The 72,089-nt window shown below is 41.7% G+C and overlaps 2 protein-coding genes and 1 long non-coding RNA gene across 4 annotated transcripts in view; 2 read left to right on the top strand and 1 right to left on the bottom strand.

The window, feature by feature from the left end:
* Window positions 1-15,576: 15,576 nt before the first annotated feature.
* Window positions 15,577-50,956, top strand: LOC117527254. The gene is made up of 3 exons (XM_034189493.1): window positions 15,577-15,854; window positions 41,115-41,552; window positions 49,507-50,956. The coding sequence occupies exons 1-3, from the start codon at window positions 15,614-15,616 to the stop codon at window positions 49,689-49,691; spliced, it is 864 nt and encodes a 287-aa protein (XP_034045384.1). The 5' UTR covers window positions 15,577-15,613; the 3' UTR covers window positions 49,692-50,956.
* LOC117527258 lies at window positions 41,656-60,718 on the bottom strand. The gene is made up of 3 exons (XR_004565480.1): window positions 60,706-60,718; window positions 60,585-60,593; window positions 41,656-41,875 (listed from the first exon to the last, which is right to left on the bottom strand). It is a non-coding gene; the product is annotated as an uncharacterized LOC117527258 (long non-coding RNA).
* A 10,563-nt stretch (window positions 60,719-71,281) lies between these two features.
* Window positions 71,282-72,089, top strand: part of LOC117527225 (dynein regulatory complex subunit 4-like) — a 56,792-nt gene continuing 55,984 nt past the window's right edge. The window contains exons 1-2 of one of the 2 annotated variants that reach the window (XM_034189458.1): window positions 71,282-71,412; window positions 71,721-71,816. In XM_034189458.1, the coding sequence (XP_034045349.1) occupies window positions 71,410-71,412; window positions 71,721-71,816 (99 nt within the window). In that variant the 5' untranslated portion in view covers window positions 71,282-71,409. Of the gene's footprint in view, window positions 71,413-71,651; window positions 71,817-72,089 lie in introns of those variants that run through there. The other variant, XM_034189449.1, reaches the window with a different exon arrangement.

Raw genomic sequence — 72,089 nt, 5'->3', positions numbered from 1 at the left:
AATGAGGGTTGAAACAACTTGGTGTTTATTAAATGCATCAAATAGTCTAGAGTAGACCATTGTTATTTCAGAGGCTCGCCTTAACGTAAAGCCTGTTAAAGACTCAAGTGCATGCAGGCTCTGCAGGTTAAGACATGAGGTATAATGTCTGAGTGGGCATTTGTATTTTGAAACAAACGTGTTCAAGCTTACATTCATGATCTCCATCTATTGGCCCTATAAGCTGTATGTACCGGTGAGAGTCACTGTTTTAGTTGAATCAGGTGACCTAACGTAATGAAGACTCCAAGGACCATGTCCATGGCTAAATGTACATATCTGAGGGCTTTTGTGCAGTTGTGAACTTGGGGACTCTAACTAACCAGTAGATTTAAAACATGTATTTTGACAATATGTTTAAATTGGGGGGGTTTCACATTTTTATTGTGACTTCTTTATAACAAAATTAATCTACCTTTGTCCTTATAATCATGATGTAGTCAGACATTGGCATTTGTGAATCACATTTTTATATTACAAATTACATACTGTACATACAGATTGTGTTGTACACCCCTGTAGTTTGTTTTGATCCTGAATAAGTTTTATCTCCGTGACTACAGAATTACTATAGATGTACTGTGTTTCTGGTCACCATAGCAGTCCTTGTACCTGCAATATTTCCCCTAGAATGTACTTTTTTTTTTGGTTGGTTGGTTGTGGTTTTGTTTTTTGTTTTGTTTTTTCAGGCCCAGTCATACACTGAGGGGAAGACTTTGTCCTTTAAAAACAATTAGAGAAACATTTTAGAATGTAAAAATTGGAGCCCGACCGATATATCAGTTGGCCGATAATAGTGACAGATCTAAGCCTTTCAGGAGCATATCAGTAACTGCATTATTTTTGCCACTATGAAAGCATTTATTTTACAGAGTAAATGATGCAGAAAAACACTTGGACTGTTGGAAATTGTCATTATAAAGTTGGTCCCGCACAGGACACTTTGACAACATTGTTTGCAGTACTGTCAGGCATGGCTGGGACCCTCCCATCACCCCTTGGTCACATTATCTGCAAGAGATAGAGGCAAAGTGACCGGCTGACATTAAATTTTAGTCAGAGTGGGCGTTTTGCAGTCAAGACAAGTTGATTGCTCTGCTGCCAGCTAAGGGGGACCAAAATAGGCAAGAATGTTGGTAAGGTTAGACCTTACTTGTGTGAAGCGCCTTGATGCAACTTTGTTGCGATTTAGCGCTATATGAATGAATTTTTTAAAAAAAAGTCCATTTCATGCAAATGCTGAGTGATGCGACATGGCGACCGCAATCTGAGTGAAGGCACCTTGACATACATTGGTTGATTGTTGGTTATATTTATAGTTATTTATAATAAAGTTCATGGTTAAACTGTAAAATATAAAGCTTCAGTTATGCTTCTTTGTCATAAGGTTTTGATAACGAAATGTTAGGAATCATTGTCATTTTTAATACATACATTAGGAGATATCTATCATAAATTTTTACTCTAATATTTGTCATATCGGCCCCCAAAAATCCATATTGTTTGGGCTCTGTTAAAAATAAGCTGTGTACCCTATGAAATTTGCAAAAATGGCACACCATGAACAAAGTGAGTGTGATTCAAAATAGAACTTTTATATTTTTTATTTATTTATTTTTATCACCTAAGTTAAAATGGTATTCCTGTGTGATAGAGTGGTTTTCACTTTGTATATCAGGTTTTTTTTTTACCCCTATAATTTTGGAATAGAGCAGTAATCCTGTGTCAGTGGGTCTGGCGGGGTGATTTTGTAATGCAAGGTAAAATTAAAGCATTTGAGGGTATTTGTTTTACTGTATATGTCATAGAACTCTCAAACAAGCTGTGTCAAGCCTGAATGGTATTTAAAGCAGGCAAATATCTGTGAAAACATTAGAATTGTTGGACTTTGGATATGTTTATCATGAAACTCCAAAACATGAAAACATAACAGGCAGTTAAAAACTGATTTTACCCTATATGACCCCTTTCTTATTAGGTAAAGACTATTTTCATTTTCAAATCTAGCCCATGAAAGTTAAAACATAGGTAGAAAAACCTCTTGACTCAAAGGTTTATAGTTTTAAATGTTTACTAAATATTTTAATTGTCGACTGAAGTAACCATGCCACGTGAAAGTTAGCCAGTTTATACAACCGAATCCCATTTTACACCATACAGTATTTCTATGACCATTATTTTCATGTGAAATTAACTTTATAGTGAGTTACAACTGTAAGAAAGATTTTGAACAGGTGTTTTGACTTACACTGGCCTCCAAAAGTATTGGGCCCCTTGGTATTTCACACATTTTAATTTGTTTATACCATTTCAAATACAAAAAGTAAATGAGGCTTCTCAATATTAAATAAAGTGTAAAATTATCTTCCTTAAACTCGAAATCAAAGCAAATCTCTACAATTTGATACAAATTAATTAAAAATATGAAAGCCAAGATGATGGGTTGCATAAAGAATGGGCCCCTTCGGTATATCACCTGTAAATAATCAGTTTTATATAATGGCTGAGTGGATCCTTGTCATTTGATTGTTTTTTTGTGTGTCACACGACATTGATTATTCATCCCATTTGTGTTGCGTTGCATTTAGAGTGCGGCTTGGTTCCATTTAGAATGCAAATTTGGTTCCATTTAGTGTGCAAATTGGTTCCATACATTTTGTACCATTGCACGCTGCACCATTCAACTCGGCTTTGCCTCATTGAATGTAAAACATTCATTATTTGTATATTATTGCCAGTTTTCTTCAGACAAGTCACGGATGGATACATGAACATTTCCAAGTCACTGAATATGTATTGGACTTTAGTAACATCAATTATGAAGAAACACATCCAGTATGGCACTCTATGGTAAATCTGTGTGGAGCAGACAGTTCTCAAAAACTGAGTGACTGTGCAAGAAGGAGAAGAGTGAGAAAAGCCAACAAGACACCCAGACAACCCAAAAGAAGTTGGAGGCTTCTGTGGCTGTGATTGGTGAAGTTGTGCATAGTGCATGTTTTGCATTTTGTGTCACTAGTTCTACAGCTTCATGATGAAGTGGAGCAGAGAAGGATTTTCTTTCTACCCCTGTCACACTAGAGGCCGAATTAGCCCAAATGCCGCCCGAATGGAAATTTGACCCACATTAGAGAAGTGTCGAGGTGCATTCCAGACAGTTCATGTTCAGCCGTGCAGCCAGCCCGAATGTTGAGCACATGCACCCAACTGTTGAGGTGTGTTTGAGATGGAAATGTATTGAACAGCAGTCGAGGTGGACTCGAACTGCATTCAAAATATTTTCACAGCGCCAAAACAGCATTTGAAACAGTCTGATCGTGTTTGAGGGAAATTCACCATGGACAGGCATGTCAACTCCTGCCGGCATGTCCCGGTTGTAGCAGGATGACTCCGCCCCGCTGCATCCTGTTCAGGGTGTACAAAGGAAATATAGTAATGTGCACACAATCATTATGTGCGCCAGATGTGAACATTGCGCAATCACACCAAAAACTGTGTCACTGCGAGTCAAAGCATCTCAGAGCCACGGAGCTGTGCTCGTGGCTGAACGGGCTGTTACATCCATAATAAGGATGATATTACAGATACATTGACATCCCCACTTATGGGTTAGATAATGTATCTGTCGTAATATGTTTGTCATGGCTGTAACTCCCCGGTCAAATGTGCTGCGCTATGGGCAGTGCGTCACAGAGCCGCGCTGTTAGCTGTCATGTCGGCTGAATGGTTGGCTGTGTCCTGTGTGAGCACAGCTGATCGCAACACTGTGCATGCGTGAGGCTGGATCAAAGATCGCTCAGGTGTGTGTGTGTGTGTGTGTGTGTGTGTGCGCGCGTGCGCGCCCATAAGAGCTGATGGCTTTGCTGCGTGTCCGTGAAGCTGGATCAAATGATCGCTCAGCTACATAACAGCTGATCGCGCTGCTGCGCATGCGTGAGGCTGGATCAAATGATCGCTCAGCTGTGTGTATGCGCGCGTGCGCTCACAACAGCTGATGGCTTGGATCATGTGGATTATGTGGTCACTTAGGTGCACCTGTGTGGGCTCACATCATCTGATCGCTTTGGTGCGTTTGTGTGAGCCCATCTGGACAGCGGAGCTCCCAGCTATCCGCTAAACACCTGATTTCCTGGAGGGTGGGGAGCAGGGAGCACATGTGACGGATTTAGTCCTTTCTCACATATGTAGCTGAACATGTGATATATTCCTCAAAATACATATTGTGTCACCAGCTGATATACCACCAGTAAATGTAATTTTTAATCATTTGTACTGATGTTGTGGTAGCTGTAGCTGCTGCGGAGGGACCCTTCCGGCTGGATGTGATGTGGCTGCTTCAAATTCACCCATGACCATGATCAGATTATTTTGAATGCTGTTGGTGTGCCGTCTCAAATATTTAGATTGCAGTCACATTGCGGTCAGGCTACAATTCATCTGGCATTCAACATTTTTTCCACCTCAAACGCACCTCAAAAGTAGAGAGCATGTGCTCTTCATTCTGGCTGGCTGTGCAGCTGTGCCAGACTGTTTAGACTGCTCTCAGAATGGTGTCTGACATTTTTGACTGCACCTCGACACTTCCTGAATGTGGGTCGGATGGCATTTGGGCTCAGTCTGCCTCTGGTGTGACCTGGTGTGAGGGGGTTATTATTCTTGCTGCATTCGGACAGCATTTTGGTATTCGTACTGTGTTCCGCCTACATTTGAACTGGGTTCAGGAGCTATTACACACGCCATGTGCAGGGATCATTTGAGGCGGGTTAGGGCACAATCTGAGTATTTGAATGGCATTCTTTTGCATTTCTTATTCCCTTCCAGATATGGCACGAATTGTGTTGTTTTTTTTTTTTCCCCCATTTCCTGATTCGGCTTCATTCGTGCTCATTCTTGCTAAGTGTGACGGGACCCTTCACCATCAATTCTAGGCTGCATCGCAGATTTACCGTTTAGAAAATTGTAGCTGAACTTTCAGGTCTTCTTTTTAAGAAAATCCTCCTCTATACCACTTCATCATGAAGGTGTATAACTGGGGATAAAAAATGCAAAACATGCACTATGCACAATTTCTCCAATCACAGCCAGAGAAGCCTATAACGACTTCTGTGTGTCTTGGCTTTCCTCACTCTTCTCCTTCTTGCACAGTCACTCAGTTTTTGACAACTGCCTATTCCCCATAGATTTACCATAGAGTGCCATGCTGTTTGTGTTTCTTCATAATTGATGTAAATAATGTCCAAGACATGTTCAGTGACTTGGAAATGTTCATGTATCCATCCCCTAACTTGTCTGAAGAAAACTGGCAATAAAAATGATCATTTACAGGTGTTATACTGAAAGAGCCCATTACTTATGCAACCCATCATCTTGGCTTTTAAATTTTTAATTAATTTATATCAAGTTGTAGAGATTTGTTTTGAGTTTGAGTTTAAGGAACATAATTTTACAAATTTATATACTGAGAAGCCTGATTTATATTTGAAATGGCATAAACACATTAAATATGTGAAATACCAAGGGGCCCAGTACTTTTGGAGGGCACCGTATGTGTGGAGCTGAACAGGAAGAAAAAACAGCACTGATCCTTCATCTTTCTTGTTTTCGAACAGCCTTGGTGCTGCAGTGCTGATCAGTGTGCTGCAGATGCATTGTTTTTTTATTTCCAAAACCAGTGTCACCTTATTCTGAAAGCGTGTGTACAGACATGAAGGTTGTACTCATAACCTTGGAATAATTTAACAATGTTTTTCACCTTTTGTAGTTTACAGACATTGGCATAAATCAAATAATGCACCAAAATAAGCCATCTGTGGAGCTCAAAAAATGTTTTACAATGTGAATAATAGTGTTTTTTGTGTGTATGTTTATAATGTAATGAGTATAAAAAAAAAAAAATGAAAGTGTAAGCTGTGATCATAGACAAAAAAAATTGCCAAATATATATAGTTAGCATATAGTTGCATGATCACTCCAAATAGCAGCATTTACTAAGTCAAATACATAAATAGGCAATAATAAAACAATAAAATCATAAAGGTCAGTGGAAAAAAAATAACATTTATAGTGGTACTCTTCAAAAGACCCAATTCATAAAAGTTAGATGCCATCACATCTCTCAGAAAACAACTAGAGTCAGATCATAATCATTACTGCTACAGGGAATTTGAATGGTGAGGACTTTTCACAGTGGGCCATTTTCCATTTCAATTTAATTCAGTTTATTTCATCTATATGGCTGCAGTAATAACAAAGCTGCCTCAAGGTGCTTCACATGAGTAAGGTTTCACCTTACCAACCCCCAGAACAAGTACACAGGCGATCGGGATAAGGAAAAACTCCCTCAGATGATGTTGAGAAAGAAACCTCAAGCAGACCAGACTCAAAGGGGTGACCTACTACTAACAGTTACAAGGTTTTTGCAAAGTTTTTACAAAGCTTAAGAAATGAAACCGAAAACCACAGTAACATCAAAAACAACGTGCATTATTGAGATGACCATGCAAGCAATTGTGCCCCAGGCATGGGGTCATCCAGCACCCTGGGGTGCAGGGCCAGCATCCATCCATCATGTCATCAGTGGGCCTGTCCTCCTGGTAGAATATATTCTAAAAGCAGGCTGCAGTGTGCTGCGTCAGATTCAGTCATGGCATCTCGCCATGGTATCGGCGTGTCTGTATGAACGTCTCAACTAGTCTGATGTACTAAGCGCTCCACATAATCAGAATAAACCAATGTTACTGCTTAAATAAATGCTGACAGTAAAGCAGTGTATTCTGTAACGTTTTGCTAAAAGTAGAAATATTTTGCGATTCTTGTGCAGAAAGGACAGTTGAGAAGTGTGTTATAGCTTAATAAATTAAAAGGTGTACTTGACTGTGATACCCATAGCTACGGCTCTGTGAAACTCCTACTAGCTAAATTTCATACCCACATTTGATAGCAGAAACAAACGTGCTAATCCTACTAATTAGATTAGTGTAATTTTGTCAGACTGATTGTCGGGGGTTTAGAAGTATGAAGTACTTGGAGCAATCGGATAAGTTTATGTAAAAGGTTTGTTTACTGTTGAGGTAGTTTTATATTTTTACAAGAATTTGTTTCATGCAATCTCTATTTAAAGATATTGCTGACGTTAATGGTCACAGTTGGCCATTCAATACTATTATATCAAGGTCTTCCTTCACTTCCAGGTGACATAGTATTCCTCCAACATTTGGTCACCTTTTCATTTGGTAGAACCACTGGATTTGAGTAGAAAGACAATATATGTACCTAACTGAGGTTTTCAAACCTCAAAACAAGTACTAATATTTAATGTAATTGTGTTATCCTCTACATCTCCGTTTTATTGGCCCTTGATGCTAAGGTCCAGTAGTAACTGAAGCTAGAGTTGTGATTAAGAGTTATGCAGCATCTGTGCTCTGCATACATACAATACATACACATTGCGCAATACTGCTTACCTGACAAGTTTGCCTTGTTTTTGTTTTTGTAATGCACTGATATCTGGTCATATGCAGTGTCATGCTTGTATATTAACCAGCTTCCTGCTAAATTAATTTTATATGGTAAAGAAGACTTTGTATTTATTTATGACTGATTCGTAATGTTTGTCTGTTTGTATTTTTATCATGTGAATTTCTTTTGAAGCTGTACTATTTATGTTGTTTAGATTTAATTCTTTTCTTTAATTCTTTTAAGTGAAAATATGACTTTTGGATCATGTTATGTTATGTGTATTTAAATTGGGGAAACATCTGTTCATATGGTTCATATTATTTACTTACAGTTTTCATTTAGTCCCTGGTCATTAATATACTTCATGATTGGTTATTAGGATTATTGTGATTCTGTTTGGTCTGGTGTGGTAGTGCTAATAACAGTTTTAAAAATGTCTAACATGGGTATTAAAAATCCAGCTCTTATTTTGTGAACAAGTAGTCCCCCTGGTCTCTTTGTACATCATCCAACCAGTATGAATACAGTGGCCATCTTCTACACCTCAATATTAAAAGGCTGCATTTATGAGGACAAACTTATTAAATCTGGCAAACTTTGGCGACCATATCAATCCTCAAAACAACTTTGGTTTGCCTATATAACAGCCCTTAGATGTGTCTGCCCCCTGCTGGATGGTTAGCGGATGGGGGATTAGCTAAAGGTGTAGTTTTCAGTGAGACAAAAAGTTTCTGGACAGAACTGCACTAAATCAGAGTAGTAAACTATTTATGTTCTCAAACTCAAATAGCAGGATTTAAGAGGGTGAGGGAGATGCTAGAGTGGTACGTAGTGAATGGAAGCCATGAGAGACTATTTTTGTACAGAAATGTACTAAAATCAGATAAACCGTTTTTCCAATTGTTTCGCAGCTGTTTCATTCTAAAGTGCAAATAACAGTCACCCATCCACACAGTCCTGCAGAAAGGGTTTTGCATAAATGTGGCTGAAGCAGACTTCTTACTACTTACTCTGTCAGCATATATGCAGTTTTGAAGTGACGTATCATGAAATGTGCTCGTCAGTTTCTTTAATCTCTGAAGGCGGTATGTAGTGTATGTACGTATATATATATATATATATATATATATATATATATATATATATATATATATATATATATATATATATATATATATATATATATATATATATATATATATATATATATGTATATATGTATGTGTATGTATATATGTATGTGTGTGTATGTATGTATGTATGTGTATGTATGTATGTGTGTATGTGTATGTATGTATGTGTGTATGTGTGTGTATATATATATATATATATATATATATATATATATATATATATATATATGTGTATGTGTGTATGTGTGTATAATATGTATGTATATGTGGGTGTGTATGTATGTACATATGTAAGTTTATTGATACATAAAAAGACTTTTCCTTTTCTTTCCTCCTTGTTTCCCCCTCTTACATCACTTACATCATTATCACCAGATCAGGGTCGGCAAGTGGGGGTCTGTTGCTTAAAGGTCTCCCCCTTCTGCCAGCAGACTCCAAAACCTTGTCTTTTAATGCAGAGCCTAGGACATTCAGCAAAGGGTGGACCTGTGTCAGGGGGTGACCCCTCTCTGGCAGCAGGTTTACAAAATACTTTGCATCTTTTAATGCACCACACACATGACAAATGGGGAAGGGGGGGGGGGGGGGAAGGAAATAATAATAATGATAATGATAAATTAATAAAAAAGTTAAGGTAATTAAATTAATAAAATAAAATGAATGTAGCATAATTGTATATATGTATATGTATACATGTGTGTATAGGTGATGTATGTGTGTATTTTGTGTATGTATGATGTGTATGTATGTATGGAGAGAGAGAGAGAGAGAGAGAGAGAGAGAGAGAGAATTACCATCGACACACACAAGAATAGTCCTTTTAAATAGTCATTTTCTGAGTAAATGTGAGGAATTTATTGACATATGAAAATGACTTAAGGAATGACACCAGCAATATCAATAGCAGTTAAAAAAAAAATGGTAGTAATAATAATAATAGAAATTTAAAAAAATATTTTTTTGATTGACAATAATTATTGTCATTATTAGTCTATTATGGTGGGAATTGTTTTTATCATTATTTTATTATTATTATTATTATAGATACTCATCACTAATATATGATATCAATTACATAGTAATAAAAAAGGAATATTGGTCACACTCGGTAGTCGTAATAACGTATGGGTATTTGGGGGTGGGATTAAATAAATTTGTCTTCATCCCACCCCTTTTCGGGTTAAGTGCGCCGGTATGTATGCGTGTATGTTTGTATCTCCTGTTCTTTTCAACCCAATGTGGATAAATGTAGATGTTAAAGAAATGCTTATTTTGTAAAACTCAAAATAAATGATCAATCAGTCAGTATGTATGTATATGTACGTGTATATGTGTGTGTATACGAGGGCTGTCAATAAAGTAACGGTCCTTTTTATTTTTTCAAAAACTATATGGATTTCATTCATATGTTTTTACGTCAGACATGCTTGAACCCTCGTGCGCATGCGTGAGTTTTTCCACGCCTGTCGGTGACGTCATTCGCCTGTGAGCACTCCTTGTGGGAGGAGTCGTCCAGCCCCTCGTCGGAATTCCTTTGTCTGAGAAGTTGCTGAGAGACTGGCGCTTTGTTTGGTCCAAATTTTTTCTAAACCTGTGAGACACATCGAAGTGGACACGGTTCGACAAAATTAAGCTGGTTTTCAGTGAAAATTTTAACGGCTGATGAGAGATTTTGAGGTGATTCTGTCGCTTTAAGGACTTCCCACGGTGCGAGACGTCGCTCAGCGCTCTCAGCCGCCGTCGTCAGCCTGTTCAAGCTGAAAACCTCCACATTTCAGGTTCTATTGATCCAGGACGTCGTGAGAGAACAGAGAAGTTTCAGAAGAAGTCGGTTTCAGCATTTTATCCGGATATTCCACTGTTAAAGGAGATTTTTTTTTAATGAAAGACGTGCGGACGGGTCCGCGCATCGGGACGCAGCCGCCGCGACGCTCCGCCACAGGAAAAACACCTCTGTTGGAAGCCTTAAGGACAAGTTGGAACATGTCCTGCCTGTTAAACAATTTCTCATATACTCACTCCACTGAAAGCCATCAAAAGCCGCCTGGATTTTACAAATGGTTATCAACACGGAGGTGTTTTTCCTGTGCCGCCGCACCGCGTCGGCTGCGTCCCGATGTGCAGATCCGTCCGCACGTCTTTCATTAAAAAAATCTCCTTTAACAGTGGAATATCCGGATAAAATGCTGAAACCGACTTCTTCTGAAACTTCTCTGTTCTCTCACGACGTCCTGGATCAATAGAGCCTGAAATGTGGAGGTTTTCAGCTTGAACAGGCTGACGACAGCGGCTGAGAGCGCTGAGCGACGTCTCGCACCGTGGGAAGTCCTTAAAGCGACAGAATCACCTCAAAATCTCTCATCAGCCGTTAAAATTTTCATTGAAAACCAGCTTAATTTTTCGAACCGTGTCCACTTCGATGTGTCTCACAGGTTTAGAAAAAATTTTGATCAAACAACGCGCCAGTCTCTCAGCAACTTCTCAGACAAAGGAATTCCGACGAGGGGCTGGACGACTCCTCCCACAAGGAGTGCTCACAGGCGAATGACGTCACCGACAGGCGTGGAAAAACTCACGCATGCGCACGAGGGTTCAAGCATGTCTGACGTAAAAACATATGAATGAAATCCATATAGTTTTTGAAAAAAATAAAAAGGACCGTTACTTTATTGACAGCCCTCGTATATGCATATATGTGTGTGTGTGTGTGCATGTGTATATGTGTAGGGGTATGTATATGTATGTGTAGGTATAAATGTATGTATGTGTATATATATGTAGTGTATATTTATGTGTTAGTGGGCATGTATATAGGTATATATGTGAGTGTGTATATGTGTGTGTATATATGTATATAATGTGTGTGTATGTATGTACGTATACAGGTATATATGCACGGCCCAAGCAGATGGTCACCCCCTAGAGCAGGGGTGGGCAATCATGTGCCATGAAGGGCCGAGACACTGCAGGTTTTCCTTTTAACCAATCACCTCAGCAGGTGATTTCATTCATGATCAGGTGTCTCAGCAGCTGATTTCATTGACGATCAGGTGTTTATGTTCAAGGGAGAAGTTCATCAGCAACCACCTGCTGAGGTAACTGGTTGCAAGGAAAACCTGCAGTGTCTCGGCCTTCATTGCCCACCCCTGCCCTAGAGCCTGGTCTGCTTGAGGTTTCTTCCTAAGAGGGAGTTTTTCCTCACCACAGTTGCCTAGTGCTTGCTCTGGGGGTCGGCAGGGTTAATATGGAGTGACTTGGGCCAAGTTTGCTGTGATTTGGCGCTTTATACATAACATACTTATACATGAATTGAAATGTAATTGAATATTGAAGTGTATGTCTGTGTTGATATGTAGTGTGTTGTGAATTTGTGTATATGTTGTTATGACTGTTATAATTGTTGGACTCATTCTAGCAGGGGTGGGCGTTGATAAGCTTTGCTTCTGCCCACACCCTTTCGGACTCACAGGCTTATTTATATAACATTCATATTATTGGTATGTTTCTGTTCTTTCGGATTTGTGTGTGTGCCGAATAAATCCATTCATTCATTCAAGGCTAGGTCTGGTGGCCATCAAGGCCATTGTTGCCTGCATTGCAACAAGCTGTTGTTGATGCCCACTGCAAACCCCCCCCCACCAAAAAAAATAGAAAATGAAGCAGTAACATAACATAACACAACTGACAGTGACAAACACAAACAAAATTGGAGAGAGAGAGAGAAATGTATGGGCAGAGTGATAAGAGATGTATGATGAAGTGAATAAATGTGAGGAGTTGCATCAATGCCACTGCTGCCAAACTGTAGGTGGGGCTTAAGGGGACACAGGAAACAGCCCAAGCACAACAGGCAGAGAGTTCCATTCATCTCTGGTGAAAACAGGCAACCTGAGGATCATTACTGCACACCTCCAGCAAGCATGGAGTGACCATACAATCTATGGGATTGACCACAGGGTGTCTGGGGCAGGCACAGCATAAACAGGCATGCCAAACCACCCTGCATACTGGAGCATCTGATGAACCAAGCATGGGCCAGACAACAAATGGTGCCACATTTTGCAAAGAGGGTGGGACAGCACTGTGCCTTTTGAGGCTAAATCCATAGCACCAGAGTCAACAGGTGGGCATGGACCCATCCAACCAAGACCACCAACCATCTGGAGGGGGTCACAGAATGGGAACCCCCTCCACGCAACCCAAAACATTTTTATTTATAATGCAGATCTTCAAAACAGCAGTCCTGGGTGGTGATAGCCCCACCACTGCTATAGCTGCATGTTGGTATTTGCCTAATTACTTTACGTTGTTTTAGATATACAGTGAGGCTTGTAATTTTTATCGTAGGTACACTTGAACTGTGAGAGACAGAATCTTAAAAAAAAGAAAAAAGAAAATTGCATTGTATAACTTTTAAATAATTAATCTGCATTTAATTGCATGAAATAAGTATTTGATTACCTACCAACCAGCAAGAATTCTGGCTCTCACAGACCTGTTACTTTTTCTTTAAGAAGCCCTCCTATTCTGCACTTTACCTGTATTAATTGCACCTATTTGAACTCATTACCTGTATAAAAGACACCTGTTCACACACAAACGCCTTGCTCTCACTGCCTCCGATGCGCTTAACCAGTCTGCGGGCTCGGTAAATGCCGCAGCGGGCCACTCACACCACCCCCGTCTGCTGTGCAGAGCTGCAGCCAACTCCGGCAACAGGTCCAGAGACTACGCTCGCTGTTTTGATGCGGAGTGCTCCAGCAGCCCGCAAGGATAGACTGCTTGTGGAAAAATCCGCAGCGTCGCAGGGTCTCGGTAACCGCAGCCGCAGAGCTCCATGGCCACTGAGAGAGGTTTGTATCTTTTTAAAGACTTGGATTCTCTGCGGGTCCCGCATCCGTACCCCGCAATGGTAACACCGGAGGCAGTGTGAGCGAGAGGTCAATCACAATCAAACCTATCCACAATGGCCAAGACCAAAGAGCTGTCTGAGGACACCAGGGACAAAATTGTAGACCTGCACAAGGCTGGGATGGTCTACAGCACAACAGGCAAGCAGCTTGGTAGAAGACAACAACTGTTGGTGTAATTATTAGAAAATGGAAGAAACACAAGATGGCTGTCAGTCTTGTTCGGTCTGGGGCCCCATGCAAGATCTCGCCTCAGTTGGGGTAAGAATGATTCTCAGAAAGCCTAGAACTACACGGTGGACCTGGTCAATGACCTGAAGAGAGCTGGGACAACAGTCGCAAAGATTACATTAGTAACACACTACGCCGTCATGGTTTAAAATCCTGCAGGGCACACAAATCAGCACATGTCCAGGCCCATTTGAAGCTTGCCAGTGACCATCTGGATGATCCAGAGGAGGCATGGGAGAAGGTCATGTGGTCAGAAGAGACCAAAATAGAGATTTCTGGTATCAACTCCACTCACTGTTTGGAGGATGAGATCAACCCAAGAACACCGTCCCAACCATGAAGCATGGCGCTGGAAACATCATTTTTGGGAGTGCTTTTCTGCAAAGGGGACAGGACAACTGCACTTTATTGAAGGGAGGATGGATGGGGTCGTACTGTATCGTGAGATTTTGGCAAACAACCTCCTTCCCTCAGTAAGAGCATTGAAGATAGGTCGTGGCTGGGTCTTCCAGCATGACAGTGACCCCAAACACATCGCCAGGTCAACTAAGGAGTGGCTCCGTAAGAAGCATTTCAAGGTCCTGGAGTGGCCTAGCCAGTCTTCAGACCTGAACTCAATAGAAAATTTTGGAGGGAGCTGAAACTCGAAACCTGAAAGATCTGGAGAAGCTCTGTAGGGAGGAGTGGACCAAAATCCCTGCTGCAGTGTGTGTAAACTTGGTCAAGAACTACAAGAAATATCTGACCTCCGTAATTGCAGACAAAATTTTCTGTAGCAAATATTAAGGTCTGTTTTTCTATTGTATCAAATACTTATTTCATGCAAAATGCAGATTAATTATTTTAAAATCATACAATGTGATTTTCTGATTTTTAGATTCGGCCTCTCACAGTTGAAATGTACCTACAATAAAAATTACAGACCTCGCCATTCTTTGCAGGTGAGAAAACTTGCACAATCGATAGTGGAATCAAATACTTATTTGCCTCACTGTACATTTAAGACTCGATGGTGTCCATCCATGTAGATGTTTGTGGTACAAATGGTTTTAAAAATAAGCATCTATCCACAAACTCAGACCACTATAGAATTTTATCTCTGCTAATGTTCTGTTGCTTGAGTTTTTAGCAGCATTGTTCAAAATCGAGTGAACCAACAACGTATAGTTAAATTGGTGAAAGAATGGGATCTAACTTGAATATAAACCATAAAGTTTGTATCTTAATGTCGTCCTTATTTATGCTCAGAGGTTATGCTTTTCCATATCCCTTTGTTGAGATGTTAACAGGATTTCAAAAAAGTGAATGAATTTCAGTAATTTTCAGGAAAATATGAGGTGGGTCTGGATGAAGAATTAGGGTGGGAATGTTCTTTAAAAAAAATGCTTCAATCCAGATTGATAAAGCACATCTGTTCCTATCTGTGATTTATGAATCGTGTGTGTGTATATATATATATATATGTATGTATATGTGTATATATGTATGTATATGTGTGTGTGTGTGAGAAGCGCTTTGAGCTTCTAATGCAGATGGGTAGCGCTATATAAATGCAGTCAATTTACCGTTTATAATTTGTGTCATCTAATATTCAAATAAGTAAATCCCATATTTGGTTTTATTTAAGTTACATAGGCTTGGTTTTTCTCTTTCATGATTGTAAATATAAAAATTATATCTACTTGTCATCGTGATTTGAACTTAATGCTGTGAACATGCTTTTTTTAAATAAAGTTCCACCAAGCTGAAGAAGGGCGGAACAAAAAAGTTTCGAATCGTAACGCAGACGTCACGGGACCCGGATGCTTCGAAGCAGATCAGTCCTGGGTGTCGATCTCTAAGATGGCGGCTCGTAGAAGAAGTGTTGTTTGGAACTTTTTTAGAACCATCGACGATGAGTCGCTCCTGTGTATGCTCTGTAGGCGTACTCTGGCGAACCAGAACAACACCTCATCCATGCTTCGACATCTGCGTGTCAGACATCCGTCCGAGTTTGCCGGCACCTTGAAAACGGAACAGCCCTCCACTGGCGGGAACGGACATCATGGCATGGAGGCGGCGGGCAGCGATCATTACTACGCGGGTATTGTTTCCACGAACACATGCCGTTGCTTCACCTTCTACTTCTGCGAGCTGAATGCAGACCCATTACATTTAGCTTCATGAACATCGTCGCGTTCTCAGCACCAGCAGCTGTTGTTCTCGTCACATTATGATGTTACAACAAATTCAGTGACCCATTATATTCTGTGAACCGATGACAAATTTGAGCCATTTTAACCAACTGTAGTCTATTTCGAAAGTCTTTTTTTTTAAATCAACATATTTTTAAGTTAATATGGCTCACGTCATTTGACAAGTCTTAGTTAAACTGGTATAATAAGCATATCTTTCGAGCAACAGTAAGACAATAAATTAGAGTTTAAAATTATTGATGCGTGAACGGGAGCTCCGTCTGCGTATCGACAAACGAATCCCTCCGTTTGCGTTCTCCAGGCGGCCTGACATCTCGCGGGAACAAGACTTCCCCGCGATACACATGTGCTTATATTTCAGTCCCAGGAAGCGGAGAAATTGTTTCCCGTTCAAACCCATTTCTGTTTTATCGCAAGCTGTACAGGAACATGAGCAGTTCATCTCGTCTCGCACACAGGAGAGGCAGAGCTGCACAGAAAATGAAGAGGCCATGTAATCAATATTACACCTGGGGTGGGTCTGAAAATGTTGGCAAATGAAAGCCCTAAATAACACAAACCTTCACAAACGTGAATGTTGCGCTTTAGTGGATACCCCTGCCCCAAAATATCAACATGTATCAAGTGTATGTTATTTTAAAAAAGAAAAAACACAAAGCATGCAACTGACTTTTAATACTCTCATCAGTATTTATGGTTTTTTATTATTAAATATGCAAAAAAAAACAGTTATCATTTACTCCATTTCACCATCACTGCCATTCTCATCAGAATCTTCTTCACTGTCATCATTATCTAAAGTATTGTATCCAGTTGTCTTGGTCCAAACCTGCAGCCCTCCCACACAGCATCCATTCAAGATGTTGTCACATTTTTTACAACCCCAATTCCAATGAAGTTGGGAGGTTGTGTAAAATGTAATTTAAAAACAGAATACAATGATTTGCAAATCCTCTTCAACCTATATTCAACTGAATACACCACAAAGACAAGATATTTAATGTTCAAACTGATAAACTTTATTGTTTTTGTGCAAATATTTGCTCATTTTGAAATGGGTGCCTGCAACACATTTCAAAAAAGCTGGGACAGTGGTATGTCTACCACTGTGTTATATCCCCTTTCCTTCTAACAACACTCAATAAACATTTGGAAACTGATGGCACTAATTGTCAAAGCTTTGTTTTTGTTTTGTTTTTGTTTGTTTTTTTTACTTTTATTAAAACAATTCCTTGACAGATAGTCACACACTTTCAAAGACAAAATTACACTTGCCATTTGTTATTATAGACATGGTTTAAAAAAAAAAAAGAGAAATAGCATTAAAAAAAGAAAATAAATAGGCATCAGTGCACTCTAAATTCCCAAAATCTCAAAATAGGTGATTACAGATGACCATTTCCTTAAGTATGTCTCTCTTAAGTCTTAGTATTGAAGTGATGTCTTCCATACAGTTCACAGATCTCAGTCTTTGAGTCCATTGTTCCAGTGTCAGTGGAAATGGTTTGAGCCAGTTAATGGTGATGATTTTATGTGCTATTAACGCAAGCACTCTTAGCATGTATGTTTTGTCCTTATCCAAAACTCCAGGTATTGTACCAAGCAACATAACTAGTGAAATATTAACTGGTGTATTAAGATCCAAAATCTTTTCATTTCTTTAGTCACCTGTTCCCAATAAACAGTTAGCATTGGACACTCCCAAAAAATGTGCGAAAACTCACCAATTTGTCCACACTTTCGCCAGCAGAGGGCACTGGTGTTGTTGTTATAGCTGGCCAAAACAGTAGATGTCTTAAAAAGTCTAAGTCTTAATTTCCAGCTAAACTCTCTCCAATTTGGACTGCTTAAACATTTGTGCCAATCCTCCCATGATTTCTCCCAGTCTATGTCCTCTATTATAGTGTTAAGTTCCAATTCCCATTTATTCTTCGTATCTAATGTACTGTCGTCTAGTTCAATACATGAGTTTGTATAAAACTGATATTATTTTCTTCTGTATTTTTTAATATTGTTCAAAATCTGTTGGATGAGCTTTAATTTGTTCAAATTCTTTGTGTTTCTCAAGATAATGATGTATTTGAAAGAATCTGAAAAGGCTGTTACTTGGAATATTAAATTCTTGTTGTATCTGGGAGAATGATTTGAGGGTTGTTCCTGAAAACAATTGACCTATCATTTTTAGTCCTCTGTCTGCCCATTTACTAAAGCCACCGTCTTGTCTCGCGGGCAAAAAATCTGCTATATTTGTTATTTCTAAAGCTCTAGACAAAGCTAAGGGTAATTTAAATTGTTTCCTAACTTTCTCCCACACAGCTAAAGTAAATGTGATCCATTCATTCAGAATTTTAAGTTTCTTCCATTGTTTTCTCTCCATAAATAAAAGAGCTGATATTGGCCTATCTGAAACTGAACTCTGCTCTAACTGAAACCATCTTGTGTCAGTATCTGATTTACACCATGTGACCACAGCTTTTAGCTAAGCAGCCCAAAAGTAACTTTTAAGATGTGGAAGGGCTAGGCCACCCTTACCTTTTGGGGAGCAAAGAACTTTGAGTCTCACCCTGGGGCGTTTGTTTTGCCAAATGAATTTAGTTAAAAGCTTGTCCAGGAGTTTGAAAGTGGTATGAGGCACTGTAACTGGAAGAGAATTAAAAAGAAAAAGAAATCGCGGCAACACATTCATCCTTATAGTTTCTATCCGGCCTATAAGAGACAGAGGGAGTGTCTGCCACTTCTCTAGATCACTTCTGACTTGGGATATTAGTTTTCCATAATTTGAATTGTAAAGTTTTGATGTGTCGGGTGTTAAGATAACTCCCAGGTATCGGAAGCCCTCCTTTGACCATTTAAATTTAACATTAGAGTTTAATTGACATGGCCATTGTCCTGAAATCATCATAGCCTCAGATTTTTCCTTATTTACCTTGTAACCAGATACATCACCAAATTTGCCAAGACAGTGCATGAGCGGGGGAATAGAATGTAATGGATTTTTTTATGTACAAAAGTATATAATCAGCAAATAAAGATATTTTATGCTCTATGCCTCCTTTATCTATAATAACGGCTATTTGATCATTTATCCTTATCCATTCTGCCAATGGTTCAATGCTGAGAGCAAACAAAATTGGAGCGACTGTGCTGCCCTGCCTCACTCCCCGTTTTACCTTGAAAAACTCAGAACAGTAACCATTAATTCGAATTCTTGAAATTGGATCTCTGTTTATAGTATTAATCCAACTGATAAAAGTAGGGCTGAATCCAAATCTTTCCATTGTATAGTTTAAATATTAAATGGTCAGATTTTTTGGCAGTGGATTGGATATTTAAAGCTCTTCTGATATTGTTTGGACCTTGCTGTCTGGCTATAAAGCCTGTTTGATCAGGATTAATACGTTTTCCAATATATAGTTGTATTCGCTTTGCTAAAATTGAACCTAGAAGTTTGACATCGTTCCCTAATAAACTAATGGGCCTATAAGATGCACACTCTTTCTGGTCTTTTCCTTCCTTATGAATTACTGATATTATAGCCTCAGACCAGCTTTTTGGTGGGTCCCCTTCTTTTAGAGCATAGTTAAACACGTCACATAATATTGAGGTGAGTTCTTTTATAAATGCTTTATAAAATTCCCCACTTATCCCGTCAGGTCCAGGGCTTTTGTGATTTTTCCGTAATTGTCAAAGCTTTGTAGGTGGAATTCTTTCGCATTCTTGCTTTATGTACGACTTCAGTTGTTCAACAGTCCGGGGTCTCCTTTGTCATATTTTGCGCTTCATAATGCGCCACACATTTTCATTGGGTGACAGGTTTGGACTGCAGGTAGGCCAGTCTAGTACCCGCACTCTTTTACTACGAAGCCACACTGTTGTAACACATGCAGAATGTGGCTTGGCATTGTCTTGCTGAAATCAGCAGGGATGTCCCTGAGAAAGACATTGTTTGGATGGCAGCATTATTGCTCCAAAACTTGGATGCACCTTTCAGCACTGATGGTGCCATCACAGATGTGTAAGTTGCCCATGCCATGGGCACTAACACACCCCCATACCATCACAGATGCTGGCTTTTAAACTTTGTGCTTGTAACAATCTGGATGGTCTTTTCCCTCTTTTGTCCGGAGGACACGACATCCATGATTTCCAAAAACAATTTGAAATGTGGACTCATCAGACCACAGCACACTTTTCCACTTTGCGTCTGTCCATTTCAAATGAGCTTGGGTCCAGAGAAGGTGGCGGCTTTTCTGGATGCTGTTGATGTATGGCTTTCGCTTTGCATGGTAGAGTTTTAACTTCCACTTGTAGATGTAGTGACGAACTGTGCTAACTGACAATGGTTTTCTGAAGTGTTCCTGAGCCCACACGGTAAGATCATTTACACAATGATGTTGGTTTTTAATGCAGTGCCACCTGAGGGATCGAAGGTCACAGGCAATGTTGGTTTTCGGCCTTGCCGCTTACGTGTAGAAAGTTCTCCAGATTCTCTGAATCTTTTGATTATATTATGGACTGTAGATGATGGAATCCCTAAATTCCTTGCAATTGAAAGTTGAGAAACATTGTTCCTAAACTGGTGGACTATTTTTTCACGCAGTTCACAAAGTGGTGATCCTCGCCCCAGCTTTGCTTGTGAACAGCTGAGCCTTTTGGAGATGCTCATTTTATACCCAATCATGACACTTGCCTGTTTCCAATTAACCTGTTCACCTGTGTAATGTTCCAAACAGGTGTTCTTTGAGCATTCATCAACTTTCCCAGTCTTTTGTTGCCCCTGTCCCAGCTTTTTTGAAATGTGTTGCAGGCATCCCTTTCAAAATGAGCAAATATTTCCACAAAAACAAAAAAGTCTATCAGTTTGAACATTAAATATCTTGTCTTTGTGGTGAATTCAATTGGATATAGGTTGAAGAGGATTTGCAAATCATTGTGTTGTTTTTATTTACATTTTACACAATATCCCAACTCCATTGGAATTGGGGTTGTAAACGCAGTCCCAAAAAAAGACACTGCACTGAGTGAGGGTGTGCTCCCGGATACAAATTCTGACGGGGGATAACTACTTTGGCATAACATTGGCCGGTGTGTGCCAGGCTGCGGTTCACCTTTGTGTGAGTCAAATGCAGCAGTTCTTTGCATTCATCCAGCTCTCTGTGACCACAAAAGAAGACACCACAATGAGGTGGCCGCTTTAATTATATACACCCGCTGTCCCCCCAAGTGAAGGAGTTCAAGTACCTCGGGGTCTTGCTCACAAGTGATGGGACGATGGAGCGTGAGATTGGCCGGAGAATCAGCACAGCAGGGGCGGTACTGCATTCACTCTACCATACTGTTGTGACGAAAAGGGAGCTGACCCAAAAGGCGAAGCTCTCAATCTACTGGTCAGTCTTCGTGCCTTCTCTCACCTATGGTCATGAGGGTGGGTCATGACCGAAAGAACTAGATCGCGGGTGCAAGCGGCTGAAATGGGCTTCCTCAGGAGGGTGGCTGGTGTCTCCCTTAGAGACGGGGTGAGAAGTTCGGTTATCCGTGGAGTAGAGTCACTGCTCCTTTGTGTTGAAAGGAGCCAGCTGAGGTGGTTCAGGCATCTGGTAAGGATGCCTCCTGGGCGCCTCCCTAGGGAAGTGTTCCAGGCACGTCCATCTGCGAGGAGACCCCGGGGAAGACCCAGGACTAGGTGGAGAGATTATATCTCCACACTAGCCTGGGAATGCCTTGGGATCCCCCAGTCAGAGGTGGTCAGTGTGGCATGGGAAAGGGAAGTCTGGGGTCCCCTGCTGGAGCTGTTGCCCCCACGACCCGAACCCGGAATAGCGGTTGAAGATGAAAATGTGACACCCGCTGCCGCAACTGTGGATCACTTCCAAAAAAAAAAACAAATTCTTCCACGGGTCACGGTCACCGTGATACAACTTTTAACTTTGTGTTATGTCTGCAAAATCGTTCTTTTGCACAGTCTCGTTCTGTGTTCCTGGGCAGCTCTGCGCTCCTTTTCTCGGCTTCACTTGCGTTATTTCTTCTGCGGCTTTAAACACACAGCCACATTTACACCGTAATCCAACTTTTAACTTTGTGTTTGTCCGTTATTCACTGCAAAATCACTCTTTTGTGAGCTCACGTTTTGTGTAATTGCTCGTCTCGGGTGCCAGTCATTGCATTACACACGCACGCACACATATCCATTAACAAGATATTAAATCTATCATAAACATACTTTTACAGCTAGGAATGAACATGCAACTGTTTTACCAAGCTATAAAAACATCAAAAATCGTTACCTTTAAGCTGTTCCAAAATACGTGCCTCATTGAGCAGAAGAAAGGAAAAAAACTGGCCAGATGAAAGTCTTCTGTGATTCCAGAAGCGATGAGAGGTGTTTTCAACATCCAAGCTTTGCCAGAATATACAGTGTCTGGTGCACAAAGCAGGTGGAATTGTGTGCGCAAGAGGGCTGAAACAGTCCAAAAATAGCCTCTTAGGTCCTGTGTAGCTGCCAGGCGCTGGGATAATGGGCTTTTAGCAGCCTCGTCCTCACCACACACATGCCTCTATAATCCTCGTTAGCCGTCGTAGTAACCCGTACACAAACTGCCCCACGCTGTTGTTAAATTTTGAACATCTTGAAATTAGCACCATGCTCAGAGATGAGCCTCATTAACCGAAGATACTGCCTCTAAGAGCCTCTCAGAGCCACCATTCTCCCACGATAGTTGAATAAGTCCTCTTGTAGCAAAAAAAAAAAACATGCTGCATGGCTCATTATTCATCCTTCATTATTTGGTGGGACCAGGGCTTAAAGTTACATTTACCATGACTTTTAATGGTCATGAGATAGGGTATTCCAATCATATAGTTGCTGGAGAATTAGTACATATGCACTCACTTGTCTTCAACCACTTACTCCAATTAAGGGTCACGGGGGTGCTGGAGCCTGTCCCAGCAATCATAGAGCATGAGGCAGGGTTTACCCTGAACAGGACGCCAGTCTGTCGCAGGGCCACTTACAGACAGACAAACGCATTAACACCTGTACGCACACCTGTGGACAATTTAAAGTATCCAGTTCACCTACATGTCTTTGGATGTGGGAGGAAGCCGGAGCACTCAGAGAGAACCCACAGAAACATGGGGAAACATGCAAACTCCACACAGAAAGGCCACAGGTGCGAATCAAACCCATGACCTCGCTGTGAGGCAATAGTGCTAGCCATCATGCTGCTCCACAAAAGACCTATTCCTCTCAAATATTGTTCACAAATCTGTCTAAATCTGTGTTAGTGAGCGCTTCTCCCTTGCGGAGATAATCCATCCTACCTCACAGGTGTGGCATATCAAGATGCTGATTAGACAGCATGATTATTGCACAGGTGTGCCTTAGACTGGCCACAATAAAAGGCCACTCTAATATGTGCAGTTTTGCTTTATTGGTGGGGTTTGGGTGGGGGGATCAGAAAACCAGTTAGGTTTTGGTGTGTCTGGTCAGTCTGGTGTGACCACCATTTGCCTCCTGCAGTGCAACACATCTCTTTTGCATGGAGTTCATCAGTAGCCAGACGCCATCAAATGTGAGCATTTACCCACTCAAGTCGGTTACGACTTAAAACTGCAGTCAGGTTGAGACCCTGATGAGGATGATGAGCATGCACATGGGCTTCCCTGGCATGGTTTCTGACAGTTTGTCCAGAAATTCTTTGGTTCTGTAAACCGATTGTTGCAGCACCTGTCACAGTGGCTGGTCTTGGACAATCTTGGACGTGAACATGATGGATGTGGAGGTCCTGGGCTGGTGTGGTTACATGTGGTCTGCGGTTGTGAGGCTGGTTGAGTGTACTGCCAAATTCTCTGAAACGCCTTCGGAGACGGCTTATGGTAGAGAAATGAACATTTAATTCACGGGCAACAGCTCTGGTGGACATTCCTGCAGTCAGCATGCCAATTGCACATTCCCTCAAAACTTGTGACATCAATCAATCAATCAATCAATTTTTTTTTTATATAGCGCCAAATCACAACAAACAGTTGCCCCAAGGCGCTTTATATTGTAAGGCAAGGCCATACAATAATGATGTAAAACCCCAACGGTCAAAACGACCCCCTGTGAGCAAGCACTTGGCTACAGTGGGAAGGAAAAACTCCCTTTTAACAGGAAGAAACCTCCAGCAGAACCAGGCTCAGGGAGGGGCAGTCTTCTGCTGGGACTGGTTGGGGCTGAGGGAGAGAACCAGGAAAAAGACATGCTGTGGAGGGGAGCAGAGATCGATCACTAATGATTAAATGCAGAGTGGTGCATACAGAGCAAAAAGAGAAAGAAACAGTGCATCATGGGAACCCCCCAGCAGTCTACGTCTATAGCAGCATAACTAAGGGATGGTTCAGGGTCACCTGATCCAGCCCTAACTATAAGCTTTAGCAAAAAGGAAAGTTTTAAGCCTAATCTTAAAAGTAGAGAGGGTGTCTGTCTCCCTGATCTGAATTGGGAGCTGGTTCCACAGGAGAGGAGCCTGAAAGCTGAAGGCTCTGCCTCCCATTCTACTCTTACAAACCCTAGGAACTACAAGTAAGCCTGCAGTCTGAGAGCGAAGCGCTCTATTGGGGTGATATGACATCTGTGACATTGTGTTGTGTGATAAAACTGAACATTTCAGAATGGCCTTTTATTGTGTCCAGCCTAATGGCCCAGTCACACGGCACACGACGATTCCTGAACGAAGGGAAAAAGTAAAAAAAAAAAAAAAAAAGTCACAATTTGTTGAGAAAAGGTGGACGAAAGAGCTTTAGCACCGAACAGCCTGCTCGCAAGAGCGCAAAAGGGATGAAAGAGGAAATTAACAAAACCAAAGCTAACGATCTCGACGCTTTAAATGAAACGCGCCTGGAGCCACAGCTGGAGAGCAGTGTGTGTCTGCATCTCTGAGTTCCAGGACTCGGCGCTGGGACGGAGCTCATAGCACATGAGTCCTGGAGAAACTCCAAACAGAAGCTGTGGAGATCTGTGTGCACATCTGTAGACCACCTGCTTTGGTTCCTCGTCCAGAAGAAAAGAGGGATCATCTCCATCATCATCAGAATCCTCACTGTCTGTCGACACGCTGCGCGCTCCGTCTTGCTCCAATTTAAAAAAAAAAAAAAAAAAAAAAAAAAAAAAAAAAAAAAAAAGCGCTGTGGTCACTGCTGTATCACTGAATTACGTTCTAAGCCATATATATTGATTTATAACAGAAAACTGTCAAAAGGGAGAATAAATGTAAATATAAGTGTAAGGATGATTGTATATATCAGAGCAGTAAATTGATCAGTGCGTGTGAACGCACGCATTGACTCACATGTGCAGTTATTTCCACCAGATGATCACTGATCCACAACATGAATTCTTCCTTCCAGAACAGCTGTTTATATAATCATTTTGATTCATCTACCTGTTGCCACATGTACAGAAGGACTGGATTATCATTCCTATATTCATATTGTTGTATTTAATACAAAATAATAAGCACACGCAGCAGCTACTGCTGCTGCTAATGCTGCATTCAAGTACCGACGGAAATTACACAACTTTTCTGTTTCAAATTCAACCGTTGCTTGTGGCAAAATAATTAATTATATCCACACAAAAGATTAATTCTGGCCTATGTAAGGTGCCTGAGACCATTGAAGCTGCCCCCCCACACAGATAAAAAAATCCAAGCAAGCAGGCTGAGTTTGCCCTGTAATTTCCAACGGTACATGAAGCAGCAGCAGCCTCTGCACTCACAAACCGGCTTCTGCACTGAAAACACACAGCTGCTCCAACGAAGTCAAATTAAACAATAACGTTACAAAAACTAAACAAACAATTAAAGAAAAAGTCAAGAACGACATCAAAACAAAACACAAATGAATTGAGGTTTTCATTGCCCTTCGTTTAAATTTTTCAACAGTTTAGAAATCCTGACGAAGTGCCAGCTGCAGGAACGAAGCTGCGCGAAGGTTAAACGATGCCAACGAAAGTCCAGATTTCTTGTTTCGTCAGGGCTTTGTTGCCCTTCGTTAAATGCCGTGTGACTGGGCCATAAGGCACACCTGTCTAATCAACATGTTGATATGCCACACCTGTGAGGTAGGATGGATTATCTTGGCAAAAGAGAAGTGCTCACTAACACAGATTTAGACAGATTTTTGAACAGCTATATAAATGAAAATAAATTGAAATATTTGAAAGAAATAGTTCTTTTGTGTATATAGAAAATGTTTTAGATCTTTGAATTCAGCTCATGAAAAATGGGAGCAAAAACAAAAGTGCAAAAACAAATGAATGAGTAAATAAAGGCCAGACGTATAAAGTATAAAAAAATCACTCTGGTATTACTATGACTTAGAATTGCCAGATTATTAGAAATGATAAGGCTGTGTGAGCATGTACATTTGTGTTCAAAAGTTTACATACCCTGGCAGAATTTTTGCTTTTTTGGCCATTTTTAGGAGAATATGAATGACGACACAAACTTTTTTCATTCATGGTTAGTGGTTGGGTGAAGCCATTTATTGTCAAACAACTGTGTTTCCTCTTTTTAAATCAAAATGACAAAGAGAACTACCCAAATGAACCTGATCAAAAGTTTACATACCCCTGTTCTAAATACTGTGTATTGCCCCTTTAACATCAATGACAGCTTGGAGTCTTTTGTGGTAGTTGTGGACGAGGCTCTCTGATGGTAAAGCTGCCACTGAATATGTTTTGGACTTTATTTACATCAGTTACAAAGAAATACAAACAATATGGCACTCGGGTCGAAATACATTTTTTGACCTACTTGCACTGGTGCTAGTAACAAAAAAAAATTACTTGCACCAAAAAAAAAAAGTTACTTGCACAACCAAAAGTCACTTTAGTCACTTTCACACCGGGCCCACTTCGAGTTGCTTCTTCCTGTGGCGTCATGACGACGCAGGAATTTCTGCATCAGGTGCGCGCAGCAGGGGCCAGAGAGGAAGTGAGAATGCAGCCAGACTGTGCCCTCTGACTTCTCTTCTAGTTTATTTGTTCTTATGCTGAGCTGCAGGTCTGCGCTCTGAGTTCTGTTATAGTTTATCTTTCCTCCTGTGACCACGAGATGCGCATGCTGAGTCAGTAAAGGACGAGTAGCATGTCCGGAGTCCACTGGCATCGGTATTGGAAATTTATTATTATTATTACGACTACTACTATTACTACGACCATTATTATTGCTGAAATCTGCCCCGACATGGCTAGGTATTGATCGACTTTGAGTGCAATTTCTGCTTGCACACTGTCCAAAGTCTTACATTTTGGAATGTATTCTACAAAACCATGCACGTCTTTTCTGAAAATGGTACTACTTTGCACTTTTGGACAAGAAGTTGCACATAATATACACTTGACAACGCATCCTGTTCATTGTAGGCAGCCATGTTGTCATCACACGCCACTGAACCCGTGTCACAGCAAATATTCGTTCCATTGAAAGAATGTAAAAACATTCATTATTTGTTTTATATAATGGCTAAAATAGATCCTTGTCATTTGATATATTATCAATTTATAAACAACAGAAAAGGGACTTACATTTTGTTGTTCCAATGTAACGTGTAGTCCAGTGATACTGTGCACTGATTTCAGGCTTCCATAAAAAAAGACTGTGTATGCGTGTGTGTGCGCGCACATGTGCTTGTGCGATCACGTGTGTATGCAGAGTGCAATGGTACCAAACGTATGGAACCAAATTTGCACTCTAAATGGAACCAAGCCGCACTCTAAATGCAATGAAACACAAATGGGATGAATTAATCCATGTCATGTGACATACAGACTAATCAAATGACAAGGATCCACTCATCCATTATATAATTGCTTATAATCACTGGAATGATGGGCTATTTCCATTTGAGGCTTAGCGGATATTTTAAACATGCAAACAATGAATTAAAAATCGAAATTATTCATTATGTACCCAGATGTTACATACATCTTTAACCATTTGCGTGTGGAAAGTAACTGAACATTTCCTACAATATTCTCTTCAAAATATACAGAAATCATGTCCAGTATTTCTATAGGTCATACAAACACACAATGTATTGAGACAGCTGGGTGTCTAGAAACAGGAAAAAAAAAAAATGGCTCTACTTTAAAAAAAAAAAAAAAGGCGTTTGAACGCTTGCTGCCAGGCCTATTGAGATTCATTCATTTACAAAATACAGTGAATGAATGATATTTGGGCTTTTAAAAATAAATAACGTCCATTTTTAGCACTGCAGAAAATACAACTCCTGAATCAGATCATCACCTCCAAATCTTTAAAATGTTCTTTTGGAATGTTCTTTTGTTTGCTGTTAATGTTATTTTTTAAGTGTCCAGTGTTGCCACATCCCACAAACAAAATTGCATTTACTTGGTGTTGAAAATCACCTTACATCAGTTCTTTTTTTTGTATATTATAAAGTCATTTCCTACACTTACTACATTATGAATATGCATCATCACATCATGTTGCATGTGAAAATATGGACATATTACAATACGTCATTTCTCCAACACAAAGTCCACTAGAACAACGATATAACATTTAATATAATGAGTAGTAGCAGCTGAAACAAATTAGTGATTGTACACACTTAAGAGCCAATATTTTTAAAGTTCAGGCAGGTTTACATTAGGGTGTGATTCAAGCCGACTCTGATTTCAAGGGATCGTGGCTTGGAGATGGACCCTACTAAGAAGCAAACTTTTCCAAAATTTCTCGACCAAAAAACAAACAATGACTTTGCCAGGGGTCATCAAATTTCAAGGCAAAAATACGCAAAAAACTAATATTTCATTAGATTCCCATCTTTCAAGTGGTGTAACATTCAGCGCCATCAAGTCCCCAAGCTAGTTTAACTATCAAATGACATAGGGAGGCAAACTCTTTCATCTTATATACATATTTTGTTGGGGGATCGATGGCGCTGAATATAGGGGGCGCTCAAAGTCTGGTCATTTTGCGAAATTGGCTGTATTTAAAGGCCCATAACTCTCTGCGCCATCGAGACCCCAACCAGATTTCAGTGTTATCAACAAATATAGGCCCTACTCTATCAAATGCAACTGAAAAACATTGGGGTCTTGATGGCGCTGGCCACCAGGGGACTCCTCTTATATTGATTTGATGCCCTTTTGATGGGAATTTAATGAAATATCAGTTTTTGCATATCTTTGCCTTGAACTTTGATGACCCCTGGCAAGGTCACCGTTTGGTTTTCAGTCGAAAAATTTTGGTGAAAGATAGTTTCTTGGTAGGTTCCATCTCTGAAGCCATGTTTCCTTGAAATCTGAGTTGGCTTGAATCACAGCCTGCCTGATCCTTAAAAAAAATTGGCTCTTAAACTGTCACAAAATGCACTCTACATTAAGCCTGTCATACCTACTGTTGTTGTAAGAAATATATTGTACCAGAAATACTGTAATTACTACAAAACATTGATATTGTCATTTTAAGTCTACTTTATGACACAGATCATGCAAGTAGATCCTTACAAAATGAAATTAATTATTAAACATGTTTCAGTTTGAATATGGAAAAATATCTAAAACAAATAAAACCATACTACAAAACCAACAAAGGAATTATCCCAGCTCTGTCAAGTTGTATTTGAATGAAGGGGCTTTAAACAGTGACATATTAGCTCATAGGCATTAACTGTCTCACCTCTCGTGGAGTGTTTGGTTAGTCCTTTTTGCTTAGGAAGGCTACATCCAGGAAGTGTCTCATGGTAAGACCTGTTCTGTAAATGCTCAATAAATGTATTTTAATGTTTCTATATTCTAGCATGCCTTAATCTGGCTGCTACACCCTGTTACCGAGGTGGGTGCCATCACTGATACGAACATAGATTTACCGAATTTGATAGTATCTCACTGGGTGTGCTGACGAAACTTGTAATGTCTGCTAAAAGCACAACCTGTTTGTTCAACCCTATACCAACAAAACTGCTTAAGGACCTGTGGCCACATTTGGGCCTATTGTGTTGAAAATTATTCTGTCACTAACCTTGGGATCTGCAGTGATTAAATCGTTACTTAAGAAAACTAATCTTGACCCTAGTGTATTGAAATAATTCTAGGCCAATATCAATTCTATTAATTTGTTCTAAAATTTTGGAAAAAGTGGTTTCACAACAGTTCGTGGACCACAGCGAAGATTTGTCCCATCCTGTCTATGACTGATACTGAGACCCTGATGCATGCATTTGTCTCTTCCAGACTGAACTACTGCAGTGTTCTATTTTCTGGTTTACCGTAGTCCACCATTAGGGGTCTCTAATTGGTTCAAAAGGCTGCTGCTAGACTCTTGATAGAAAGCAGAAAGTTTAACCACATTACACCCATTTTGGCATCTCTTCACTGGCTTCCTGTCTCTGTGAGGTTGGATTTTAACGTTCTGCTCTTAACGTATAAAATTATGCACGGACTAGCACCTCCCTACTTAAACCTAACTTAAACCTAATTAAACCCTACGTACTGGCCCGGACTTTGCGTTTTCAGGGCGCAGGACTACTTTGTGTCTTTTTTTGGGGGGGGGGAATGATCTCCCTACGGAGATAAAACAGATTCTGCAGAAACCTTTAAGTCCAGACTTAAGGTGCATTTAGTCTCCCTCTCAGATGGCTAGTATACTGTCATAGTATGAAACTATGCTTCCTATGCTTTTAAATTAATTTTATTAGTAATGGAGCAATACACCATGAAAAAACAAGGTAGAGGAAATGTGACCGTGGTGGAAGCTCGGGGCCCCCATCTGGTGCCAGGCCTGGATGAAGGGCCCATCAGCGAGTGCCTGGTGGCTGGGCTTGCCACAGATCCGTCAGTCAGTCACAGCCCGAAAGGCAACGTGGACCTTCCATCTTCACCCTGTGGGCTCAACACCTGCAGGGGGAACCGCTGGTGTCAGGTGCGCTGTCCCATAGGGGGCAGTGAAAGTCGAGGGCCTCAGTGGACCAGACCCAGGCCTAGCTCTGGTGGTATGGAACATCACCTCCATGTGGGGGAAGGAGCCAGAGCTTGTGCGGGAGGTGGAGCGATACCAGTTAGATGTGGTGGGCCTCGGCTCTGGAACCGCTGTCCTTGATAGGGGTTGGACCTTATTCTTCTCTGGAGTTGCCCAGGGTGTGAGGCGCCAGGTGGGTATGGGGATACTCATGACTCCCTGGCTGAGCACTGCTACTTTGGAGTTTACCCCAGTAGATGAGAGGGTCACCTCCCTGTGCCTTTGGATGGCTGGGTGGGGAAAGCTCTGATTGTTGTTTGTGCGTATGCACTGAACAGCATTTTTGGAGTTTTCGGCCATCTTGGAGCCCCTGAATGTAGTCCTGTATGGGGCTCCCGTGGGGACACCATTGTTCTGCTGGGGGACTTCAACACACACGGGCGATGACAGAGACACCTGGAGAGACGTGATTGGGAGTATAGGCCTCCCTGATCTAAACCGAAATGGATGGTTGTTATTGGACTTCTGTGGTAGTCATGGACTGTCCATAACGAACACCATGTTTAAACATAAGGTTGCTCATAAGTGTACATGGTACCAGAGCACCCTAGGCCGAAGATCGATGATCAGTTTTATGAACGTATCATCTGATCTGAGGACGCATGTTCTTGACACTCGGGTGAAGAGAGGGGCAGAGCTGTCAGCTGATCACTAGCTGATGGTAAGTTGGTTCAGAGTGTGGGGGAGGACTTTGGTTAGACCTGGTAAGCCCAAACTGATAGTGCATAGATGGTGAACTGGGAACGTCTGGAGGAGCCTGTTGTCCGACAGATCTTCAACTCACACCTCCAGCAAAGCTCTTCTAGCATCCCTGTGAAGATTGGGGCAAAGCTTCCATTGCTGAAGCTGCAGCGGGGAGTTGTGGCCTGAAGGTCTTAAGTGCCTCAGGGGGCGGCAACCCGTGAACACCATGGTGGACTGCTTGAGGTTTCTTCCTCAGAATCATCAGAGGGAGTTTTTCCTTACCACTGTCACCTGTGTGCTTGCTCTTTGGGTTTGGTAAGTTTAGACCTTACTTGTGTGAAGTGCCTTCAGGCAGCTTTGTTGTGATTTGGTGCTATATAAAATAAATACATTGAAATTGTTTCATTTATAATCTCTTTCGACATGGGTTGTAGTTGAGTATTCTTTAGGAAAGGAGCTAATAATGAAGGCCCAGAATTCCTTGTGGCAGCAGCAATTAAAGCAGTGCCCCATTTGCAAACACTTTAAAAATGAGAAATTTATTCAAGCAGTATTAAGCAGGGGTTATAGAACAAGAACTAACACCACCGGACATCGAAAGAAATCACAGAAAGTATTATTAATGATTATTTAATAAAACAGAAAAAATTATAACTGCTCTGTGAAGACACATGCCAACCAATTACCACAAAAGTAAAATATAAATAATAACAAACACAAAATAAGTAACAGTAAATGGTTATTGATTGGGAGATGAAATTAAGTAAGACATCTTCTAAAATGAGTATTACTTGTTTAAGGTATTATTTGATTATTATTTGGCCAAACCTATTCATGAATGCAAACTATAAAACCTGAACAAGAATGCAATCGAGCATCATGTTAGAAACTTTGAAGTGACGGGATCTGCAAGAATTTCACAAATGTGGATCAGTATGCTGTTTGGTTAATATTTCGGAATAAAAAGGTAAGCTATCATGATGGCAGAAATATGAGTCACTGAAAGGTATTGGTTGTCACTGTATTGCATTGCACGTTCAAATTGGCTTTAAAAATTACCAATAAGATTACCTTAAAAATGTTTGATATTGGCGGCAATAATAAGCCAGGCTGATAATCAGTTGACCCTTATTGATTATCTCATTGCATAGTAGACAAAATAATGAATGTTTATGAGTTCAATGGTACGAATATTTCATGAGGTGAAAGCTGGAACATACATTCAACGAGGCGAGGCCAAGTTGAATGGTTTGTTCCAGCTTTCACCAAATTAAATATTCGTTCAATTGAAAGAATGTAAAAACATTCATTATTTGTTTATATAACGGCTAAAATGGATCCTTGTCATTTGATATTTTATAAATTTATAAACAACAGAAAAGGGACTTACATTTTGGTGTTCCACTGTGACGTGTAGTCCAGTGATGCTGTGCAGTGACTTCGGACTTCCATAAAAAAAGGACTTTGTGTAGTTCCTCAGTCCAGCCAAAAATCACATCAGCATTTCATGTGAACAGGTCTTCATGCATGCAGGCGGCTTACAGCAAAGTGGATTTGTGTGTGTGGGTGTGTGTGGGGCAGCGTCAGTTAGCTCAATCAAATCATCGTGTTGTCCCTCGCGCGTGCGCACACAAACTCAGTCGGGTCGGTCAAATGTGTACGTCCTCAATGCAGCGAAAAAAAAAATCACTCACAAATTGAGTCCAGCTTTTTTTCTCCCTGCTTACAGCCTCCAGACAGCACAGGATTTATTTTGTGTGTGCGCACGCGATCACGTGCATGCACTAGGATGTGTGCGATCACGCATGCACGCGCATGTGCATACAAAATCCCGTGTGCATGCATGCAGAGTGCAATGGTACCAAATGTATGGAACCAAATTTGCACTCTAAATACAATGCAACACAAATGGGATGAATTAATCCATGTCATGTGACATACAAAGCACCAATCAAAAAACAAGGATCCACTCAGCTGTTATATAACACTTGTTAGTGGGTGGTATATTATAGGCAGCAAGTTAACATTTTGTCCATGTGTTGGCAGCTAGGAAAACAAAAATGCATAGGGATGCAAGTTTTGACGAACTATGTCAAGGGCACATATTGTGATGGCGAGATGACTGGGTCATAGCATCTCTAAAACTATAGCTGTTGTGGGACATTCTCAGTCTGCAATAGTTAGTACTTGCCAAAAGTGTTCCAAGGAAAGAAAAATGGTGAGCTGATGTCAGTCATGGGCGACCAAGGCTCTTTGATGCATGTGGGGAAGGATGGCTGGCTTGAGTCGTCTAACACAACAAAAGAATGACGAGCTCAGATATTTGAAAAAGTTTATGTTGGTTCTGATAGAAAAGTCGAGTGGACTCTGCACCTCAGTGGGTCAGGGCTGTTTTGGTGGCAAAAGGGATGTGCAAAATATTAGGCAGGTAGTTACAGTGTCATGGCTGATAGGTGTATGTGACTTCAACAAATTGTGATTGTACAGGTGCATTTGTGCTGTTAGCTAGCTAACCTTGGCCTGCACCACTTTATTTTCACTGATTAAGTTCTACCTTCCCCTCTAGACATGGGCCGATAACCATTTTCACGGTATGAAAAAGCCACGGTATCAAAACCACTAAAATTTTCCGTTATGCCGCCCCTACGGTATGAGCGGGTTATGAGAATTCTTGACTGGCAGAGCGGAGGCGGCTGTTGCCGCCCTTCCCCCTGGTGTGCACCTCTGTCTCTGTTTACAAACAGGCAGCTAATGTTAGCTAGCTCTGCATCATGGCTGAAGGAGGCTAAGCCTGCACTGAAGTTTTCCCTCTGTCTAAAAGGACCAAGTTGGCTTTTTCGTTTTATTTTCTGCGGAATAGCCCTTCAAGCCAAAAACGGTGGCAACAAAGCACCATAGCTATGGCCTGTGTCGGACACGGAGCGATTCAAGATACCCGCAAAGGATTACATGGAAGGCGTAAACTTTATCCCATCTTTGAAACCACTGAGAAGTACAAGCGTTGGATACGAGTCGTCCTTGTGGTCCAACAAATTTTTTCCCACAAACATGTCAAGAAGGACAAATACATCTATTCCAAGCACTTTGTTGGAGCCTCCGGAGTTCCGGACCTTATTCCAGCCACATTTCTCCCTAAGCAAGTAAGTCATGTTTCCCACAGGGCAGATGCTACATGTCTAAAAGAGTGACTATTATTTTTTTTTTCTATAAAGTTATTAGTGGTGTAGTGCTCGTAGCAGTTCACATCGCATCAATTAGTGCGCCTGAATCACGCACGCGTCATATGCAAATAGCCCTAATGTTGTTAAAGCACATTTTAATGCTATACCTAATACTTTGAAACCTCTGTATTTTTGTTCACGGTTACCATACTGTCCAAATCTCATACTGGCCCATGCCTACTCCCCTCAAAGTGGTGTTCATCATATGGTGGAGTCTTTGTTTGCAATGAAACCTGCACCCTCTCAAGCATTTATGGCACATGGTTGGAGACATTGCCTCAACTTGTCTGTGCTCACTAATTCCCACCTACTCTCCAACTATTCTATCAAATTACTCATAGTTTATATCTGCTTACTTCAGTTAGGGGTCACGGGGGAGCTGGAGACTCTCCCAGCAATCATTGGGTGAGAGGCAGCATACACCCTGGACCGGACACCAGTCCATCGCATGACTGACACATTCACACCTGAGGTCAATTTAGAGTCACCAATTCACTTAACCTGCATGTCTTTGGAAGGCTACCTGGAGGAACCCCACATGAACATGGGGACAACATGTAAACTCCACACAAAAAGGACCACGTGGGAAGTGATCCCAAAGCCTTCTTGCTGTGAGGCAACAGTGCTAACCACTAAGCCACCCTGCTGCTCTCGATCAAATCACAGGTGACAAAATCTTGTGCAATTTCTAACTTGGATATTTACAACCCCTGGCAAAAATTATGGAATCACCGGCCTCGGAGGATGTTCATTCAGTTGTTTAATTTTGTAGAAAAAAAAGCAGATCACAGACATGACACAAAACTAAAGTCATTTCAAATGGCAACTTTCTGGCTTTAAGAAACACTATAAGAAATCAGGAAAAAGAATTGTGGCAGTCAGTAACGGTTACTTTTTTAGACCAAGCAGAGGGAAAAAAATATGGACTCACTCAATTCTGAGGAAAAAATTATGGAATCACCCTGTAAATTTTCATCCCCAAAACTAACACCTGCATCAGATCAGATCTGCTCGTTAGTCTGCATGTAAAAAGGAGTGATCACACCTTGGAGAGCTGTTGCACCAAGTGGACTGACATGAATCATGGCTCCAACACGAGAGATGTCAATTGAAACAAAGGAGAGGATTATCAAACTCTTAAAAGAGGGTAAATCATCACGCAATGTTGCAAAAGATGTTGGTTGTTCACAGTCAGCTGTGTCTAAACTCTGGACCAAATACAAACAACATGGGAAGGTTGTTAAAGGCAAACATACTGGTAGACCAAGGAAGACATCAAAGCGTCAAGACAGAAAACTTAAAGCAATATGTCTCAAAAATCGAAAATGCATAACAAAACAAATGAGGAACGAATGGGAGGAAACTGGAGTCAACGTCTGTGACTGAACTGTAAGAAACCGCCTAAAGGAAATGGGATTTACATACAGAAAAGCTAAACGAAAGCCATCATTAACACCTAAACAGAAAAAACAAGGTTACAATGGGCTAAGGAAAAGCAATCGTGGACTGTGGATGACTGGATGAAAGTCATATTCAGTGATGAATCTCGAATCTGCATTGGGCAAGGTGATGATGCTGGAACTTTTGTTTGGTGCCGTTCCAATGTGATTTATAAAGATGACTGCCTGAAGACAACATGTAAATTTCCACAGTCTTTGATGATATGGGGCTGCATGTCAGGTAAAGGCACTGGGGAGATGGCTGTCATTACATCATCAATAAATGCACAAGTGTATGTTATTTTGGACACTTTTCTTATCCCATCAATTGAAAGGATGTTTGGGGATGATGAAATCATTTTTCAAGATGATAATGCATCTTGCCATAGAGCAAAAACTTTGCAAAAAGACACATAGGGTCAATGTCATGGCCTGAAAATAGTCCGGATCTTAATCCAATTGAAAATCTTTGGTGGAAGTTGAAGAAAATGGTCCATGACAAGGCTCCAACCTGCAAAGCTGATCTGGCAACAGCAATCAGAGAAAGTTGGAGCCAGATTGATGAAGAGTACTGCTTGTCACTCATTAAGTCCATGCCTCAGAGACTGCAAGCTGTTATAAAAGCCAGAGGTGGTGCAACTTTTTTCTAGTGATGTGTTGGAGCGTTCTTTTGTTTTTCATGATTCCATAATTTTTTCCTCAGAAATGAGTGATTCCATATTTTTTTCCCTCTGCTTGGTCTAAAAAAGTAACCGTTACTGACTGCCACAATTTTTTTTCCTGATTTCTTATAGTGTTTCTTAAAGCCAGAAAGTTGCCATTTGAAATGACTTTAGTTTTGTGTCATGTCTGTGATTTGCTTTTTTCTACAAAATTAAACAACTGAATGAACATCCTCCGAGGCCGATGATTCCATAATTTTTGCCAGGGGTTGTATGTTCTTGTCATTTCAGTGCCACTTTAATACTTCAGACCAAATGTCGCCAAACGATAGTGTAATTCAGTAGACTAAATGCATTTTATTCCCTTTTCAGGGCTGTCTTGAATTTCATTTAGAATTTTCATCTACCTGAGCATGAGACAACCATGCAAAAGTATCTAAATGGCAGCAACATTTCAGAACTTGTCAGCAGCCAGTATCCCATATGAAATATTTAAAAACCTTTAATTTTGTTTGGGATTGCTATTCTGGGAACCTTAATGTCACTCATAAGCGATTGCAATGGTGACAAGAGAAATGTAACAGTAAATATAATCTAACTTTTTGTTGAATAAAGAGAACGCCGGTGTCGCAGACAGACCGGTCCGCCCTAAAAATCGCTCCGCCCTACCTTCACTGTGCATGTCTCATTTCTGTGCGTCTGCCACGGTTCATGGATTATCACCTTGTTTCTGCTTAAAACTGCACTCCAGTTATCATCTATCTCAGCGACAGATATCTGAACCGTTTGTACAACAATCATTTCCACAGAAATTCAGCATTATTTCATAATAAAAGATAGAGGAAGCGATCAGAGTGCAGCAACAGCAGGAATTTCTGGTGGCGCAGTGAACGAGGTGCATTCACTGCACTTCCATCATTTCAAAGCGTCAGTAGCGACTCAACGATTATCGCCTCGTTTCTGCTTAAAACTGACTTTAGAATGATTTAAGACATTTTACCTTGTCATCTGATCATTAATAATCCCATTATTCCCGTTGATCGCTTTGGGTGAAGAGAGTCTGTCTCAGACGAGCTGCTGTGGTCCCAAATGATGCATGCGCAGTGGAGGCAGGGCGGACCGATTTTGAGGGGGATCATTCAGTCTGCGACACCAGTGCTTTTGTTTATACACACACACACAGTGCGTCCAGAAAGTATTCGCAGCACTTCTTTTTTTTTCTCCACATTTTATGTTAGAACCTTATTCCAAAATGGAGGAAATTTATTTTTTACCTCAAAATTCTCAAAACTTGTAATGACATGAAAAAAGTTTTGGTTTTTTGCTTTAATTTTTGCAAATTTATTAAAAATAAAAACTAAGAAATCACATGTACATAAGTATTCACACCTTTTTGCTCAGTACTTTGTTGATGCACCTTTGGCAGCAATTACAGCTTAAAGTCTTATTGAATATGATGCCACAAGCTTATCTCACTTATCTTTGGGCAGTTTTGCCCATTCCTCTTTGCAGCACCACTCAAGCTCCATTAGCAGGGTTCTCACCAGCATTATAACAGCGTAACAGACCGTTAGACCCTGGACAGGACGCCAGTCTGTCGCAGGGCCATATAAACACTTGTGCTCATAAGTTTACATACCCTGGCAGTTTTTTTTTTTTTTTAACCATATTTCATAGAATATGAATAACTCAAAAAACTTTTGTTCACTCATGATTAATGGTTGTGTGAAGCCATTTATTGTCAAATAACTGTTTACTCTTTTTAAATCATAATGACAACAGAAATTACTCAAATGACCCTGATCAAAAGTTTACATTACTCAGGTCTTAATATTGTGTATTACCCCTTTAACATCAATGACAGCTTGGAGTCTTTTGTGGTAGTTATGGATGAGGCTCTTTATTTTCTTTGGTGGTAAAGCTGCCCATTCTTCTTGGCAAAAAGCCTCCAGTTCCTGTAAATTCCCAGGCTGTCTTGCATGAACTGCACGTTTGACACTTCTCTGGAATGGCTCAATGATATTGAGGTTAGGCGACTGAGATGGTCACTCCAGAATCTTCACTTTATTCTCCTGTAGCCAATGACTGGTTAACTTGGCCTTGTGTTTTGGATTATTGTCATGTTTGAACGTCCAAGTACGTCCCATGTGCAGCTCCGGCAGATGAGCGCAAATTTTCCTTCAGTATTTTCTACTAACATGCTGCATTCATCCTGTCATCAGTTTTAACCAAGTTTCCTGTGCCTTTGTAGCTCACACATCCCCAAAACATCAGTGATCCACCTCCATGCTTCACAGCAGGAAGGGCGTGCCTTTCATCATAGGCCTTTTGTAACATTTGTGGTTGTGACCAAAAAGTTCAGTTTTGCTCTCATCACTCCAAATTACTTTGTTCTCTGTACTGTTTGGCGTACTGTAAGCAGGGTACTTTGTGCCATTTGCATAGTCATGGCTTTCTTCTCACGACTCCACCATGTAGCCCATTTTTCTTCAAGTGTCTCCTTATTGTGTATCTTGAAACAGCCACACCTTTTTTTTTTTTTCCTCCAGAGTCCTGTATTTCCGCTAAAGTTTTTTGTGGGTTTTTTGTGTCCCAATTAATTTTCCTTGCGGCAGTTGCTGAAATTTTTGTTGGTCTACCTGACTGTGGTTTGGGTCCCTCATTTTCCACTTCTTAATTCGAATTTGAACACTGCCGATTGGCATTCTGTCCCTTGGATGTCTTTTTTAATATCCTTTTCCTGTTTTGTACAGTTCAGTTACCTTTTACCGTAGATTCTTTGGCAATTCTTTTACTTTTAGAAGCCAGAAATGTCAGTACAGCACTGGATGAAAGATCCAAATTTCTGTCAGGAGCCCAGAAACTCACTGACCTTTTATACACGTGCACTGATTACAAGCAAACGGGTCACAGGTGAAGATGGTTACCTTTAGTAGCCATTCAAACCTGTTTGTGTCAACTTGTGTGCATGTTATGAGGTCAAAATCACTAGGGTATGTAAACGTTTGATCAGCGTCATTTGGGTAGTTTCTGTTATTATGATTTTAAGAGTAAACACAGTTGTTTGACAGTAAATGGCTTCACACAACCGCTCACCATGAGTGGAAAAAATTTTCATGTTATCATTCATATTCACAGAAAATGGCCAAAAATCCAAAATTCTGCCAGGGTATGTAAACCTATGAGCATAACTGTGTGTGTGTGTGTGTGTGTGTGTATATATATATATATATATATATATATATATATATATATGGAAATAAATCGCTGGCATGCAACAGTCACTCTTTGAACCTTGCATGTGCGCACTTCATTTTGCATACAAATTAAATCATTCTGTTTGAGTCATGCCCCTCCCCTCCATGGATGATCAGTTACTTGTTCATAGTAAATTACATTAAATGAATAAATTAAAGGTAAAATGTAAGAATCTGTAGGTCTTATTTTAAAAATACAACCCCAAATAAAAATGTGGGACAGTTTGGAAAGTGCAAATGAAAACGCGTCTGCAGTGATTCTTACATTTACTTTGACTTCTATTTTATTGCAGACTGTATGAACCCAAGATGTTTCATGTTTTGTGTAGTCAGCTTGATTTCATTTGCCAATTTATTCAAACATTCCTCCATTTCAGACCTGCAACACATTCTAAAAAAAAGTTGGTGTGATAAGCATTTTCAACTTTGTAATGTTGCCATTCCTTCTCACAATATTTGAGATATTTTTTGCATTAAGTGTACCTAGCAATAAAGCATTTCAGGCGCTTTTGTTTGTTTTTTTGATCCAAATTGTGCTGCAAACATATCTTAAGGTGTGGAACAGTATGGGTCTTCATCATTGCCATTTTCTGTTTAAAGAGTTCTCTATTGGCTACAGGTTATGACTCCCCTAAGTTTTAGTATTGGTGTATTTTATTTTTTTTTATAACCCTAATTTATATTAACAAATGAAATAAAGTTGACCACACAAGATATATTGGCTTCATACTGTATGCAATGAAATAGAAGTTGAAGTAAATGTAAGTTTTGCATTTTTCATACTGTCCCACCTTGGGGGGCTGGTACAAGAATCCAAACAGCTGATTCTGTTTTGTTTTTATTTCCTCTTATTTAGTGGAGGTGGCCCTGGAGGACAGAGATACAGAGGCCATTACCAGCGTCAGTGAGGGCATTACCACCGTGAGTGAGGCTGCTGACATTGCTTCTGCTGTTAATGGCATCTTGGAAATTGCACAAGAAGTTTCAGTGAATCACGATGATGGTGGTGGTGTAGGTGGTGCAGCCAATTCACCACGTAAAAGGAGTTTGATCTGGAAGTACTATGAAACCATGGAGGGACTGGATGCCGTTCGTTGCCGGCTTTGCATGAAGAAGTTGCAGTATGTTAGAGGCAGCACAAGCAACCTGCGTCGACACATTGCAAAGAGACACTCCGAGGTTGTGTCTGAGCTAGTCAATGAAGTAGCAAACCCACCACGATCCAGCATGGTACCGGGCTCATCCAGCACATCTGTAACTCCGATGTCTGTGGATTCAAGAGAGCACTCTCCAGGTAATATTTTCCATAAAGCTACTTGTGTGTATAACTATGGGTGCAACCAACATGTACTCAGTAAAACTGGTTCGAAGAAAACGTTTGAAAAGTGACACTAACAGCTAAAATTTGATCCCAGTTGGTATGACTGGTTCCCGCCTCCTCCACTTGGGGGGGAACCAGTCAAAGCACTGAGCGCTTCTCATTGGCTCACACAGATGCAAGCTATTTATAGTAATAGCCAGTTCCCTCCTCTGTGCACATTTTTATGCATGTTTATTTTTCGCCATATAAAATTCTATTCATAAATAGCTTTTAGCCCAAGTGTTAAATATTTTTCACTAACATGCAAAATTAAACTAGAACCGCAAAAATGAATAAATAAAAAATAAATGTCCCCACTTCCTGTGTGTGACATCACCTGGCAGATTTCTGCCTGGTGTTGCCAGTGTCTGCCTGCCTCTTTTTCCACCCTAGCTGAAGAGGCAGGAGCCAGCCAGTCAGTTGGTGAAAGTGAAAATCTGGGATTTTTCAACCTGTGCTATATTTTTAGGTGTTTTAGGGTTCAGTTTTTAACTCATGACAAATACTATTTCAGTTTGTTCAGTATGTATTTGGAACACAAACAGTCATAAGGTAAATGGCTATACAGTGTACTGGTGCAGGACAAGCTAAAGTCCTCTAGGTAAACTGCTTGTTTCCGCTCAATAGATGAAAATATTACTATGTGTCTGGTGCTGTGGAGACAATCCCTACAGATGTTGTAAAGAAATTTTTAAAATGATTGATTATATAGTTACTGTCTTACCTTGGCCTGCGTATATTTTGAAGAAGTGGCTCGGAAGAATACCACATCCACAACCTTGGGGGGGGGGGGGACCAGTGAGGAGCGTGAAAAGCGACTTTGAAAGTAAACGGGTGTCATCAAAGCTGAGGAAACAGCTGACAGAAAAGGGTTATACTGTAGTTGGGAGGATACTGATAGCAGGATTACAAGGTAAAGTATGAGCCTTTGTATTGTGGTTGTGCCTGGAATAAAGGCACAGATTCAAAGTAAAGACATGGAGGCTCCACTCTGTGAACAGAGATTAGCATTTAGCAAAACTGCTGTACTTCAATTATCATCTGCAAGGATATCAGATACACATCCACCCATGTTCTTTCACAATAAAAGCCATAGAAATTCACTGCTGTGACATTAATAATCATATTTATTTTAGCACCACTATACAGTACATCCAGAAAGTATTCACAGTGCTTCATTTTTTTCCCACATTTTATGTTACAACCTTATTCCAAAATTCAGTAAATTCATTTTTTTCTCCTCAAACTTTTACTCACAACACCCCATAATGACCACATGAAAAAAGTTATTTTAATTTTTTGCAAATTTATTAAAAATAAGAAATCACGTGTACGAGAGTATTCAGACCCTTTGCTCAATACTTTGTTGATGCACCTTTGGGGGAAATTACAACCTCACATCTTCTTGAATATGATGCCACAAGCTTGGTGAACCTATCTTTGGGTAGTTTTGCCCATTCCTTTTTGCAGAACCTCTCAAGCTCCATCAGGTTGGATGGGAAGTCTCAGAGCACAGCCATTTTCAGATCTCTCCATTGATGTTCAATCACATTCAGCTCTGGGTTCTGGCTGGGCCACTCAAGGACATTCACAGAGTTGTCCTGAAGCCACTCCTTTGATATCTTGGCTGTTTGCTTAGGGTCATTGCCCTGCTGAACCGTCACCCCAGTCTGAGGTCACGAGCACTCTAGAGCAGGTTTTAATCCATGATGTCTCTGTGCATTGCTGCATTCATCTTTCCCTCAATCCTGACTACTCTCCCAGTTTATTCTGCTGAAAAACATCCCCACAGCATGATGCTGCCACCACCATGCTTCACTGTAGGGATGGTGCCTAGTTTCCTCCAAATATGACACCTGGCATTCACACCAAAGAGTTTAATCTTTGTCTCATCAGACCAGAGAATTTTGTTTCTCCTGGTCTGAGAGTCCTTCAGGTGCCTTTTGGCAAACTCCAGGTAAGCTGCCATGTGCCTTTTGCTAAGGAGTGGCTTCCATCTGGCCACTCTACCATACAGGCCTGATTGGTGAATGGCTGCAGAGATGGGTGTCCTTCTGGAAGGTTCTCTTCTCTCCACAGAGGAATGCTGGAACTCTGACAGAGTGACCATCTGGTTCTTGGTCACCTCCATGACTAAGTCCCTTCTTCCCAGGATCGCTCAGTTTAGACAGCTGGCCAGCTCTAGGAAGAGTCCTGGTGGATCTGACTATCTTCCATTTACAGATGATGGAGACCACTGTGCTCATTGGGACCTTCAGAGCAGCAGAAATGTTTCTGTACCCTTCCCTAGATTTGTTCCTTGAGCCAATCCTGTCTTGGAGGTCTACAGACAATTCCTTTGGCTTCATGCATGGTTTGTGCTCTGACATGCACTGTCAACTGTGGGACCTTATATGTAGACAGGTGTGTATGCCTTTCCAAATCATGTCCAATCAACTGAATTTACTCCAGATGGACTCCAGTTAAACTGTAGAAACATCTCAAGGATGATCGGTGGAAACGGGATGCTCCTGAGCTCAATTTTGAGCTTCATGGCAAAGGCTGTGAATCATTGCGTACATGTGATTTCTCAGGTTTTTTTTTAATGCTTTTATTTTTTACAAATTTGCCAAAAAAAACAACAACTTTTTCACATTGTCACTGAGGTATTGTCTGTAGAATTTTAAGGGAAAAAATGAATTTAATCCATTTTGCAATAAGGCTGTAGGCCTAACATAACAAAATGTGGAAACAGTGAAGTGCTGTGAATACTTTCCAGATGCTCTGTATAGCCATATATACAAAGTGCTTCCCAGAATCAATATAATAAAAAAAAAGTTTCACGAATGAACGTTCTAGTTTGTTTAGGTTTTAGACATTATCAACAGTCTTCAAACTGGCAGCATTATCAAAATTACCTATTGGTGTGTGTGTGTGTGTGTGTGTGTGTGTGTGTGTGTGTGTGTGTGTGTGTGTGTGTGTGTGTGTGTGTGTGTGTGTGTGTGGGAGGGAGGGAGGGAGGGAGGGAGGGAGGGAGAGAGAGAGAGAGTGAGCACGCTTTTTTTTTTTTTTTTTTGGCCATATCTCCCAACCCTAAATCATGTTATAAAAGCTAAGTTAATTAAAATGTACAATTTTAATTAGGGATGCACAATCGTGAATTTTTGCCGATACTTGATATGCTGTTGTGGTGTAACGTTTTGTAGTTGACTTGTGCAGACTACCTCCCATGGTTTGGCAGTCAAGGTGTACCGGTTCATAAAACACACAGTTCACATTGGATCAAGGTTTTGCATCTTTTTGATGTCAGCAAAAAATACATTTCCATTTTTAAAAATAAGTTAAAGAACAATGAAAACAAAGAACTTTTGACAATGGCATTGAATGAAAACATGATGTCCCATGGTTTAAAATAAAATCAGACATTAAATTGCAACATGAACAGTACCAGTAAATAAAAAAAAAATCTTTGTCACATTTATAAAAAGTAGAAAAAATTTTTTTTACAGCTTTAACCAACTTTTGCTGAGTGTGGTGCCTGCTCAGGAAGATTCATATTTTTATTCTGAAAGTGCTGTTTGAATGAAGATGATGTTATGATCCATGATTTAAAAACTATAATCTAATCCGAACCATGGGTTTTGCGATCTGTTACAACTAGGGATTGGTATCGAAGACTGGTTAAGAAATGATTCAATCCACTGACATCAATAGACTTTTTGCTTAACTATTCCCTTATCAGTCCTTCAGAGCGGCCATTCTTTTTGAGGGTGTTTTATCTGCATTTCTCTACATTGATTGCAGACCCTGCAGGGGGTCTGTAATCAACCGCTTCTGCAGCGGCTCTGCTTGAAGCAACAAAGCAGTGCTCCGACCCGCTGCTTCATTGTTTCTCTGCTTCATGCTTTTCAGAAGTGGCAAGTAAGGCTGCCACAACTAGTCGACTAGTCACGACTACGTTGACTATTGGGACCGTCGACAACTAATTTATTAGTCGACGAGTCGTTTATTTTATTTAAGTCTTTGTTTTTCTCTCAATTCATAGTTTTAGGCAGCAAATTTTGGGAATGAAGGTGGGCGTCTTGTTCAAAGCCGTTTAAAATGCGCAGTTTACCGACGGAGCTGCCGGTGTGTGCGCGTGCGCGGAGTCAACTGGCTGCAGACTGCGAGCGAGGGAACCATCAGTGCACTTGAGACAGTGAGCGCGGAGCAGAGAGAGAGGATTTTAACCTGAGAGAACATGTTAAAAAAACAAAACAAAAAAAAAAACAAAACCAAACCGTGGAGCTGCCTTTACTTCTTTCCACTTTCTCTACCCCGCGCGGTTCTAATGGCACCGTCCTGTTCACACCATGTGCGTGTCGTATACTGAATTTATGAGATCATGACATGAAATAAACAGTCAAATATCCTTAAAACATCCTTAAAAAATGAGAATATATAAATGAACTGAGCAAAAATTAAGCATACACGAGTTAAAAATAAAACCCTGATGTGGAGAAGCTGATGTTCAGAGGCACAGATCACATAAAGCAGGTGAGAACTCTGAACTTTAACAGCTGTTATTTTCCAAAGGTATGTATTTATTCAATCTTAAGCTTAATGCAGTGTTCAACCACAAAACGTGACTGATGAAGAGAAAGAAAAATGACTTTTAAAAATGACTTCATACTAAAATGAACTGGAGTCAGAATAAAATACAAGCTGCTGATTTTTATTTTTCAAAGTTATTATAAGCTGCAGCTATATGTTTTATTCATTTCAAAGTGAGTTACCTCTTGTTTTATTCTTATTTATACAAAATTATGGGGAGTCAAATCAGCCTGCATTGTTCTGTTCAGTTTATATCAAAGTTTTCCTGCACGTTTGTGTATTTTTCCTTCTTTATAAGAGTTTGGTGTTTGTTCTGCAACAGAAACAACCACAAACCAGAAAAAGTTGGGACTATATGTAAAATGAAGATAAAAATAAAAATGTTGCACTATTCCCAGTTTCTCCACTCACAGAAGCCAAACGTTCTTCCAGAGTTGTGTCTTGGTGGCTTCCCTCACTTGTCTCCTTCCAGCATGGACATTTAGTTTTTGAGAACTGCCTGCATGACACAGATTTACCATAAAGTACCACACTGTTTGTATTTCTGAATGATTGATGTAAATGAAGTCTAAGAAATAGTCACTGATTTGGAAATGTTCATGTTTTCTTCCCCTGACATTTCTCAGAAAATGCTGCAGGCCTTAATTTAGGAAATTACGTATGATCCGACTAGTCGACTAATCACAAAAATAATTGTTGACTAGTCGACTATCAAAATAGTTGTTTGTGGCAGCCCTAGTGGCAAGTCCGCTTCTTAACCCCTCTCAAAGCCATTTAAAAATGTCATTCGTGAGTCACTTTTGTGTGGATTAAAGTCACTAACTGGGACTCTTGTGTTGTTGCAGGCAAGAAATGAGAATCGTCCTCCGTTCCATTCGCACAGCTCCAAACGCTGCGCCACTCTCTGCCGAGTCCAACCGGAATTAATAACTTCAAAGCGAGTTGCCGTTTTAAATAAAATGACACCTCTTTCCAAACGCTGTAACACAGACAACAAACTACAACAGACCAAAATGTTTTTTTCCCTGCTGAAATGAGACGTCCTGCGTTCTTTATGAATGATATTGATGTTGACTTGCAGCCCAGCCGTTTGCAAGAGCTCAGCTCAGAGGTATGGAGTTAGAATTGTCTGTGTCTGAAAGGAAATTCTTCTGAGAAAAACTACAGATTTTGTTTTTCTTTTTATGTCCAGAGCTCAAGGATCCAGTGACCAATTTCATATTTATTTATTTATGTTAAGACTCATTAAAATGCTGTTGACATAGAAAACCAATGCCTGTTGTGATAGGCTACTTGTTTTTAAGCCATGAATGAGCAAAACAATTAATTGATTAACCATGAAAATAAAATGCAGATCAAGTCATAAAAAAATAAATAAATATTTGCAGCTCTATAATATGTAGGCATGGTGGCTTAGTGGTTAGCATGGTTGTCTCACAGCAAGAATATCATGTGATCACTTCATGCCTGGTCCTTTTTGTGTGGAGTTTGCATGTTCTTCCTGTGTCTGAATGAATTCTGTCCGGGCTTCCTCCCACGATCTGCTCCTTTCTCTGCCCCTGACCAAGGCAGCGTCTCTACATCTGGAATTGGTCCCTGAGCGCTAGACTGTGGCTGTCCACTGCTCCTGGTGGTTGGATTGTGTCTAACTGTAATTTGGATGGGTTAAATGCAGAGGACAAGTTTTCCTTGTATGTATGTCCAGTGACAATAAAGCCTCTTCTTACATTGTGAGCTGTACAAGGGCAGTTAAGGTGAAGAGAGGTATTTTCCAACAAATCTAAATTTTGTGCTCCTTGAACAAATTTGTATGTGTCATGGAGATAATCCTGACAAAATGGTAGCTATTGTAGTCAAAACCACACTGGTATTTTCCAACAAATCTAAATTTTGTGCTCCTTGAACAAATTTGTATGTGTCATGGAGATAATCCTGACAAAATGGTAGCTATTGTAGTCAAAACCACACTGTTCACATCAGGTCTGGGAGCTTGCACTGGTGCTGCTTCCAACATGCTGCAGTACTTTCTTGGGTCTTAGATAGCAACCACGCAGGCAGACAACCAGTCCATCCCCACCTCTCGAAGGTAGCCATGTATCTGCTGCAGCCTTGTGAAACGTTGGTGTCCCGTTGGCATTTACCAGTTGCTGAGGTCCTCAACACTGCGACACTTGTGTGTTGTCATATCCAGAGAGAAGTGGCACATGGTGAAAGCATTATAGCTGATTTTACCTCACAATCACTGTAAGTGATGCTCCTCTACATTGTTCAAATTAAAATAACATAAATGTAGTCAAGACCTAAAAGATATTCATTTGGAAGAAGTGCTACAATAAATAGTGAAACTGAAGGACACAACAATTTACACGTACTGAGCTCTGTGTTGTGTTCTGTTAAAAACTGAGGTCTGCAATACTGACTAAAAATTATCCTGTGATGTTCAGATCCTTGCTGTTAATGTGATTCCAGAAAATGCAAAATAAAAATTTCAAGCAGTGTTAAGGAAGCCAGTTTCAAATGATATTCCATCTTTAAGTTTGTGCAAGTTTTTTATACCTTAATGAGAAAACACGACTGGAAGGCACCATGGTCTGAACCATACCGCAACCTTGAAGCTGTGATTCATCCTGACGTGTGAGGGAGTTGTACTGCTGCACACCTAATTAGGACCCACATGGCTGATAAAAATAAAACTTCAGCAGTCAGCATTACACTGCGTAAAACATTAGGTGTAATCCTTCAAGTTTAGCCACTCACAATTTTTCTGTAACTGAGGCGCACCATTTTTTTCTTTTTTCTTTTTATCTTGTATGCATGTATAGTACCTGTAGCCTTTTCTGCATAAATATGAGCATCCCTGTGTTTTCAGTCAATTTGATTTCTCTTTACGTCTCTCACATCAGAGATGGCCTTGCACGCGCATATATATATATATACACACACACACAGGAACTTGCATCCTAAACAGGCCTGGCTGTTTCCAGTATTCCTCGTGCTATGTGACACTAGCGCGTTCTAAACGCTTTCGACATTTAAGACGTGACCGAAGCTTCAAGTTCTTCCCCTCTCAGGTCATCAGCCACAGTCTGAAGTGAAACTTAAGTTTCTCAAAAGAGACACACACACACACGCTGCATTCAGCCTGAATGGGTCACCTTACCTGACAGTTTCATTGACGCAAATTCTTATATCTGCAAATCTGATAAACATTTTAGCATTTATTGACTGATAGATGTTTTTCTGCATCCCTAATTTTAAATAAAATGTTCATGTTTCAAGTGACACATCAAGCATTTGACCTTCTCTCTTCTTAAAGATGGACTGAGAACAAATGATGGCGAAAAGCGTGTAATGACCAGGGAGATGGAGCTAGTGGAAGCTCTGAGGAGGGCACAGAAGGAGGAAGCGAAAGCTCTGGAGCATCAGAGGGAGCTTCTTGAGATGCTACGTGCTGCAAATGCCAGGGACGTAGCGGCAGAGAAGATGCAAACGAGTCGATGAAGAAAGCTCAGGAAGAGGAAGCTAAGGCCTTCAGCAGAGAGAAAGAAGCACTGCAGAGAGAAAAAGCAGAACTGCAGAAGCAATGGGAACAGCTGAAGCAAGAGAGGCAACAGTTTCAATCCTCCAGAGGACAGGCTCAATGATTTTTTTGTGACAGGATGCTGATAAAGCCTGGCAGGTCCACAACTTGACTCAGAGGTTTTGTATTTTATGGTTTCTTGTCCTGTTCCACTGCAGAAAACCGTTGAGCAATGATTTGGTATTAAAATGGGAACTTTGAATCTTCCATTGGCCAAAGCTCCAGTTTTCCCAGTTTCACCTTTTTTGGGCAAGTGTTAGTTTTAAATTGGGGTGGTGTTAGCGAATTCACATTTTGTGTATTTGTCAATGGATCACAATGACAAATGTAAAACATTTTTTACAGTTATGTTGGACTGTCTCGTGATGTAGATAAAACTGCAGCAGCTTCACAAATATAACTTTTTAATAGTTGTCTTGTATTAGCTGATTTAGAAACGGCTCTTTCAATCCAGTTCACTGTGTTAACAGGTTACAAATCTTTATTTTGTGCTTCAGTGATTTTAAAACATTTGGAGCATGGAATGCTCCTTTCATATTAGGGATGCACCCTTTTGATACAGATCCAACAGACCCAAGTACAGATCTGATGCCACTTCAGAATTCAGTGATTCGATTAAATTAATCCATGTCCATAGTAGTCCGAGGATGTTACTGTGTGTATCGCTTCTAAACTGTAAGTGGAGTTGTTTTGTACACACAGACACATGTAAATTAATTTCTATAAGGCTTTTGACACTGCATTGAAATGTACAATTTACCATGTCAAGACATGAGTGTAAACACACCTTTGTCTTCAGTTTAAATGTGTAAGAAGTGTGTTTAGGATGACTGGTTGTGAATTGCTGCGATAACACACATCCCTGCTGGTTAAAAATATATATATGCTTATTTGGAGTTTCACAGTTAATGCCTAATGCTGCCTACAGGTTAAAATGCTTTTACTGTCAGGTAACATGCAAAAAGTGCATCAGCAGTACCTTCACACAACTGTGGTGCAGCGCACCACCCTGGAGCTGTTCCCGTTGTGCTGACCATCAACTCAGCTGGTGCACGAGCAACCAAATCACACAGGTCACTTACATCTGGAGGACCGAGGAAGGAACATCAGCATCGGTGCATCCCTAACTAAGATGTGACAATGTACAGTAAAATCCAAGTGCAGTAAACCATATTGTTTAAACAGGTTCTGGACAGTTTTTTGTGTCCTTGGAAGCTTTGCATTCCGGCTCTCTGGCCTGGGTTTTTTTTTTGTTTGTTTTGTTTTGTTTTTTTTCTTAAGTACATGACCCAGTGTGAGTCTCTCATGCCACACTGACATCAAACGAACAGATGTTTGATCAAAGGACACACTTCACTAAGTCACGCTACTCCCCAAAATGTACTGATTTATTTAATTCTATAATGGTATAAATGCACTGATTCTTTAATATGTGATCTGGTTTGTGGTACAGATTTATTTATAAACTAATGCATGTTACAAGATAGTAATATTTCCAGCACTTGAGTGAATATGAATTGCAGGATGACAATTTTAACTCTTGAACTGATTTATAAATTTGTCAGTTTAAAAAAAAAAAGAAAATCTGGGGATTGAATTTAGCAAGAGTAAAACAATTTGTGCTTTAACAAAGAAAAAAGTCTGTATGTACATCAGATCCATAAGTATTTGGGTTGAGATTTTGCTGAAATCACATTCACCATCTAGTGTTGAGGCCACTTTTACACACAGTCCCTACTTTCTCAGAGGCCATAGTTAACTGGACAAACTAAAGATTATTCCAGAAATTCTTTTCTTTTGACAAGTTGGGATTGATACATGAACACTTCAGAGTAGCTGGATATGTGTTAGACTTTATTTACATTAGTCATTTTAAAATGCAGTGTCATAAATCTGGAATAGGCATTTCTTGAAAATTGATTGACAGCAAGAGACAGACATGGCCCAGCCAAAGGGGTTCTGTGGCTGAGCTGGGGAGAAACTGCAATGTGCTGCTCTTTTTGCATCACCTGTACCAGTCAGCTTCATGGTGGAGTGGAATGAAGGGTTTTATTTATTTTGAAATACAAGAGATCAAATCGAGGCTCAAGTCAGCCGAGATATTATGGGATTTTTTTTTATTTTCCCGTGCCACTCTACTAGGGAGCTGTCGATGTTAGAGGGAAGTGACTGTGTAGAGGTTATAAAGGCAGGCTTATGACCAGAGGGTCCTTGGTTTGATTCCCCATCAGAGGGGAACTCAGCAAGGTCCTTAATTCCCAAGTTGCTACTGGTGGCAGTCAGCATGCTGACATTGTGGGTAAATGTGGGTCATATACATTTGAACATTCACCTCAGATGGAAAAGTGCAATAGATACAGTAGTGTTCAGAATAATAGTAGTGCTATGTGACTAAAAGGATTAATCCAGGTTTTGAGTAGATTCTTATTGTTACAAGGGAAACAAGGTACCAGTAGATTCTCATAAATCCAACAAGACTAAGCATTCATGATATGCACACTCTTAAGGCTATGGGCTATTAGTAAAAAAAAAAAAAAGTAGAAAAGGGTGTTCACAATAATAGTAGCATCTGCTGTTGACGCTACAAACTCAAAATTATGTTCAAACTGCTTTTTTTTAGCAATCCTGTGAATCACTAAACTAGTATTTAGTTGTATAACCACAGTTTTTCATGATTTCTTCACATGTACAAGGCATTAATTTTGTTGGTTTGGAACAAGATTTTGCTGGTTTACTAGTGTGCTTGGGGTCATTGTCTTGTTGAAACACCCATTTCAAGGGCATGTCCTCTTCAGCATAAGGCAACATGACCTCTTCAAGTATTTTGACATATCCAAACTGATCCATGATACCTGCTATGCGATATATAGGCCCAACACCATAGTAGGAGAAACATGCCCATATCATGATGCTTGCACCACAATGCTTCACTGTCTTCACTGTGAACTGTGGCTTGAATTCAGAGTTTGGGGGTCGTCTCACAAACTGTCTGTGGCCCTTGGACCCAAAAGAACAATTTTACTCTCATCAGTCCACAAACTATTCCTCCATTTCTCTTTGGGCCAGTTGATGTGTTCTTTGGCAAATTGTAACCTCTTCTGCATGTCTTTTATTTAACAGAGGGACTTTGTGGGGGATTCTTGCAAATAAATTAGCTTCACACAGTCGTCTTCTAGCTGTCACAGCACTTACAGGTAACTCCAGACTGTCTTTGATCACCCTGGAGCTGATCAGTGGGTGAGCCTTTGCCATTCTGGTTATTCTTCTATCCATTTTGATGGTTGTTTTCCATTTTCTTCCGCGCGTCTCTTTTTTTTTTTTGTCCATTTTAAAGCATTGGAGATCATTGTAGATGAACAGCCTATAATTTTTTTGCACCTGCGTATAAAGGTTTTCCCCTCTCCAATCAACTTTTTAATCAAACTACGCTGTTCTTCTCAACAATGTCTTGAACGTCCCATTTTTCTCAGGCTTTCAAAGAGAAAAGCATGTTCAACAGGTGCTGGCTTCATCCTTAAATAGGGGACACCTGATTCACACCTGTTTGTTCCACAAAATTGACAAACTCACTGACTGAATGCCACACTACTATTATTGTGAATACCCCCTTTTCTACTTTTTTCTTTTTTTACTAATAGCTGAATTTCACAGCCTTAAGAGTGTGCATATCATGAATGCTTGGTCTTGTTGGATTTGTGAGAATCTACTGGTACCTTGTTTCCCATGCAACAATAAGAAATCTACTCAAAACCTGGATTAATCTTTTTAGTCACATAGCACTACTATTATTCTGAACACTACTGTATGTAGTCCTTTGTATTTTTTAAAGTCCAAGATCGATTCACTGAGTTGGAAATGCTTCATTCAATTCAGCCAATTATGTATGGCCTCTGACTGTGTGAAATGGCTGTAATTCCTAAATGCTGAATGTGATATTTTAAACTCCTTGCATTAAAATGGAAAATTCACTACAAGCATGTTTCAGCTCATCTCTTAGGCAGTTGCTTGAGCAGCTGAAAGTACTTCAGAAAGACATTTTCGTGGCATATCACAGAACTAGGCAAACATTGTTTATTTTTATAGTTTTCAGGGTGGGCAAGTCAAAGTTTAATGTTTGCAGCTTCAACTTCCTGCAGTTTTTGTGATCGCAGGATCATGCTGGATTATCTCATTTAAAAAGTCTGGCCTTGTGAGTGGTTTGCTTGAGGTTTCTTACTCAGAGGGAGTTTTTCTTTACCACTGTTGCTCTGGGGGTTAGTAAGGTTAGACCTTGCTTGTGTGAAGCACCTTGGGGCAGCTATGTTGTGATTTGGCGCTATATAAATAAAAAGAAATTGAAATTGAAAAAAAATGGATGATGGCGGTAAACTAACCCGTGTGTGTGTGTGTGTGTGTTGGGGGGACAACATAAATCAAAAATGGCTAGACAGATTTCCTTCTAACTTGGTGGGAATACTGGATAGATATCTAGAGGTGAGTAGTTTGGTGTTTGGTCAAAGGTCAAGGAAAAAAATGTAAAAAAAAAAAAACAACTTGCATATCAATAACCATGAATCCTTAATCTACTGAGCAAAATACTGATTGGTATGAATCTAAAGTCATGCAGTCAAAATCGCTGTTACAGATGTGTATTTACAACCCCTGGCAAAAATTATGGAATCACCGGCCTCGGAGGATGTTCATTCAGTTGTTTAATTTTGTAGAAAAAAAGCAGATCACAGACATGACACAAAACTAAAGTAATTTCAAATGGCAACTTTCTGGCTTTAAGAAACTATAAGAAATCAAGAAAAAAGATTGTGGCAGTCAGTAATGGTTACTTTTTTAGACCAAGCAGAGGAAAAAAATATGGAATCACTCAATTCTGAGGAAAAAATTATGGAATCACCCTGTAAATTTTCATCCCCAAAACACCTGCATCATATCAGATCTGCTCATTAGTCTGCATCTAAAAAGGAGTGAACACACCTTGGAGAGCTGTTGCACCAAGTGGACTGACATGAATCATGGCTCCAACACGAGATATGTCAATTGAAACAAAGGAGAGGATTATCAAACTCTTAAAAGAGTAAATCATCATGCAATGCTGCAAAAGATGTTGGTTGTTCACAGTCAGCTGTGTCTAAACTCTGGACCAAATACAAACAACATGAGAAGGTTGTTAAAGGCAAACATACTGGTAGACCAAGGAAGACATCAAAGCGTCAAGACAGAAAACTTAAACCAGTATGTCTCAAAAATTGAAAAATGCACAACAAAACAAATGAACGAATGGGAGGAAACTGGAGTCAACATCTGTGACCGAACTGTAAGAAACCGCCTAATGGAAATGGGATTTACATACAGAAAAGCTAAACGAAAGCCATCATTAACACCTAAACAGAAAAAAAACAAGGTTACAATGGGCTAAGGAAAAGCAATCGTGGACTGTGGATGACTGGATGAAAGTCATATTCAGTGATGAATCTCGAATCTGCATTGGGCAAGGTGATGATGCTGGAACTTTTGTTTGGTGCCGTTCCAATGAGATTTATAAAGATGACTGCCTGAAGAGAACATGTAATTTCCACAGTCATTGATGATATGGGGTTGCATGTCAGGTAAAGGCACTGGGGAGATGGCTGTCATTACATCATCAATAAATGCACAGGTGTACGTTGAGCTTTTGGACAATTGAAAGGATGTTTGGGGATGATGAAATCATTTTTCAAGATGATAATGCATCTTGCCATAGAGCAAAAACTGCAAAAACATTCCTTGCAAAAAGACACATAGGGTCAATGTCATGGCACAGGGTCAATGTCAACGAGCAGATCTGATTTGATGCAGGTGTTAGTTTTGAGGATGAAAATTTACAGGGTGATTCCATAATTTTTCCTCAGAATTGAGTGATTCCATATTTTTTTCCTCTGCTTGGTCTAAAAAAGTAACCATTACTGACTGCCACAATCTTTTTTCTTGATTTCTTATAGTGTTTCTTAAAGCCAGAAAGTTGCCATTTGAAATGACTTTAGTTTTGTGTCATGTCTGTGATCTGCTTTTTTTTCTACAAAATTAAACAACTGAATGAACATCCTCCAAGGCCGGTGATTCTATAATTTTTGCCAGGGGTTGTACTTGTATGTTTCTATGATGGTGTGTAGAGTGCACAGCTATATGTGCCAGCCCTCTGATGCCTTGCAAACTTAAAAGTCATACTTAAAGGTGCAAACTATCTCCCATATTTTCCTTATGTTTCTTTTAATGTATAATTACTTGAGCATCAATAAGTACTAATATTGCACTGTTAACTGCCAGTGTTCAGTGTGGTGGCCAAGCGGTTTGCACGTGTTTCCAGAGCAGAACGCTCCCAGTTCAATGTGTTGTGTCAGGAGGGGCATCTGGTGTCACACTTGTGCCAAATCAACATGCAGGTCCATATCAGATCTGATGTGGTGACCCCAAGTGAAAAACTGAGAAGCTTTGGTACATGTAAGGAAATGAATTTGTGTTGCTGAAGAAGTAATTTACATTAAAAGTGACAATTAATACTTTGTCTTTCGCCCCTGTTTTGTTTAGGGCCAGCACAGTTCTGTAATGGGATTTGGCACAGATTTTACATCAGATGGCTTTCCAGTTTTACCAGGAGAAACACACACAGTCCCTGGTCTTCCAGAGGTCTCCTCTCCACAGACTCATCAGGACCCAGAGATCTGCCACAACAATCAGGCACACAGAGCAGAGTGGCTGCAACTATACTAACCAAAATACAGTCATATATATATATATATATATATATATTTCAAATTAGATCTTGTACTTTAAACTGAAATTCATACTCAGTTGTGGCAAAAAAAGTGGTTAAAAGTCCTTTCATCTTGCATATTTTCTATGGGTTTCGGGCACTATTTGTCAATGTACACACACAATGACATTCGGAGTGCCATCGTATTGCTCCATGCATTCCTTGATTTGTTGTCGACCCTACAAAATGTTGAACACCAGAGAAGAAGCTCTTAAAAACAAGAAATGGCCTCTGTACGTATTATCCTGCAGCTGCAGCACTCCTTGAAGAGCAGGAGAAAATGCAGAAAGAGCAGGCCAAAGAAGAAGGCATAACCCCAACTAGAAAAAGGAAAGCAAGGACAGTGGGTGAGGGAATGGTTGAATAGAAGACATCACTTTGGGCATTATGACCACTTATTGACAGAACTTCACAAGGAAGATCCAAGAGGCTACAGGAATTACTCGAGAATTACCCTACACGCAATGACATGCAGTGTTTGCGAACAGGCTGCGCAATGTTTGGCTGGAGGTTGGGGTGGGGTATACATAATCTGAATATGTTGTATGTAGCGAGTAGAGGGTTTTTTACTTTTTATGTATAACAAAAGTGCTACTTTAGCTTTGGATTCTTGCATTCCATTTTCAGATCTACTATTCCACACCTATTAGCACCTATAACCGCAATAGCACATATACACCTACCAGCCATGACATTGTGACCACTTGTCTAATATTGTGGAGTCCCTTTTGCCACCAAAACAGCCATGACCCGTCAAGGCATGGATTCCATTAGACCTCTGTAGGTTAGGGCTCTTCATGTTATATAGTGAAAAAAGTTGTGAGAGACTTCGGGCCACATGTTTTTGTTCCATTTTGGGTTTTATAGGTGCAGACCAAATTTGAACTCAATCATATAACATTTAGAGGTCCGCCAGAGGGGCACATTTTCCTCTTCCTACGTTGGCAAGGCAACATCACACTAACAGGAGAAGACTGTGATGCCATTATTTTTTTTTTACAGGTACATGCGATGGCTTCTAATCGCAAAAGGTGGTGGTTGACTGGTCACCCAGAGGAGAACATTGCTGGAATTACTGGATTACTACATTGCTTGTTTGGGGAAAATTGTTGCTTTGTGGGGGACCCCTAAACAATGTCTGATTACAATAATCACTTTTGATTATTGTAATCAAATCACTTTTGCAAGATACCGACAGTCTACCACTACAGACTGGGAACATCCCACAAGAGCTGCAGTCTTGGAGATGCTTGTTGTTGTCTAGTCATCACAATTTGTCCCTTGTCAAAGTCACTCAGCTCTTTGTGCCCCATTGGTCCTGCTTCCAACACATCAACTTTGGGGAAACAATGTTAACTCGCCGCCTAATTTATCTGGCTCACTGTCTTAACATATCTCACCCGATGACAGATGTCATTGTAGCAAGATAGTCCATGTTATTCACTTCACCTGTCAGTAGTCACAATGTTATGGCTGATGAGTGTATGTGATGATGTCATTTTATCTCCTAAAGTAATTTAGTCACGAGAATTCTTCCTCTTCTCACAATATGTAATACACGTAACCTCATCCTTTTCTTACAATAGTATCCATCTACTGAAGATGACACTGATGCTGCTTTTGTTGTCTGGAAAAATTACATGAACTCTTGTCTCCTCAGGCTGAGGAATCCACTAGATGGCGCTGTATAGGTTTTATTTGAATATGCTGTACATGCTTTGAAAAATATGAATAGGTAACGAAGAAACATTGTATCAGGGCAGCGCCATGACAAGTGTCAAACTGTTGTGTTAAATGTGTACATTTAAAAAAAAATGTTTCACATGTGCATATGAAATTTCATTTGCATCTAAAGATATCAAAAATAATTAACTGATCAATGGACAGGAGATCATTTTGATGTGATGATGTGATGCTGTACACTTGGATTACTAGAGTATAATATAAGTAAAATGAAAACACTATTTTTCCATGAGCATTTCTAGGGGGAAAAAATCTAAATAAATGAAGGCCAGAGAACCCATTGACACTGGAGGAAATGAACACAGCATTAACCACATAAAACAGTGTGAAAGGTTTTCTTGAACCATTTGCAGAAAATATATAACATTTAATCAATTACTTTATATGGATGTGTATTTGTGATGATCACTGTGAATACAACAAATGGTTTAGTTCCCAGCTGAACTAATAGAGGAATCGGGACATCAAGCAGACACATGGGATTTGGTGCTGGCTTGGAGTTTTAGCACTATTTCAGTTATTTGTGAATGTCCTTTTCCTGAACCCCCTTTTCCTAAAACCCCTGAAAGTTTAATTTCCCACTTCCTGAGAGACAAAGGTTTCCCTTCAGTACACAATTTGGGGAGGTGGTGGTCTTGTGGTTAAGCGCTGGGCTTGAGACCAGAGGATCCTTGGTTCAAATCCCAGCCTGACTGGAAAATCAGTACGGGCCCTTGGGCAAGGTTCTTAATCCCTTAGTTGCTCCCGTGTATAGTGAGTACCTTGTATGGCAGTGCCCTGGGGTGAATGTAAGACATTATTGTAAAGTGCTTTGAGCATCTGATGCAGATATAAAAGCGCTATATAAATGCAGTCCATTTACCATTCAGTGATTGATCAGTTACAATTTGATGGTTTTGTGCAGTTAAAAACAAATACAACAACAAATTGTAATTCAATCCAAAAAGGTCTAACAGCAAAATGTACATAAAAACTCTTTCGCCTAACTCTTTCGTTTAGGTGATCAGTCACTGAAGAAAATGGGAGAGGATGCAGGGACAGTATGGATCGCATAAACTGTGGATAAAAGCCAACGCAGATTTAAACTTTTGTGTTTTGAGATTAGGAGGGCTAGAGGAGGGAATGTTTTGCATGGGTTCCGGCCGACGGCCTGTATAGGTCCGGTATACAGTACTCTCCCTGGTATTCCTTACTCTTAGGAATAGCAGGGGAACAGGGAGAGAGTAGTTGAAATATGAATGCTTTGGAGGAGGAAGATGGGAGTAGTACTTGGGTGGCCTAGTAAGAGATCAGAAAATGAGGAACAGTTTAATGTTGTGAGATTTGAAGGGGAAGTTAAATGCTTGGACCCATTAAAGCTTACAAAAATAATTTAAAAAATCAGGTTGGGGATGTGACGTTTGCTAGAGTTTTGAATGATGGAAACTTGTTAATTGGATGCAGTTCAGAGGAGCAGCAGGAAGGCTCAAAAGTTGGAATCGGTTGGGAAAGCTGTGGTGGCTAAGGTGGTGAGAGTGGGAGAACAGAGAAGCAAAGGAGTGATCTATGGGATTCCTGTAACGGTCGACATGAAGGATCTTGTTAAAAATCTAAAGTTCAGATGTGGAGCAGTTAGAAGTGCAAAGCATCTAACCAGGGGAATTAAGAAGTAAGAAACTGAGTCAGTATTGATAGAATTCAGTACAAGAGACCTGCCGAGTGAGGTGTATTGTAGATTCATGAGGTACAGGGTGAGGGAGTACGTACAAAAGCCAATGAGGTGCTTTAAATGCCCAGACGTTTGGCCATGTGGTAAAAGTTTGTAAGGGTGAGAAAAGATGTGCCAACTGTGGTGCAGGCATGGCTATGGAGAATGTGAGGAGGGAATGAGTCCAAAATGTTGCAGCTGTGATACAGGTCATATAGTGCTGCATACTGGGGATGTGAAGTTATGAAAAGAGAAGCTGAGATTCACAATGTAAAAGTAAAGGGGAAGATGTCATATGGATAAAACCTCAAAAGAGTCGAACCACTAAAGAAATGGAGAAAATATCAGGTGGGAAACTGAGTCAGTGACGGCATGGAAACAGAGACAAGAAACGCTCAAAGAGATGGAAGATAAGACATGGGAAGAAAAGGGGGACTTGGTTATCTTTATTTCAGGGGTAACTGTTGTGTGGGCCGCTGAAGAGGAGGTACTGCTGGCCCACCACCACCAGAGGGCGCCCTGCCTGGAGTGCGGGCTCCAGGCACCAGAGGGCGCTGCCGCATCATGGGAGTAGCCTGGGTGACAGCTGTCACCCATCACCAGACACAGCTGTTCTACTCAGCACCAAGGTATATCAGGAGGACGGCGTCTCCACCTCAGTGCCGAGATATCGCCTAAGACCAAGGTAGTATTCTCTGCAGGTACACATTGCATTATCAACTAAAACCTTGTTTTCAGGACTGGTGACTACTAAACACCTCATTTTGGGATAAGTACTCACCTTCCTGCTATTCTTGCCAAGAGGTGGAGGCGGCTTCTCCCCTCTCTGTTACGGGGTGCGTTCATCCACTCCTGTGTGTTGTTGCTCTCTCCTGCCAGCAGTACCGGATCCGACGAGCGGAGGCAGTGGCCACCTGGGAATTCGGGACTTGGCGGTTCCAGTATTTCCAGGGTTCGGTGGCAGAGGAGATCTGGGTGGTTCCGGTTCGACTGAGACAGACGTCTCCTACCTTCGAGCCTGCCCACACGACACCAACGGATTCGACCCCAAATTGTGTTTGTTGTATTACTCGTGCTGGTTTCTGTAGTAAATCTTGTTATTTACTCTCTCCATTGTCCGTTCATTGCGCCCCCTGTTGTGGGTCCGTGTTCCTACACTTTCACAACAGGATATCTCGGCCAGCGTCATGGATCCCGAGGGGCGTCAACCGGCTGTTGAATGGCCAATGGAAGACCAAGGCGCGGCGGAGGCTTCGGGAGGGGTAATCGGTGAGTTGCAGCGGATCCTCACCGCTTTCACCTCTCGGATCGACTTAATGACCGAGCAGCACGTTCTCCTAAACCGCAGGGTGGAGGCTCTCGCCGCACAAGTGGAGGCGCGCCCTTCGGGCGCCGCTGCGGCTCTCCCTCCCGAGGACCCTGCGTGCGAAAGTAACGTTCCACTGGTCGTTCAACGGTCCCTCCCTCCGTCCCCAGAAGCATACATAAGCCCTCCAGAACCGTACGGAGGCTGTGTGGAGACGTGCGCGGACTTTCTTATGCAGTGTTCGCTCGTCTTCGCTCAGCGTCCCGTGATGTACGCGACTGATGCTAGCAAAGTAGCTTATGTGATAAATCTGCTTCGCGGGGAGGCACGCGCTTGGGCTACAGCGCTCTGGGAGCAGAACTCACGGCTCCTTCGTTCATACGATGGGTTTGTACGGGAGCTCAGAACGGTGTTCGATCATCCCAACAGAGGAGAGTCCGCTTCAACCGCACTACTGTCCATACGACAGGGACGTCGGAGCGCAGCTGCCTATGCAGTCGCCTTCCGCATCGCGGCGGCGAGATCCGGCTGGAATAGCACTGCCCTCCGCGCTGCCTTTGTAAACGGACTGTCTCTGGTCCTAAAAGAGCACCTGGTGGCTAAGGACGAACCGCGGGATTTAGATGGGCTCATCGATCTAGTCATACGACTCGACAACCGGTTAGAAGAACGTCGTCGGGAACGAGGCGAAGGGCGTGGCCAAGCACGCGTCGTCCCTCTCCCTTCCGGGTCCGATCGAGCTCCGCCCTCCCCACGCTCCTCTGTTCCTGCGCTCCGTGCGCCTATGGCTCCCCCTGCTGACGAAGCTATGGACACGAGCAGGGCAACATTTAGGGCACCTGGAGCACAAAGGAGGCGGGCCCACGGAGCTTGTTATGTTTGTGGCTCGAGTGAGCACATGGCAAACGACTGCCCCGAGCGGTTAAACTCCAACGCCCGCCCCTAGAGACTGGGCCAGGGGTGGGCCAAAACATTCACGTGGGACACACCCACATTGCTACACGACTCCCAGTCACGATCCTTTATGAGGATTCAACCCTGAAGGCCCCAGCACTGGTGGACACGGGCTCTGAGGGGAATCTGCTTGACAGTAGATGGGCCAGGGAGATAGGGCTCCCTCTGGTGGCTCTTACCTCGCCTGTGCAGGTTCGGGCGCTAGATGGCTCCCTACTCCCACCAATCACACATAAGACACCTCCAGTAACTCTGGTGGTGTCAGGTAACCACCGGGAGGTGATCGAGTTCTTCGTGACTCAGGCCACCTCCCGTGTGGTTTTAGGGTTTCCATGGATGCTAAAGCACAATCCCCGGATTGATTGGCCGTCCGGGGTGGTGGTTCAGTGGAGCGAAACCTGCCATCGGGAGTGTCTAGGTTCCTCGGTTCCTCCCGGCTCCCAAGCTAAGGAGGAGGTCCGAGTCCCGCCCAATCTGAAGGCGGTGCCAGCGGAGTACCGTGACCTCGCTGATGTGTTCAGCAAGGATCTGGTTCTCACGCTTCCTCCTCACCGCCCATACGATTGTGCCATTGATTTGGTTCCAGGCAGTGAGTTTCCGTCCAGTAGGCTGTACAACCTCTCACGGCCGGAGCGTGAATCAATGGAGACCTACATCCGGGACTCATTAGCTGCCGGGTTGATCCGGAATTCCACCTCTCCGATGGGTGCTGGTTTCTTTTTTGTGGGTAAAAAGGATGGCGGGCTTCGTCCATGCATTGATTATAGGGGGTTGAACGAAATCACGGTTCGCAATCGATACCCGTTGCCCCTGTTGGATTCGGTGTTCACCCCCTTGCATGGAGCCAATATCTTCACCAAACTTGATCTTAGGAATGCCTATCATTTGGTTCGGATCCGGAAGGGAGACGAATGGAAGACGGCATTTAACACCCCGTTGGGCCATTTTGAGTACCTGGTCATGCCGTTCGGTCTCACTAACGCTCCCGCGACCTTCCAAGCATTGGTAAACGATGTCCTGCGGGACTTCCTGCACCGGTTCGTCTTCGTGTATCTGGACGATATACTCATCTTTTCCCCGGATCCTGAGACTCATGTCCGGCATGTCCGTCAGGTCCTGCAGCGGTTGTTGGAGAACCGCCTGTTTGTGAAGGGCGAGAAGTGTGAGTTCCACCGCACTTCTTTGTCCTTCCTGGGGTTTATCATCTCCTCTAACTCCGTCGCCCCGGACCCGGCCAAGGTTGCGGCGGTGAGAGATTGGCCCCAACCTACAAGCCGTAGGAAGCTGCAACAGTTCCTCGGTTTTGCTAATTTTTATAGGAGGTTCATTAAGGGCTACAGTCAGGTAGTTAGCCCCCTGACAGCCCTGACCTCTCCAAAAGTTCCCTTCACCTGGTCGGACCGGTGCGAGGCCGCGTTCAAGGAGTTGAAACGGCGCTTCTCGTCTGCACCAGTTCTGGTGCAGCCCGATCCTAGCCGCCAGTTAGTGGTTGAAGTGGATGCCTCGGACTCAGGGATAGGAGCGGTGCTCTCCCAGAGCGGGAAGACCGATAAGGTCCTTCACCCGTGTGCCTATTTTTCTCGCAGGTTGACCCCCGCTGAACGGAATTATGACGTCGGCAATCGGGAACTCCTTGCTGTGAAAGAGGCCCTCGAAGAGTGGAGACATCTGTTGGAGGGAACAGCCGTGCCATTCACGGTTTTCACTGACCATCGGAACCTGGAGTACATCAGAACCGCCAAGCGTCTGAACCCCAGGCAAGCCCGCTGGTCACTGTTCTTTGGCCGTTTTGACTTCCGGATTACCTACCGTCCCGGGACCAAGAATCAGAGATCGGATGCATTGTCCCGGGTGCACGAAGATGAGGTCAAAACGGAACCGTCGGATCCCCCGGATCCCATCATCCCGGAGTCCGCTATCGTGGCCGCCCTCACCTGGGACGTAGAGAAGACCGTCCGGGAGGCCCTGACCCGTGTCCCGGACCCCGGAAACGGACCAAAAAACAGACTATACGTCCCACCAGAGGCTAGAGCTGCAGTCCTGGACTTCTGTCACGGTTCTAAGCTCTCCTGTCACCCAGGGGTGCGAAGGACCGTGGCAGTCGTCCGGCAACGCTTCTGGTGGGCATCCCTGGAGACCGACGTCCGGGACTACGTCCAGGCCTGTACCACCTGCGCCAGGGGCAAGGCCGATCATAGGAAGACCTCAGGGCAGCTACAGCCATTGCCCGTGCCTCATCGCCCCTGGTCCCACATCGGCCTGGACTTCGTCACGGGTCTCCCGCCGTCCCAGGGAAACACCGTCGTCTTCACGATAGTGGACCGTTTCTCCAAGGCGGCCCACTTCGTGGCCCTCCCAAAGCTCCCTACGGCCCAGGAGACAGCGGACCTCCTGGTCCACCACGTCGTCCGTCTGCATGGCATACCATCAGACATCGTCTCCGATCGCGGTCCCCAGTTCACCTCACATGTCTGGAGGAGCTTCTGCCGGGAACTGGGGGCCACGGTCAGCCTCTCGTCTGGGTACCACCCCCAGACCAACGGGCAGGCAGAGCGGGCGAATCAAGAACTGGAGCAGACACTTCGCTGTGTGACAGCCGCGCACCCGACGGCCTGGAGTACCCACCTGGCCTGGATCGAGTACGCCCACAACAGCCAAGTGTCATCAGCCACCGGCCTCTCCCCGTTTGAGGTGTGCTTGGGGTATCAGCCCCCCTTGTTTCCGGTGGTAGAGGGAGAGGTCGGTGTGCCCTCGGTCCAGGCCCACCTACGGAAGTGCCGTCGGGTGTGGCGGGCCGCTCGCTCTGCCTTGTTGCAGGCCCGGACGAGGGCGAAGAGACATGCAGACCGGCGGCGAGCCCCGGCCCCCAAGTATCGTCCTGGGCAGGAGGTCTGGTTGTCCACGAGGACGTTCCCCTACAGGTTGATTCGCCCAAACTGCAAGACCGGTACATCGGACCTTATAAGATCCTCAAGGTCATCAACCCCGCCGCAGTGAGGCTCCAGCTTCCGGCCTCACTGCGGATCCATCCAGTCTTCCATGTTTCCCGGATCAAGCCTCTTCACACCTCACCCCTCTGCACCCCGGGTCCGGCGCCGCCTCCTGCCCGGATCATCGACGGAGCACCGGCTTGGACTGTCCGCCGGCTCCTTGACGTCCGTCGGATGGGCCGGGGTTTTCAGTATCTGGTGGACTGGGAGGGGTACGGCCCCGAGGAGCGCTCCTGGGTGAGGAAGGGCTTCATCCTGGACCCGGCCCTCCTGGCCGACTTCTACCGACGCCACCCGGACAAGCCCGGTCGTGCGCCAGGAGGCGCCCGTTGAGGGGGGGGTCCTGTTGTGTGGGCCGCTGAAGAGGAGGTACTGCTGGCCCACCACCACCAGAGGGCGCCCTGCCTGGAGTGCGGGCTCCAGGCACCAGAGGGCGCTGCCGCATCATGGGAGTAGCCTGGGTGACAGCTGTCACCCATCACCAGACACAGCTGTTCTACTCAGCACCAAGGTATATCAGGAGGACGGCGTCTCCACCTCAGTGCCGAGATATCGCCTAAGACCAAGGTAGTATTCTCTGCAGGTACACATTGCATTATCAACTAAAACCTTGTTTTCAGGACTGGTGACTACTAAACACCTCATTTTGGGATAAGTACTCACCTTCCTGCTATTCTTGCCAAGAGGTGGAGGCGGCTTCTCCCCTCTCTGTTACGGGGTGCGTTCATCCACTCCTGTGTGTTGTTGCTCTCTCCTGCCAGCAGTACCGGATCCGACGAGCGGAGGCAGTGGCCACCTGGGAATTCGGGACTTGGCGGTTCCAGTATTTCCAGGGTTCGGTGGCAGAGGAGATCTGGGTGGTTCCGGTTCGACTGAGACAGACGTCTCCTACCTTCGAGCCTGCCCACACGACACCAACGGATTCGACCCCAAATTGTGTTTGTTGTATTACTCGTGCTGGTTTCTGTAGTAAATCTTGTTATTTACTCTCTCCATTGTCCGTTCATTGCGCCCCCTGTTGTGGGTCCGTGTTCCTACACTTTCACAACAGTAACAAATGCAACAGCGGACATTAAGTCAAAAACTGAAAAGATTCAGATTATTACAAAAGCGGCAGTAAGCATTTGGATATGGTGGGTTTAAAGTGGGAAGTAATACGGGATGGACTCGGTGTGCAATCAAGTCAGAAAGGGAATAGTTTGGGATGATCTTATTGATTATGGTACTCTTACAAAGCAGTTTATTGTCTTTGTGAGATGAGATAAGAAACAGCCAATGTTCCCCAGGCCAAAACAAATCCCTCTGGAGGAAAAACAGTCGGGTAATTTGACCTTCAGGCTTGATAAGCCTGTAATGTTATGGTTACAGCAGTGAAATCACTTTTTAACAGTTCCACTTGCACAACCAAATCCCAATTATGAATTAAGAATATTCCCAATTATGAATTAAGAATATTCTGAAATCTTCAGCTTCAACTGCAAGGCACGCATCTGCTCCAAGATGTCATCCAATTTGCGTCTGAGTTCAAGAGTCATCACAGTCTGAGAATGCACTGGCTTGCCAACCTCATTAATCATGACAGACAAGCGAGGGGCCGTGGTTCTTGATGCCGCCGTCTTGCCAATTTTCCAGTAGATCAGGGCAGCACATAAGCCAAAAAGTACCAGCCCTGCTAATATGAGACCAAAAATGAATAAATCCTTGACGTCCTCAACGGAGAAAGGCACCAAGCATGCAACACGCCGAGACCCCCAGGAGTCGAGGACATAGCCCGCAGGATATGTTCCATCTGGGCAGGTAGGATCCCCGATCCTGACCTTCTTGTAGAAAAAATGGTGTCAATAGTATTCAGAGACCAGCTGATCAATTCCATGGTTAATCCAATAGTAGTCCAATAGATCCAGAATCCAATATACTTTGAGAAATTCACAGTCTGGTGAAGTAGGGACTTGAAGGTTAAAGGCAGAGAACAGAGATAAGGGATAGTGGAGGAGATGCGACCACCCTCGTCAGAGTCCCAAGCTGTTGAATATGATATATTCAAGAAACATGGTTAAAGCTTAGCTTGGATTTTGTGTTAGTTGGCTACATTGGTGTTAAGAGAGATAGGGAACAAGGAAATGGGGGAGGGCGTGCTACCATATAGAGTAATAGGTATAGGGAAAGAGCATGAATATGTGCTGGTGGAAGTATGGGCGGAAAAATAGTGGTAATAAACTATTATAATCCATGTAAACAGTTAGAATTTGATGAACTAGAGAAAGTGAAAAGCATTGACAGTGATAATGTTATCAGTGTGGGGATTTCAATGCCCATAATCCATTATGGGGAGGGGAAAGATCAGATAATAATAGTCAGATAATAGAAGATATGTTAAATGAAAGAAGCTCAGTGTGTCTAAATGATGCTGAAAAGACAAGGATAGATATATGAACTGGCAAAAACTCAGTGATCTCACATTAGCGTCTAAGCAGACACACTGGCTCCAAAGTGTGAGTGGGTTGGGTAATACAAAGGGACTGTAGGATGTGATCACTATCCAGGTGTGTGTAGACTGGATATTAGTATATCACAGCATACTGAGAATGGTAATGGAAGACAGGGTCTTCTGAAAAGCAAACTGGGGAAGATTTATGGAAGTGAGTGACATGTACGTGAGCTTAGTGCAAGAAGAAGATGATGTGGAGAAATTTGAACTGCAACAGAGTACATTTGGCTGCAGTGACTGTTGTACCTATAAGAGTACAGGTAAACATTTGAGGAAAGCTGTTCCTTGCTGGAATGATAAGTGTGATGAGGCAGTTAAGAACAGAGCTCTTAGATTGTTATAAAGGATTCATAATTGCCAGCATCTGAAGCAGTTACAGGCAGCAGTGAGGAGAACTATAAGACAAACAAAAAGGACCTATTGGAGAGATTATTGTGGCTCTATTGGAAATACCACTTCTATAGATGAAATATGGGGGATGATCAAGAAGAGGATGGAAGGTAATAGAAGACAGTGGAGCTACCCTATCCTTTCTGATGGAGAGCACAAGGCAATATCAAATGCAGAATAAGCAGAAATGATGGTGAGAACTCTGAGTAGAGTGCACAGTCTATTTGAAGAGGAGAAAAGGGGCAGAGCAGAAACACGGTCTGTTCTGAAGTTAGTCAAAGAAAAGAAAGTCTCAAGATAGGTATAATGTTCCATTCACTCTGGAAGAGTTAAAGGGTAAATGTAAAAAGTCACCTCCTGGAAAATATGAAGTTTGTTATTCTATGTTAAGACACTTAAGTGATGAAGAACTTCAGAAGCTTTTAAATTTGTATAACAAGGTGTGGGATGAAGGCAAGATTCCTTCAGGGTGGAAGGAGGCAGTTGTCCCCATCAAGAAACCAGGGAAAGATGGACCAATAGCTTTAACACCTCATGTCAGTAAATTAATGGAAAGACTGGTTAATGTAAGAATAATACACTTAATTGAGAAAAGAGGGCTGATGGCAAATGGTAAATGTCCTGCATTTATATAGTGCTTTTCCACCTGCATCAGAAGCTCAAAGTGCTTTACAATAATGCCTCACATTCACCCTGATGTCAGGGTGCTGCCATACAAGGCCTGCATCTTGGCCACCAGAGTGGATTTAGAAAAGGGAGAAGCACCACTGACACAATATTATGCTTCGAAGATGAGATAAGGAAAGCTCAGGTAAACAAAGAGACTGTGGTGCAATATTTTTAGATGTAGAGATGCATATGACATGCTCTGGGTGGAGGGCCTGTTAATCAAGATGGGTATGATAGGAATAGGAGGAAATATGTTTAACTCAGTAATGGACTTCTTGAAGGGGAGACGTATTCAGGTTAAAATAGGATCAGAAATATCAAGGAAATGTCTGGTAGAAAATGAAACCCCTCAAGGAAGTGTGATAAGTCCTATACTGTTTAATGTTATGATAAATGATGTTTTCTCAAAGTTTATAGAAAAGAGGGAAAAATGTTAAATTTATTGTGGGAAAGTTACTACAAGCACAATCTTCTACACAAGTAGAAGATTGGGAAAGGAAGTGGGGCTTGAGGTTCTCTGTTGAGAAGACTAAGACTATGTTCGTTACAACAAAGAAAATTGGAGAAAACACAACTGTCGCTGTATGATAAGAACTGGGACAGATTCAAGACTTACGTGGAGGGATCATATAATGAACATGGTTGACAAATGCAAAAAGGTGATGAACATAATGAGGTGTATTGCTGGATCAGATTGGGGAGCAGATATGCATCCTTAAAGCAAATTTATGTGTATTTAGTAAGATCAAGACTGGAATATGGTAACTTGGTATATGGGTCTGCCTCCAAGATAGTTTTGTCTTGGTTGGCTCTAGTTCAAGCTCGGGCCCTCAGGATATGTATAGGAGCAGTGCATTCATCTCCACTGTGTGCTCTGCAAGTTGAAACAGGAGAAATTCCACTTAGCTTGCATCAAAAGCAACTTCAGGCTAATTATTGGATCAACCTGATGAGTTAGAGAGACAATCACCCAGTTAAAGTAATGATTCAACCAAGCTGGGAGTGTAAAGTGAAAGTAAAGTATGCAGTGACTGTGTCAGCTATCAATAGTATTGGGGCAGGTTCATCCAGGGCAAGACCTCCAGGGGTGCATATAACTGGTACTCATTGTGCTTGTGTGTGCAAAACATCATTGTTTGAACAGGCAGTTCTCAGATGTGCTGACAATATTTTAACAGATGAGTCTCATGTTCTGCACTCTGAATATACTTTACTCAACTCAGGAAGGAGGTACAGGGTTCCTCTTTGTAAATATGATCGATATAAATATTCATTTATTCCATTATCAGTGAAGCTCATAAATCTGCAGATAGTCCAGGGAAGACAGCTTAAGGGTATGAATTGCGGAATTTGCACAAGGATGTAATAATGTTGTGTATTTATATTTTATCCTTTGACTTACTGTGTTGTTTTTAATGTATGGGTGCTATGTATTGGATGTGTTGTTGTGTAGCAGACTCTGTCCAAGGCAAATTTCTCCTTAGGGAGACAAATAAAGACACTTTGACTTTGACTTTGATTGATGCACAGCAGAGGGAAACACTTTTCTACAATTTGTCATTGCTTTCCTCTTATGAAGAGCTTCCCTTGTGTTTTCTGCTATGCATCATTTATTTTTAGCACGCACAAGCACCATGAGTACCAGACCAGTTATGTGCACCCTGTTTATGACATTCTTTTGGTGATTAGAGCTGTGGCAAGGAAAGGGGTTGATATAACACTGATGTGGGTTCCAGTGCATATAGGTATGCCAACAAATGAGAACGTTTCTGTGTAGGCTCTCAGTTGTCCAGATGGTTTCCATAGTAGAGAAGCTTGAATCTTCGACTGGACTGGGTTGCTTGACGTGAGGACGTTTCGCTTCAAATCGCAGAAGCTTCCTCAGCTAAAATTCTTGCTCTGGTGGTCTGCAATTTGAAGCGAAACGTCCTCACGTCAAGCAACCCAGTCCAAAGCAGAGGGCAAGTGTTTTGTCAGGAGGAAATTAATTTACAACGGCAAAAATGCAGGGAGCAGGAGATTAAGGGTAGGCACTTATTCTCAAAAGCTAGTAGAGTGACAGATTCAGTAAATAGTTGTAGAAGAAATGGGTGGAAAAGAAAGGATGAAGTCACTATTGGTAGACTGAGAACTGGTTATAATTTCTTGAACAATACTCTCTTCATCCTAGGAAAGCATCCGGTTGGACTGTGTTTAGAATGTCCACAGCCAGAGACAGTGCCGCATGTTCTCATGCATTGTAAAAAAACATTCCAGAGAAAGGCAAGAGCTTCTAACAGAATATAGAAGAATAGGGCAGAAAGAAGTTTCTGTATGAAATAATTTAGACATAAGGTCAAGTGGGAGGGGGAAGTGTTGTTTTTTTAAATACTTAAAAGACACTGGACTCATCGAGTGCGTTTAGTACTGCTATAACGGACTGATGCAGAAGGTGGCAGCAATGCAACACTAAGGATGCCGGGTGCCGTTAAACGCCATAGAAGAAGCAGAAGAAAAGAAGAAGAAGAAGAACGCAGCTGTTTAAATGGTCACGTGGTTCCGTTACCATAGTGACAAGAGTATCTGGCTTTGGAAAGTTGTTTTTGTTTGTTCTGTGTTATTTGAGCAGTGCATCGTTTAGTACATACAATGGTGAGTGCAGTGTTTCACCAGTTCGTGTGTGATATAAAACTGCTCTGTTGGTTTCCTCTGTCGTGGCTCCAGTTAGCCGTGAGCTTGCTAGCCGTTGGCTAATATATATATATATATATATATATATATATATATATATATATATATATATATATATACAGTCTATGACTAGTAGCCGTATTGTACTTGTACATCGTGTGTTCTCCGTGTTTACTGCAGAATTCTCAGCCCCAGAGGATTTCGTTGATACAGTAGGAATAGTCTACATAAACCATGTAATCTCAGTCTACTGAATGTCTTCCCTACAGCCACCAAAATTGAAAGACAAAAGCAATACATCTGCAAAGGCAAGAACACCAACCCTGATAAATGGACGTACGAAGGAGGAGGTGTCCAAGGAGCAGGTCAGAGTGACATTAAAGTTTGAATGATTTATACCAAAATCTTTGGCTGACGTGGTTCGGGCACACAACTACGGAGGCGTATTGCATTCACTGGCTTAAAAAAAAAATAAATAAATAAATAGATCGCTGATCTTGTAATTACTAGAAAAGATAAAGTAATTACAAGCTCAGGATCTCATAATTATGAGATCAGGTGTCTAACTTGTTTATATAAATATATATATACATATACACATACGAGGTCTATTAGAAAAGAAGCAGACACTTATTTTT

The sequence above is a fragment of the Thalassophryne amazonica genome, chromosome 2 (assembly GCF_902500255.1).
Source record: "Thalassophryne amazonica chromosome 2, fThaAma1.1, whole genome shotgun sequence".
NCBI classification, from domain to species: Eukaryota; Metazoa; Chordata; class Actinopteri; order Batrachoidiformes; family Batrachoididae; genus Thalassophryne; species Thalassophryne amazonica.
The sequence above is the reverse complement of the archived record's forward strand: the minus strand, read 5'-3'. Positions and strand labels throughout refer to the sequence as shown.

Coding starts and splice junctions, on each gene's coding strand:
- LOC117527254 (XM_034189493.1), top strand. CDS start 15,614: ATGGCGGCTCGTAGAAGAAGTGTTGTTTGGAACTTTTTTAGAACCATC. Junction 15,855..41,114: donor CAGCGATCATTACTACGCGG/GTATTGTTTCCA, acceptor CCTCTTATTTAG/TGGAGGTGGCCCTGGAGGAC. Junction 41,553..49,506: donor TTCAAGAGAGCACTCTCCAG/GTAATATTTTCC, acceptor CTCTTCTTAAAG/ATGGACTGAGAACAAATGAT.